At 46.6% G+C, this 59,231-nt stretch overlaps 2 protein-coding genes across 2 annotated transcripts; both read right to left on the bottom strand.

The window, feature by feature from the left end:
* Positions 1-2,873: 2,873 nt before the first annotated feature.
* KCNE3 (potassium voltage-gated channel subfamily E regulatory subunit 3) lies at positions 2,874-26,877 on the bottom strand. Its single transcript, XM_063127302.1, has 2 exons — positions 26,843-26,877; positions 2,874-4,426 (listed from the first exon to the last, which is right to left on the bottom strand). Exon 2 carries the CDS (start codon positions 4,421-4,423, stop codon positions 4,127-4,129), a length of 297 nt encoding a protein of 98 aa, XP_062983372.1. The 5' UTR covers positions 4,424-4,426; positions 26,843-26,877; the 3' UTR covers positions 2,874-4,126.
* An 11,330-nt stretch (positions 26,878-38,207) lies between these two features.
* Positions 38,208-43,340, bottom strand: LIPT2 (lipoyl(octanoyl) transferase 2). The gene is made up of 2 exons (XM_063127872.1): positions 42,869-43,340; positions 38,208-38,850 (listed from the first exon to the last, which is right to left on the bottom strand). The coding sequence occupies exons 1-2, from the start codon at positions 43,332-43,334 to the stop codon at positions 38,597-38,599; spliced, it is 720 nt and encodes a 239-aa protein (XP_062983942.1). The 5' UTR covers positions 43,335-43,340; the 3' UTR covers positions 38,208-38,596.
* Positions 43,341-59,231: the final 15,891 nt, after the last annotated feature.

Below are 59,231 nucleotides of genomic sequence, written 5' to 3' on the forward strand. Positions count from 1 at the left end.
TTACCCAGGCGCTGCCCTCTGCTGGACCGGCCCAGAAAGGATGATACACTTGTCTTCAACTTATGGGGAAACCAAAAATGTCGATACAAGTCAATCATATTTGCTTGTAGAAGAGCCCTTTGTAAGTAAAAGGCGTGAAAAGTGCATGTAAAATGCAGCTTCTTATAATGTGCAATAATATAACAATTTTAAAAGAAATGTGGATATCAACACACATTGAGATTTTTAAGCCAATAAAATTGTTTTTTCTGATATATGTTTTTTAAAAATGTGATGTTTTACAAAACTGGAATAGATGTGGGTGGATCTGCATGTGAGTAAGAGTAGAAAGGTAGGGAGAGAGAGAGAAAAAAAAAACCAATGAGCAGACTGGAAGGAAAAATGGCAGCGTCTCCTACTCTGTAGAAGGCCAACGGAGTGAGTCAAAAGGTCTCTCAGTCAACACAAAACTACTTAGCTCAGAGGAAAGAGGCAAAGCTTGCATTAAGGTAAATGATGTCATTGTGGATTACTGCAATGCGTTATACGTGGGTCTGCCTTTGAAAATGGTCTGGAAACTTCAACTGGTACAAAACAGGGCAGCACACTTACTAACAGGGACTGGCCGACAAGACCACATTACGCCAGTCCTTTTCCAGCTTCATTGGCTGCCAGTCCAGGTCTGGGCCCGATTCAAAGTGCTGGTATTGACATTTAAAGCCCTAAACGGCTTGGGGCCAGGCTATCTGAAGGAACGCCTCCTCCCGTATGTATCTGCCCGGACCCTAAGGTCATCCTCAGGGGTCCTTCTCCACGAGCCCCCGCCAAAGGAAGTGAGGCAGGTGGCTACCAGGAGCAGGGCCTTCTCTGCTGTGGCACCCCTGGCTGTGGAATGAGCTCCCTAAGGAGGTTCGCTTGGCACCTACATTATATGCTTTCAGACACCAGGTGAAGACCTTTTTATTCTCCCAGCATTTTAACAGTCTATAAATAATTTTTAACTTGGTGTTTTAAATTTGTAATTTTGCATTGCTGCTGTTTTTATCTGGTTGAGCTTTTATATTGTATTTTATATTATGGTTTTATACTGTTGTTTTATACTTTGAAGTTGCCTCGTGTGGCGCAGAGCGGTAAAGCAGCAGTTTCTGCAGCTGAAACTCTCCCCACGGCCTGAGTTCGATCCCAGCAGAAGCTGGTTTCAGGCAGCCGGCTCGGATCGACTCAGCTTTCCATCCTCCCGAGGTCGGTAAAATGGGTACCCAGTTAGCTGGGGCAAAGGTAATCACGACTGGGGAAGGCAATGGCAAACCACCCTGCTATAAGGCCTGCCAAGAAAACGTCAGCGAAAGCTGGCATCCCTCCAAGAGTCAGTAATGACTCAGTGCTTGCATGAGAGGTTCCTTTCCTTTCCTTTATACTTTGAATGTTTTTAATTTTTGTGAACCGCCCAGAGAGCTCCGGCTATTAGGCAGTATAGAAATGTAATTAATTAATTAATAAATAAACTCAAAAGATTCAGGGCCCAGCTCAGACGATTCAGAGCACACGCCCTGGCAGGCCCTTCTCTAACACCCATGGCTCATTATGGGATTCGCTAGATGTGAAAGTCAGAAATGAAAAGGGAACAATTCTCGAGGTTGAGCTCTTAAAGCAGCCTTCCTCAACCTGGGGCGTTCCAGATGTGTTGGACTGCATCTCCCAGAATGCCTTCTGGGAGTTGTAGTCCAACACATCTGGAGCGCCCCAGGTTGAGGAAGGCTGTCTTAAAGGCAATCAAACGGGGGGTGGGGGGTGGAAGCAGCAGCCAAGGCCCACAGTTTGCTTTTTCGCAAGGAATGCTTTAACGATTTGCTTTAAAAACTGGCCGAAAGGATACTGGGAGAAAAGCCATGGGGAGCCCCCACAGGGGAAGGAATTCTGATTTGGGGCCCGTTCAGGTCATATTCTTGGAGCAGGGGTGGTGGTAGAGAAGGGGCTGTTCTAGGGCTTGTACAAACTGGCTTCTCCATAGCACCATCCCTCCTCCTAGTCTCAGGCCTGCATCAAAACATGAAAATAAACCCAATGAATTAAATTGTCATTCAAAAAATTATACACATTTGTTTTTACTAAAATAACTATTTACAATCCAGTGCTAATACAAGTCTACGACAATTAACTGCCACATCAGTGTAGCATCTCATTCCATATCAATAGCATTCAATTGTACTTAACAATCATTTCAAACTAAATTTTAAACAATCATTGCAGAAAATCCGACCCATAGACAACAAACATTTTAACCTAATCACAACAGTATATTAAGGCCAAATTTAGTGAACAAGGTTCATGTTATTCCTTGTTTCGAAGTATCTTCTTCAAAAACGCTGGTCCCTGTACTCGCCAACAGGCAGTGGAAAGCTCACGCAATCTCTCTTTATTAAATTTTTCAAGGGGAGACCATCTTCCGGAATTATATCAAAATCAGTAAACCGTATTTCGCTTCGTCACATTGTTTTCCGTTTCTCAGCTGGCCAGCTGTTGTGATTAGATTAAAGTGTTTGTTGTCTATGGGTCGGAATTCCTGCAATGATTGTTTAAAATTTGGTTTGAAATTATTGTTAAGTACAATTGAATGCTATTGATATGTAATGAAATGCTACACTGATGTGGTAGTTAATTGTTGTAGACTTGTATTAGCATTGGATTGTAAATAGTTATTTGAGTATAACTATTTATAACTATAAGTAAGTATACTATAAGTATAACTATAAGTAAAAAACAAATGTGTATAATTTTTTGAATGACAATTTAATTCATTTGGTTTATTTTGTTTCTACGGTGGTCGCCTTTTGGGTTCCTTTTGTTCACATTTTCACCACCACTGCCTCCCTTACTATAGTTACTGCATCAAAACATGACATCGTTACAAACGGAAAAGCAGAAAAGTCTGGCGGGCAGCAGCTGGTACTGTATGTGCTTGCATGCACACATGCACAGATCCACAGAAATGAACAACAGCACTGCAAGAGGAGAACTTCCACCGCCTTTCCACCATAGACACCTACATCATGTCTCAGTCCTGCAAAGTGATCGGTTTATTGTACACCCTGGGAGGAAGGAATCAATGAAAACTATTATTTCAAAACTAAAAAAAAACAGTTCTTGTTAATCTGGGGGTCAAATTCGCTCCTATCCACCAATATTCCTTTCCACACACAGCCTTGTCTCCCTGCATGTTGGAACGTCATCAGACAGGGGGAAATCGTGTTTATTTTATTTATTTATTTATTTATTTATTTATTTATTGCACTTATATACTGCTCCCATAGCCAGGGCTCTCTGGGCGGTTTACAGAAATTCTAAAATTAAGATAAAAACGAGTATACAAAATTTAAAATTCTAAAACACAGAACATACACACATAAAGCATTAAAAACCGTTAAAAAAACCCTAAACATGTGGGTGATTAAGATGTGCCTCCATATGCCTGGGCAAAGAGGAAAGTCTTAACCTGGCGCCGGAAAGATAGCAGCGTTGGTGCCAGGCGAGCCTCGTCAGGGAGATCATTCCAGAGTCTGGGGGCCACCACCGAAAAGGCCCTGACCCTCGTGGCCACACTCCGCACCTCTATCGGAGTAGGCACCCGGAGGAGGACCTTAGATGTTGAAGGTACTCCGTTCCCTTACCGTTGCTTTTCCTCCCACTTCTGTCTCACAATACTTCCTCTTTCTTTACACAGGGAAGAAAGAGGAAGTAAACAATGACCACGGGGCCCATTCAGTGGGCGTTTTTTATCCCGCTGCTTCTCCTGCGCACAGCAGGAAATGGCAGCATGTTTCACTACAGCTCCCAAATCCCGATTTTCCGGATCTTTTTTTGCAACAGGAATATGAGCAGAAGGGGCGGGAGACACGCGGGAGGCGGACGTCGTCATCAAAAGGACCCGCAAAAAACTCTGAGTGGCCCGTAACGAGTGTGTGATAAAACACTTGTCTGAGGATGCTCTTAGATTGTCTTTCCACCCATACGAATAGAGGTGCGCCCCAGTTCCTGAAAGAATTTAAAAGGAGTCAGTAAAGGAATTTCTTCCGGCAAAGGATGCCGTTGAGAGTTTCTCCACGGCGGCGGCCCCCTTCCCCCATGGCCGCCTTTCTCTTTTTGTCCCTCATATCATAGACACCCGGTTCTTGATGTAAACGTGGTAGGGGTCACTCTGTTTGTCCACCTCCTTCCGGGATCTGGTGTACCCAAGGATCAAACTCCCGACTGTCGCGGCAAACAGGATCATCACAAAGAGGATGTACATGTAAGCGTAGGTCTCTTTCTCCCCCTCCTCCCTTCCGTATTTCGCGTCTGGGGCGCACAGCTCCTTCCAGTAGAACGTCTGGTTGAGGGTCCTCAACATTGAGTCAAGCTTCTGGAACCAACTCTCCGTCAGGTTTCCCACCGCCATTATTGTCATCTGCTGGTGGATACAAAAAGGAAGGCAACTTCAGAACCAGCAGGCCACCCAAGGGCTTACGCCGACAAGTTTTAACGGTAGCATTGCTCCAGAACTGTCTGTTGGAGAAAGCCAACCTCTCCATCGAGGTGAGAGGGAAGCGGCATGAACCCCAAGGGTTAAAGAGGTTTAGGTTGGCACCAGAGACACGCCCTCAGAGAGGAAGCTCCCTCTCTCAAAATACTAGAATCCAAGGGGGTCATCCCATGAAACTGATTGGTGGGAGATCCAGGACAAATAAAAGGAAGTCCTTCTTCACACAGCGCGTAGTTAAACTATGGAACTCACTTTCACAAGATGTAGTGATGGCCTAGCTACAGTTATCCATGCTCTGATAACCTCTCGTTTGGATTACTGCAATGCGTTATACGTGGGGCTGCCTTTGAAAACAGTCCGGAAGCTTCAGCTGGTACAAAACAGGGCAGCCCGTTTGCTAACAGGGACTGGCCAGTGAGATCACATTACGCCAGTCCTTTTACAACTTCATTGGCTGCCAGTCCAGGCCCGGGCCCGATTCAAAGTGCTGGTATTGACATTTAACTAAACTAAACTAAACTAAACTAAACTAAACTAAACAGTTTTGGGCCAGGTTATTTGAAGGAACGCCTCCTCCCATGTGTACCTGCCCGGACCTTAAGATCATCCACAGGGGCCCTTCTCCGTGAGCCCCTGCCAAAGGAAGTGAAGCAGGTGGCTACCAGGAGCAGGGCCTTCTCCGCTGTGGCACCCCAGTTGTGGAATGAGCTCGCCAGAGAGGTCCGCCTTGCGCCTACACTGCACTCCTTTCGTTTCCAGCTGAAGACCTTTTTATTCTCTCAGTATTTTAACACTTAACTTTAACAAATTTAAATTTTACTGTTCTAGCTCTGTATTTTAATCTTCTATCAATTTTGCTGCGTGGTTTTTATCCTGGTTGTGCTTTTGATACTGCATTTTGTATTTGTGCTTTTAACCTGTTGGTTGTTTTATTATATTATGGTTTTAATTTTTGTGAACCGCCCAGAGAGCTTCGGCTATTGGGCGGTATAAAAATGTAATAAATAAGTAAATAAATAAATAATAGTGATGACCACCAATCTGGATGGCTTTATAAGGGGGTTGGATAAATTCCTGGAGGAGAAGGCTATCCATGGCTACTAGCCCTGATGGTTGTGTGTTATCTCCAGTATTCGAGGCAGTAAGCCTGTGTGCACCAGTTGCTGGGGAACATGGGCGGGAGGGTGCTGTTGCACTATGTCCTGCTTTGTTGGTCCCTGGCCGAGGGCTGGTTGGCCACTGTGTGAACAGAGTGCTGGACTAGATGGACCCTTGGTCTGATCTAGCATGGTGCTTCTTATGTTCTTAAGCGAACGTGTCACCCCTCTTGAAATGACAGCGGGTGCTTCCCAAACGGAGGGTGGTAGCAAACAGAAGAGATTTGTGCAGCTTTGCCATCTTTTTCTCCTTGAAGGATTTTTCTGCATTAAGGGAAAACACAGAAGCAGCTGCAAGAACGCACGGGTAGCAGAGGCTTTGTCATCCGGTCTCCCCGGAAAACCTCCAGGAATGACGCAGGGTCATAAAAGCTTCATCTGGAAGCACTCAGAGAAATGCTACCTTTAAGGGAGGTGTTTCACACGCATCTGCCATTTTTCTTGGAAAGGCAGGACATCGGTTTAATAAATAAAAAATTAAAAGGGCGTGAAATTCATTCACAAGGTAGTGGCCAGAAACAGGGGTCCCATTCGCTCCTTCCAGGGAGAATTTCTTCCGCCTGAAAAAAACAAAGTGGGAAGACCTGAAGGATCCCACACACACACACACACACACACCTGATCTCATTGTACCAGACTGTTTCACATGAACGTTCCTTTCGGGCGTGACGGAAAGCCAAAATCATCTGTCTGTGGGATACCATATAAGCCCACTGAGACACAAATTTGGGAAGGGGCTGTAGCTAGAGATGTGAAGGCCCAGGAAAAAACCAGAAAAATTCAGTGGGGGGGGAAGTCCACCCCCCATTTTCCCCGAAGCCTTCCTCCCCCCCTGAAAATTTGAAAAAATGATGAAAAAATGGATTATAGAATGTTTTATTTCAGCATGATTAATGAAATGTTTAAGACGAGTGTTCATATATTTACTTCTCCAAAAGATTTCTAAAAACTATGTAGAGTATCAGATTATTACAATTTCAGTGCTCTGAGGACAAGCAAGTCCTAGGTTGCAAACTGAGACTACAACTCCCAAACGCAAGAGCAAGATGAGTTTCTGCCTCTAGGGGGCAGCACTGCCATTGAACCAGAGACTGAAACTGATAGTGATGGTTATAGCTCAGAAAATGAGTCTGATTAAATTTCTTGCATATTCATTGAATCTTGGTCCCCTCTTTTTCTAAGTTCTTTTTATGGGAATGGGTGCTTTATGTCTGCTTGACACTGTAAGGGATGCTTTAAGGTGGACTCCTGCATTGGGGGTGGACTCGATGGCCTTATAGGCCCCTTCCAACACTACTTTTCTATGATTCTATGAGTCAGTTCAAGCTCCATAGAGCCCTAAACCTCAGCTGGGGTTACTAAGATGTTACCACAAATGAAACCATCAGTAAAGACCTACTGTATTTCTTTGATTGTAAGACGCCATCGATTGTAAGACGCACACTAATTTCATAGAATCATAGAATAGCAGAGTTGGAAGGGGCCTACAAGGCCATCGAGTCCAACCCACTGCTCAATGCAGGAATCCACCCTAAAGCATCCCTGACAGATGCTTGTCCAGCTGCCTCTTGAAGGCCTCTAGTGTGGAAGAGCCCACAACCTCCCTAGGTAACTGATTCCATTGTCGTACTGCTCTAACAGTCAGGAAGTTTTTCCTGATGTCCAGCTGGAATCTGGCTTCCTCTGTGTGACAACCTTTGAAGTATTTGAAGAGTGCTATCATGTCTCCCCTCAATCTTCTCTTCTCCAGGCTAAACATGCCCAGTTCTTTCAGTCTCTCTTCATAGGGCTTTGTTTCCAGACCCCTGATCATCCTGACCAGTACCACCAACAGAAAAAAAAACCCTAAGACACACCCGCGATTCTAAGACGCACCCCGTTTTCAGATATGTTTATATCGGGGGGGGGGGAAGTGCATCTTAGAATTGAAGAAATACAGTAACATTTAAATGTTCTTGCACCCCAAACTAAGCTTAGGGCTACCTCATGTCATATGTTTCAGTCTCCATGTTCAGGAGACTGATTGACGATTCTCTCCAATCAAAACTGTCGTTTTTACAGGGGGGGGGGGGAAATGTTAGCTTCGGATGAAAATGACAAATAAAGAACAGGTCCTCTGCATCCCAAAATCCTACTCTTACTGGGCAGGTTTTACACTACTGCTTTAGAACAGTTTATAACAGTAGTGACAACTTCTGGGGCCCAGGACACACTCCAGATACAGTTTTCGAACCGTTTTCAAAGCGTCATATCCTGTTTGGTGTAGATCTGGACCAGGTCTTTATTTTATTTTATTGGTTGAATTCTCTTTTGACATTCCGTGCCAAGAAAGGAACTGGGAACTACCATATTTCTTCGATTCTAAGACGCACTTTCCCCCCCATATAAACATCTCTAAAAAGGGGGTGCGTCTTAGAATCATAGAATCATAGAATAGCAGAGTTGGAAGGGGCCTAGAAGGCCATCGAGTCCAACCCCCTGCTCAATGCAGGAATCCACCCTAAAGCATCCCTGACAGATGGTTGTCCAGCTGCCTCTTGAAGGCCTCTAGTGTGGGAGAGCCCACCACCTCCCTACGTAACTGGTTCCATTGTTGTACTGCTCTAACCGTCAGGAAGTTTTTCCTGATGTCCAGCTGGAATCTGGCTTCCTTTAACTTGAGCCCGTTATTCCTTGTCCTGCACTCTGGGAGGATCGAGAAGAGATCCTGGCCCTCCTCTGTGTGACAACCTTTGAAGTATTTGAAGAGTGCTATCATGTCTCCCCTCCATCTTCTCTTCTCCAGGCTAAACCTGCCCAGTTCTTTCAGTCTCTCCTCATAGGGCTTTGTTACCAGACCCCTGATCATCCTGGTTGCCCTCCTGTGAACACGCTCCAGCTTGTCTGCATCCTTCTTGAATTGTGGAGCCCAGAACTGGACGCAGGTGCTTTTATTATTTCTTAGAATCAAAGCTTTTTTTATGTTGGTGGTACTGAAATTAGTGTGCGTCTTACAATCGATGGCGTTTTAGAACTGAAGAAATACGGTAGTAACTATCTTCAGCATCATACGTCTGACTTAGTAGAAAGCGGATACCCACCGCGTAGCCTAGAACAGTTCATAAATGAAAATTCTGACCTTCTTTTATCATTTTAACACCCCCTATCCTCAAATCAGCTCCCATAATGTTATGCATTGCTGAAAGCTTACCCGTTTACTCTTCAATGACTTATCCTGCACCCAGATTTTGAAGGCAGTGTGTTCGAAAATTGATCATAACAGTTTTCTTCTTTTAAACCTTAAGAATGTCTGGTAGGTGATCTCGCCAAAGATCTACTTACTTACAAAGATCTACTCTACTTACTACAGAACTGCTGCTATTCAAACACATTAGTAACTCAATAGGTGATTACACACCGGAGCAAATGAGAAGCAGAGCCTGACCTTTTGTGTTGGAGAACCCAAGACAGAATTACCTTTCCCACATCCTGGATGGCGTCACATGATTTAAAGGCAGAAAAGGGGTGTTAGCAAAAAACCATAATCGTCTTAAGACAGCTTTTTGTACTGAACCATTGCCAAGAGAAACTCATCAGCTGCATCATGTGAAATGGCAGGTTGAGCGCTAGATGCAGCTTCTGTCTCCACATATGTGCATTTCCATCTGCGGTGGGTAGGGTGGCCATATGGAAAGGAGGACAGGGCTCCTGCAGCTTTAACTGTTGTGATGAAGAGGGAATTTCACCAGGTGCTGCATGCATACAAATGACACCTTTTCTAAAGGACTTTTCTATACAACTAGAAAATTCCCTTTTCTATGCAATGGTTAAAGATACAGGAACCCTGTCCTCCTTTTCATATAGTCGCCCTACTCTAACCACTACACCACACTGGCACTCAAGACCGACAATGTTGGTTATTAAAGTTAAGGATCCTCTGCACCTTACCTTTAAACCTTTGTGGTTTAAAGGTTGGTTCTCAACCTTTTTTACTCCATTCCCCCCTTTCACCATTGTTCAAAATATATTTATTTATTATTTATTTATTAATTACATTTCTATACCGCCCAATAGCCAGAGCTCTCTGGGTGGTTCACAAAAATTAAAAATATAATTCCCCCCTTCCCAAGATAGTCTAACTCAAAAGGTGCATTCCAAGTAATATGCATATAATATTGAAAATCTTTTATTTATTTTTCTATATTAGTCCCATTTAAAGGGGCGACGCAAAGCATGGCCCCTTTTACATTCTAAGCTCCCATGCTCTGCGTTGCCCCTTTAAATGGGAAGCTTGAAACTTCTAGGATTGCGAGGGAGGGAGGGAAAAGAGAGCCAAGGCCTGGCTTTTGCAGACGACAGGACACTTTTCTGGGACGTTTTTAATAACATGTGTAGGAAGACATAATCTACAGGACATCATACTTTGCTGAATAGTGGTCCCAATTCCCCCCTTGAAACCCTAAAATTCCCCACCAGGGGGGAATTCCCCCCCTGTTGAGAACCCATGCTTTAAAGCAGTGGTTCCCAAACTTTTTCAGGTAACCACCCCCTTGGTTCCACAAACTCATGCCCAGTGCCCCCTGCGCACAGCCCCTTAAAATGGGAAGCACCCGCCGCAGACTTGCCGAGGGAGGGAGGGAAAAGAGAGCAAACGCCTCTGTTTTGCAGCCAGCGTGGCGGGCCACACCAAGCAGGGTATGTCTCTTCATTAGCGTTTTGGTGCTTTTGAAATATTTCAATTCACCGTTAAAAGGACTCTTCTTAAACGGTATTAATACATGTGTGGATTCTTCCCCTATATGGCTTGGGACCAAACTACCTTCTCCCATAAAAATGTCCCTGGGTTTTAGGACCTTCTGGAGAGGCGCTTCTTGGAAAAGACCACCTCAAGTGCCCCCTTGCCTCTTAATGCCCCTTTATGCAATCCCACCGCCCCCAAGGGGGCAGTACCGCCCACTTTGGGAACCACTGCTTTAACGTGTTCCAATGGCACCTGTCTCACTTCCCCTTCTACCCTCAGCCACCCAAAAACCTCCTGCCCTTCTCCCTCTCTCCCCTGCGGCCTTTGGCCTGAACCTTCTGTCCCGAATAGCAATGCAAGGCCCCACCTTCCTCCATAGCTCCGTGGTGGAGCAGAGGCCTCCCATGCAGAAGGTCCCAGGCTCAACGCTCTCTCTCGCTCTCCAGTTAAAAAAAGAACAGCCAATGCTGAGCTAGACCTTCTATTAGTCAAATTTGGTATAAGGCAACTTTGTAGGTTGCCTTATTTATTTATTTATTTATTTACATTTATATACCGCCCCACAGCTAAAGCTCTCTGGGCAGTTCACAAAAGCTAAAAACAGTAAACATTAAAAATATACAAAATTTAAAAACCATCAGAGACATGAAAGCAACAGTATAAAAACAGCAGCATCCATTTAAAACAACAATTCTGGGGTCCATTAAAAAACAAACTTCGCGTTCAATGCCTTTAAATGCCTGGGAGAAGAGGAAAGTCTTGATCTGGCACCTGAAAGATAACAACGTTGGCGCCAGGTGAGCCTCATCAGGGAGATCGTTCCACAGTCGGGGGGCCACCACCGAAAAGGCCCTCTCCCTTGTTGCCATCCTCCGAGCTTCCCTCGGAGTAGGCACTTGGAGGAGGACCTTAGGTGTTGAGCGCAGTGCCAATATTCAGGCGGTTTTGAAGTGTGACAGACGATTAGTTGGGTGTGTGTGTGTTAAAAAAACGTTTTAAAATTGCACTTTGCACAATGAGGGCTAGGAACGTCTTCTTCTTTTTTAAAGGAATAATAGCACATTTTTACAGAACGGCCAAAGAGGAAAATGTTCCTCTTAGTTAAGGGAGTGGGGGGAACTCGATAGTGGAGTTCTTTCCATTGTCTCTCTGTTTGCTCGAGGATTTTCAAGGGCTTTGCAAACATGCATGAATTCTGCTTCACTGTGCTCTTGGCAAGGCAGGCAAACGGTATTTACTTAAGCTCGTGAGAGCCGTAAACTCCATCAGGGAAAAGGTTATTTGCTTTGTCAACCTGCCCAAGGAGACCCACAGGCCATACCGTGTGAAAGCCCTAAAGAGTGTGTGTCTAGGACACTTTATTTAACTGTTTCCCGCTTTATTTGATGCCCTCCAGATGCGTTGGACTACAACTCCCAGCATTCCCATCCTACTTCCCCAGGGTGATGGGCACTGTAGTCCAACACACCTGCAATGCACCAGGTTGGGGCAGGCCGCTCTAGGCCGTGCGTGGCCAAGACCCACGCTGAGGAGGAGGCCACCCTAACATTCTTGCGGCCGCACACCACGCAGAAAAGCACAGACAGGTTCTTGAGCCCCCGGCCCAACCAGCCTCCGCATTCCAGCCGGTAACTTTTTATTTCCTGCTCTTGATCGGGCGCTGCAGCGTCAAACACCTCCACCTTTGTGTTTGGTGAATGCCGCTATTGTTCAGCCGTGGAGAGCGGGGGAAACCCAAAAGCCAGCCTGCCCCAAGTGACTCCTCCGGTCATCGCCCGGCCAAACTCGCCACGCTCCCTTCTGCAGACCCGAGGGGTGTAAGCAAGCAACCCTTCCCTTCTTGCAGGGGCTGCAGGGGACAGAAACACGCTTGGAGGCTGCACTTTGCCTCCTGCACCCACAGCGCCAACGACTAGGTTCAAGGGAGATATTACAAAGCTGATAGATCCGTGGGGAATTCCCAGAGAGCAGGCAGGTCCCACCAGGGTGAAACGGGGAGACTGGATTGGCCACTGCACAGCCACGCCAAGCGGAGAGCATGCGTGGCACCCTGGCAGTGCCATCGGATATTTGCGTGGACATGGTTGATTTCTCTGCTACCATCCCCGCTCATGGCTCTTAACAAAAAAATGAGTGGACCGGCCTTGACCCAAACAAAGGAAGGAAAGGGAAGTCAAGAAATAAGGGAAGAAAATTTGATTATTGCAGGTCGACCGACTTCATTACCTATTTAAGCATCTAATAAAGCAAACTTCCCCAACCTGGGGCCGTCCAGTTATGTTGGACTACAACTCCCATCATTTCCAACACTGGTCAAACAAGCTGCGGAGTAACGAGGGGGGCTTAGAACTTTCCTACACAAGACTGTATGTAATTGCAGTTTCATAGCAGAATTGAGATCCAAGCACTACATAAGGAATACTTCCTTCCCTGCTTTTCTGCTACTTAACCTCTAGGTGGCACTGTGGGATAGCTGAATTGTGCAAATACACAAGAGGAAATTCTATTTTCTTTCGCTTTCACAATTAAATGCTGCATTTTGCCTGCTCTAAAAAAAATTGACAAAAGTGCTGGTTAGACACAGGAGCGAAACTGGAGGTTCTCCTCGTCGTCTGTAGAACCTGTAAATAACCACGAGTAGGGAATAACGAGCACATGATAAATGACTTGTGCAGAAACATCCATAGTCTAACACATCTGGAAAGTCCGAGGTTGAGGAAGGCTGTAATAAGGCATCACAGTTCAAGCGGGAATTGAATTATCTTGGTCCAGTGGCCATGTTGGCTGGGGATGATGGGTGTTGTAGTCCAGCCCATCTGGAGGAGGCCAGGTTGGGAGAGGCGGGTCTAGCTGGACCACTGGTCACTCTCACCTGTTTAATAAGGCAGCTTCTTCTGGGGGACACAAGCAGTCCTCTCACCTCTAGGGTTAGTAGGCTACTGCTCCAAGTCAAAGACGGAACACAACTCCCTTCATTTGCCCAACTGACCCTTGATGGTGCCTCCACCCCACACATCTAGTGGCCCCACTGCACAAATAACCCAGGAGCTTACGTGGGCGGGCGATGTTCTCAGGGGCGCTAAAGAAGCACCGTGACGTCCCAGGGTAGTGACTCCAACCTCCCAGGCAGCGTTGCGTCCCAGAAAACAAGAGAAGGGCTGTTAAAGGAGGGCCATATATGTTAGTGGTTTCCTTACCTACAGATTATGGAGAAGTTTAAGAGAGACATAAAAGAATGTGGATTTGAGGAAACAAAGTCAATGTTTGAAGAAGCACTGACGAACATGTTATCTCAACATGTTATCTCTAACAATGGAACCACTTGCCTGGTGAGGTTGTGGGCTCTCCCACACTAGAGGCCTCCAAGAGGCAGCTGGACAACCATCTGTCAGGGATGCTTTAGGGTGGATTCCTGCAGTGAGCAGGGGGTTGGACTCGATGGCCTTGTAGGCCCCTTCCAACTCTGCTATTCTATGATTCTAAGGTTTATAAGCTATTGTTAAAGCTTGAGTCAGAGAATGAACAAACAAAGGAATGTATGATAAAGTGGGATCAAAACTTTGGGTATAACGTACCAATGGAACTATGGAAAAATATGTGGGTAAAAGGCTTCAAATATATGTTAAGTACTAGACTTAAGGAGAATTTTTACACGATGATGTATAGATGGTATTTGTCTCCCTCAAAACAAGCAAAAATGCACAGGGGCTGTTTGGGAGACTGTTGGAAATGTGAAGAACAAGAAGGAACCTTTTACCATATGTGGTGGTCATGTAAAAAAGCAACATCTTTCTGGACTCATCAATGCAAAAAAATTTTTTTAAGATAAATCTACAAATGAAACCAGAAGCATTTTTGCTGGGACTTACGGACGATCCACTTAAAGAAAAAGGAGAACGGTTGTTTCTGTATATGACAACAGTTGGCAGACTACTACACGTGCAATACTGGAAAAAGACTCAAGTACCATCAACGGAGGTTTTGGGGTTGGCGGAGATGGCGAAACTTACGGCGTTAGTAAGAGAAAAATCAACAACCTCATTTGCACTGGACTGGAAACCTCTGATAGGGTATATACGAGAGTTGCAAAAGAATGATCTACTTGTTTGTGGATTCTATATATAATCTGGTTTTTACATAACACTGGGCTGGCTAAAGGTTAGTAATTGACAGTCTATGTCTGACATGAAGACTGCCTCAAATGGAACATGGCCTTATATGTTTTGTATATGTGTTTTTATTAGATGTAGTGTATCATATTATTTGTTAAGTATGCGATGTTTTGTAATGTTTGCTCTTTTCCCCCTCTTTCCTCCTTTTTCCTGTGTTTTCATTGTAGAAAATAATAACATTGTTGAAACAATGTTTCACAATGTTTTGCGAACACTGTTCACAAGCTGAATATGAGCCAACAGTGCGATACGGCTGCAAGAAAGGCCAATGCTATTTTGGGCTGCATTCATAGAAGTATAGCTTCCAAATCACGTGAGGTACTGGTTCCTCTCTATTCGGCCCTGGTTAGGCCTCATCTAGAGTATTGCATCCAGTTCTGGGCTCCACAATTCAAGAAGGATGCAGACAAGCTGGAGCGTGTTCAGAGGAGGGCAACCAGGATGATCAGGGGTCTGGAAACAAAGCCCTATGAGGAGAGACTGAAAGAACTGGGCAGGTTTAGCCTGGAGAAGAGAAGATTGAGGGGAGACATGATAGCACTCTTCAAATACTTAAAAGTATGTCACACTGAGGAGGGCCAGGATCTCTTCTCGATCCTCCCAGAGTGCAGGACACGGAATAACGGGCTCAAGTTACAGGAAGCCAGATTCCAGCTGGACATCAGGAAAAACTTCCTGACTGTTAGAGCAGTACGACAATGGAACCAGTGACGTAGGGAGGTTGTGGGCTCTCCCACACTGGAGGCCTTCAAGAGGCAGCTGGACAACCATCTGTCAGGGATGCTTTAGGGTGGATTCCTGCATTGAGCAGGGGGTTGGACTCAATGGCCTTCTAGGCCCCATCCAACTCTGCTATTCTATGATTCTATGAAACCTAAAAAAAAGAAAAGAAAACGGTCAAGGCACACTCGTCTCTGGTCCGTGTTAAAAAACGCCCCCCAAACCTCCTGTGAGGCAGCCCCGACGAGTCCCGGGGTGCTCCTCTCAGACGGCAGAGCGCAGCCTCTCCGGAGAGGTTAAAAAAAAACCCAGTGAGGCCTGTTCACCCTTCCAGCCTCCGGGAGCAGCCGGCCCAGCTCCCTTTTCGTTCCATGCTCTCTTATCTCGATGATTTAAACAAGGGAATTAGCCGCGTACTTCAAGGCTGGCTGGCACTGTGTGCTTTTCCCGACGTACGCAAACAATGTTCTCCGGTTTCGTTACACCTGCAGCACAAGGGATGTGCTCAGAAGCCCAGAGTTGCAAGCACCTGCCCTTCTCGCCTCAAGCGCCGTCCGTGTCGCACAGGGGGCCTGACAGGGTCGCACAGCCCTCCAAAGACGGAGGTAAGAGAGGCAGGCAGGCCACACGGTAGGGACTGAATTCAAGGTAAGCATCTGTAGGTTTGCAGTGGGGGACTTTGTTGCAGTACAGCTGCCTTATAGAATCATAGAACAGCAGAGTTGGAAGGGGCCTACAAGGCCATCGAGTCCAACCCCCTGCTCAATGCAGGAATCCACCCTAAAGCATCCCTGACAGAGGGTTGTCCAGCTGCCTCTTGAAGGCCTCTAGTGTGGGAGAGCCCACCACCTCCCTAGGTAACTGATTCCATTGTCGTACTGCTCTAACAGTCAGGAAATTTTTCCTGATGTCCAGCTGGAATCTGGCTTCCTGTCACTTGAGCCTATTATTCTGTGTCCTGCACTCTGGGATGATCGAGAAGAGATCCTCTGAGTGACAACCTTTTAAGTATTTGAAGAGTGCTCTCATGTCACCCCCCAGCCTTCTCTTCTCCAGGCTAAACATGCCCAGTTCTTTCGGTCTCTCTTCATAGGGCTTTGTTTCCAGACCCCTGATCATCCTGGTTACCCTCCTCTGAACACGCTCCAGCTTGTCTGCGTCCTTCTTGAATTGTGGAGCCCAGAACTGGATGCAATACTCTAGATGAGGCCTAACTAGGGCTGAATAGAGAGGAACCAGTACCTCACGTGATTTGGAAGCTATACTTCTATTAATGCAGCCCAAAATAGCATTGGCCTTTCTTGCAGCCATATCGTACTGTTGGCTCATATTCAGCTTGTGATCTACAACAATTCCAAGATCCTTCTCGTTTGTAGTATTGCTGAGCCAAGTATCCCCCATCTTGTAATTGTGCATGTGGTTTCTATTTCCTAGATGTAGAACTTGGCGTTTATCCCTATTAAATTTCATTCTGTTTTTTTCAGCCCAGCACTCCAGCCTATCAAGATCCCTTTGAAGTTTGTTTCTGTCTCCTAGGGTATTAGCTATCCCACCCAATTTTGTGTAATGTTTAAAGATGGAAATTGCTGCTATCTCCTGCTGTGTGCAGGAGAAGCAGCGCCATCAGAACGGCCCACTGAGTGGGCCAGGCGCACGTGGTTTACTTCCTCTTTCGAAAGAGGAAGTAATGAGGGACAAACACCCGGGCAGAGAAGCGACGGTAAGGAAACACGATTTTCCCTGTTGTGGTGACGCCCGTAGGATTGCACGGTTAAATCCGTGATCGAGTGCCACCAGCTGTGGGTATGGAGTAATAGAATAAAAACTTGCATCTACTGTTAGGGTAAAAATCCCAACCAGAAGGGAGGGAACAGGAAAACCAGACACGTCCAGATGCAATGACTACTTCTTTATTTGATCTACATGTGTAGAGAAAGAATAACTCACCCTCGATGGATCGAAAGCAAGATTCTCTACCCATCATCCACAACCAAGATCTTCTACAACATTCCCTGCCCCTCCTGATGAGCTCATGGTTCCTCCCTCCTCCCACTCCTTATTGATTGCAGAGTTATACATTTTCCATAAATGAAACTATTTCTCACAGCTAACAATACATAATATTGTGACAACTACGCCCTGTTTATGTAACTTACTGTACCAGATAAGCCCTCCATGCAAGGGCGGGCAAAGCTAACTTTGCTAACCATTGGGGTGGTTTTCGTGATAACAAGGAGCAAGCGCCAAAGCGTCTGGGATCATGGCAACTTGGACCCGGGATCCAAGCCTTAGCAGCTGTGTTTTTGGAAACTGCTACATCAGACTGTTCAGAGCAACCTTGAGCAACTGGCCAACTGCATTCTGAGAACTTGGCCTGAGAAGATTGAGGGGAGACATGATAGCACTCTTCAAATACTTGAAAGGTTGTCACACAGAGGAGGGCCAGGATCTCTTCTCGATCCTCCCAGAGTGCAGGACATGGAATAACGGGCTCAAGTTAAAGGAAGCCAGATTCCAGCTGGACAGCAGGAAAAACTTCCTGACTGTTAGAGCAGTACGACAATGGAACCAGTTACCTAGGGAGGTTGTGGGCTCTCCCACACTAGAGGCCTTCAAGAGGCAGCTGGACAGCCATCTGTCAGGTATGCTTTAGAATGGATTCCTGCATTGAGCAGGGGGTTGGACTCGATGGCCTTGTAGGCCCCTTCCAACTCTGCTGTTCTATGATTCTATGATGACTCTTTATTAATGAAAGGGGGAAGGGAGGGGTCAGGTGGCAGAGCCCTGAGTGCTTGGTGTACACTTTCCCCCTAGAAAGGGGGTCTTTTGACCACATTAATACTACCATTCTATGCGCCCCCTCTGGAAATAATTATATAGCAACAAACATTTGGGTTTTTGCTGCTGAATATATTCTCAGGAAGGAGCTGCATAGGAGTGTTTTTAAGCACCCACTTGCTGCATTTAGATTTTGTACGGTTGTACCTAAAAATAGGGTGACCCTATGAAAAGGAGGACAGGGCTCCTGTATCTTTAACAGTTGTATTGAAAAGGAAATTTCAGCAGGTGTCATTTGTATATATGGAGAACCTGGTGAAATCCCCTCTTCATCACAACAGTTAAAGCTGCCCTCTTTTAAATCTGGTCACTCTAGTATAGCTCCTGCAGCTTTAACTGTTGTGATGAAGAGGGGATTTCACCAGGGTCTCCATATATACAAATGACACCTGCTGAAATTCCCTTTTCTATGCAACTGTTAAAGATACAGAAGCCCGGTCCTCCTTTTCATAGGGTCACCCTACCTAAAAATGTAATGTGTTAAGAGGTCCATAAGTCAGGGTCATCATACTGAATGAAGGGCAAGAGAATGAGGAGTAATTCACACTCTTTTCTGGACTCGAATTTACCTGTTGGGACTTCGGTAGATCAAAGGGTGTTTTTACATATTCTGCTTAAACTGGAGTTGCCTTCAATCGGCTTGCAATGTGCATCTAAAATCTACACTGAAAGCAGCATACGTGGGTTCTTTTCTGCGCTCTTCCCTGTGTTGGCAAATATTCACGTGTGGCTGAAATAGTGCAAGTGAGGTTGCCAGCTTTGCAACTGGACTTAGCAGCTGTGCCTTTTGGAGGCAGCTACAGGCCATAACTCTTATCTTTATGCTCCTGCTGATGGCAGCACACAAGAAGCTGATGTTAAAGAGACGAGAACAGGGCGTTTAGCATCGCAAGAAGGACCAAGCTGAAAGACGCGTTTAGAGCCAAGGCTGTAAACCTAGTTTTATTTAGAAGGAAGTGTGTTCCATTGAACTCGGCCTGACTTACTTCCAAATAAACTTACTAGGGCTGCAAGCTAACGTTTAGCAGCCAAGACTTCTTCAGCCTGGTGCCGGGCATGATGGACTTGAAGTCCATCCTGCCTGGAGGGCACCAGATTGGGGAAGGTGGTTTCCGAAGAAGAAAATGAGTGTACCTTCCAAATTCGGCTGACACTCCGTAACTGCATCGCGTTCCTCAGAGCCCACCTTTTTGCTGAAGTACTTGTTTCGGTCCCCTGGCCTCCATCCTTGGAAGGCTCCTTTAGAGAGCTGGCTGAACCTCGGAGCGGATTCACCGCCCCACTGGCATCAGAGCCACCAGCCTCCACTGCTCAGGGAGCCAGCGATGCGGAGGGCCTTTTCTGCCTGAGACCCCGAGTAGACAGTCGTGGGCTCACTTGACGGAGAGCCCGGCCTCATCTAAGGCTAGATGTGGGCTAGGTGGAACAACTATTAGGGGGATTCACAGTTGGCTACAGAATCGGACTCAAAGAGTACTTATCAATGAAACCTTCTCAAACTGGGGAGAGGCAACAAGTGGGGTGCCGCAGGGCTCAGTCCTGGGCCCAGTGCTCTTCAACACTTTTATTAACGATTTGGAGGAGGAGGTGCAGGGAACGCTTATCAAATTTGCAGATGACACAAAATTGGGTGGGATAGCGAATACCCTGGAAGACAGAAAGAAACTTCAAAGTGATCTTGATAGGCTGGAGTGCTGGGCTGAAAACAACAGAATGAAATTTAATAGGGATAATGCCAAGTTCTACATTTAGGAAATAGAAACCAGGTGGCCAGGAGTCTAAAAAAATTTAAACCTGCGGTAGCAGAACAAATCCCAATGGAAAGGTGGGTGGAACACTTTGGCAATCTGTTCTCATCCTCAGATACAACCCAGTTGGCTCAAAGAGAACTGGAGGATGGTCTGCCCTTGGATGCACAGAATACCTGGCCCACAGTTACAGAAAGGGAAATTATGAGTCTTATCGGCCAACTAATTAGTGGAAGGGCCCCGGGAGGGGACATGTTGCCACCTGAAATTTTCCGCCTAAATCCATCCTGGTGGTGCCCAATTTTGACAGCACTTTTTACATCAATCGATTTAACAGGTGCTCTCCCAAGAGGCTGGACATCTAGTGCGGTGGTCCCAATACATAAGAACGGTAACGTTCAGGACCCTAACAATTACCGCCCAATAAGTTTGCTCGATGTTCCCGCCAAATTGTACGCAAGGCTCCTATTGGAGAAATTAGAACAATGGGTTGAGGAGTTTCATATCCTCTCCCCATTACAGGCTGGCTTCTGTAAGGGTCATAGTACAATCGACCAGTGCTTTGTTCTGAATTACCTAATACAAAAGTACACAAATAATCCACCAAGGAAGTTGTATGTTGCCTTTGTAGACCTCTCCTCTGCTTTTGATTCCATAGACCCACAGAGGCTGTGGAATAAGCTGCAGGCTTTATCAATCGAGAAGCGCCTCCTCTCCCTTATACAGCGCCTATACTCCAATACAGACATTAAAATCCGGTATGGTATAGCAGGCTCCCTCTCTGATCCCATCTTGACATCAAAAGGAGTCAAGCAAGGCTGTATTCTGGCCCCGCTATTATTTAATCTTTATATTAATGATATAACTCAAAAACTCTATGCCCCTACTTTTTTCCCTCCCACAATTGGAAAGATGAAGGTTCCAGCCTTGCTTTATGCCGATGACATGGCCCTCATTTCACTAACTCAAGTGGGTATGAGGAGATTACTTACACAACTTGGAGGGTACTGCAAACAGGAGGGCCTAACTGTCAATTACAACAAGACTAAGGTTGTGGTATTTGCTAAGAGACACGTTCATCATAGATGGATCTTAGATGGACAAGTTATCGAGCAGACACGCTCTTTCAAACACCTGGGTCTTCACTTCTCGGAGAACACCCTGTGGCTTGCCCACATTAAAGCAATTTCAACCTCTAACAGTCGCCTCTTGGGCCCTATTAAAAAGCTGTATTATACAAAGGGACACCACTTAGTCGAACCCTCGGTAAAGGTCTATGTTGCCAAAATAATAGCACATCTTTTGTACGGTGCACCCATATGGGGTGCCTACTACAAAAATGAATTAGAATCTATACAGAAGAACTTTCTACGCACTCTCTTGGCAGTGGCAACATAATATGCCTGGAGCACTATTAGGCATCCCCTCCCTGAGAGCTCATGTACATAAATCTGTCATTCTTTATATGAAAAAGCTCTACCTGATGCCTGAGCAACACCTGGCAAAAATGTGCTTTTTGGACCTACAGGACAGGGAGGGATGGGTGCGTACTGGTAGAAGTCTGATGTCATCCTATTCACCTCTCTCAGTCACAACCTTACATGCCCTACCTGTTCGCCAAATCCGTGATATAATATTCAGTAATGATATTGGGATCGACCTTGAACAGGTTAGGAAATGTAAGTTGGCCATCTGGTATCCTAAGTTCAAGCAGGACCACAAAATGGCTTCATATCTCAAGGAATTAACCTTTTTCCCTCTCAGGCAGGCGTTTACGCAATTAAGATTTCAACAGATGCCTACGGAACTCCTGAAGGGGAGATATGGTAACTGTCCCGTAAGTGAGCGTTTATGCATATGTGGAGCAGGCCAAGTTGAGGACTTGGCTCATTATGTTCTTCACTGCCGCCTTTATAAATCACCACGGACCAAATTCATCCTCCCGTTTCTAAACTTCCTTGAAGGCCACACGGAAGAGTTCAAAATCAGGTGGTTGCTGGCAGACACAGACAACTTTGTAAGCTACAGGGTGGCCCTATTTGCCCTATTTGCCCTAGCAGCATTAAAGTTAAGGAGAGCTTTTGTGGCAGGTCTGGATTCTGACCTTGGGTAAGGTAGACAATAAAACAAAGAGTATGGCATTGATTTAAGATAACGTGTTTTATTGCTGCTCTATTTTGCTTAATGTGTTAACTTGTCCTACCGTTTCAACAGTTTTAATCAGATTAATGTTTTAATGTTTTAATGTTTTAATATGTTGTGATGGCCATTGGCTACAAACAATAAAGAATGATTGATTGATTGAAATAGAAACCAAAGGCACAGTTACAAGATGGGGGATACTTGGCTCAGCAATACTTCAAACGAGAAGGATCTTGGCATTGTTGTAGATCGCAAGCTGAATATGAGCCAACAGTGCGATATGGCTGCAAGAAAGGCAAAGGCTATTTTGGGCTGCATTAATAGAAGAATAGCTTCCAAATCACGTGAGGTACTGGTTCCTCTCTATTCGGCCCTGGTTAGGCCTCATCTAGAGTATTGCATCCAGTTCTGGGCTCCACAATTCAAGAAGGATGCAGACAAGCTGAAGCGTGTTCAGAGGAGAGCAACCAGGATGATCAGGGGTCTGGAAACAAAGCCCTATGAAGAGAGACTGAAAGAACTGGGCATGTTTAGCCTGGAGAAGAGAAGAAGAGGCCTTCAAGAGGCAGCTGGACAACCATCTGTCAAGTATGCTGTAGGGTAGATTCCTGCATTGAGCAGGGGGTTGGACTCAATGGCCTTTTAGGCCCCTTCCAACTCTACTATTCTATGATTCTATGATTACTGGGGGGTGTTCTTGTGGTGAAAGATGGCTAGAAGGGGCAGGAAGCGTGCTGGAGGCAGACGTCATCGTGAGAGGGACCCACGAAAATCCGTGAGTGCCCAGTAACGAGTGTGCAATGAAAAGCTCATCTGAGGACACCCTATGTATATGTACACAAAATTCATTCCTCAGTTCTCTCCCCAAACAATGATCTCCAGCACTCTTTGAAAGAAGCCAGAGCAGTTAAACTGGTCTTGGGGGGGGGGGGGAAGGGGGGGAAGTATCCAATGTGGAGGAGACTGGCCCTAAGAAACCTTGGCCCAGATTTACCGCTGTCAGCGCAAGAAGAGCAAAACTCTCATAAGCGAGTCTTTAGCTCCTACTGCAGGCTTGTCCTTGAAATGGACATGTAGAAACTCAGCACCGCTTTTAATCGGCCAGACTTTCATTAAATGAACGGGAGTCAGGAATCCTGCAAATTGCCCAGAGATCTACCAGGAGTTCCAGGTCTACCGTCTGTCCTCCCTGCCCTAGGGAAGGATTTTCCTTTCCGTGAGCTTCACAACGCCAAGCCCTGTAACAGCCACCTCTTTCTGGGTGGCCAACGCACAGCTTACGCCCACAAGAGGAGTACTACTTGGAATGATGGCGAATGGGTTGCCCTGGGTCCAAATGGCCGGTTGGGCCATGCACAGTTACAAGATGGGGGCTACTTGTCTCAGCAATACTACAAACGATAAGGATCTTGGAATTGTTGTAGATCGCAAGCTGAATATGAGCCAACAGTGCGATGTGGCTGCAAGAAAGGCAACTGCTATTTTGGGCTGCATTAACAGAAATATAGCTTCCAAATCACGTGAGGTACTGGTTCTTCTCTATTCGGCCCTGGTTAGGCCTCATCTTGAGTACTGCATCCAGTTCTGGGCTCCACAATTCAAGAAGGACGCAGACAAGCTGGAGCGTGTCCAGAGTTGGGCGACCAGGATGATCAGGGGTCTGGAAACAAAGCCCTATGAAGAGAGACTGAAAGAACTGGGCATGTTTAGCCTGGAGAAGAGAAGATGGAGGGGAGACATGAGAGCACTCCTCAAATACTTGAAAGGTTGTCACACAGAGGAGGGCCAGGATCTCTTCTCGATCCTCCCAGAGTGCAGGACACGGAATAACGGGCTCAAGTTAAAGGAAGCCAGATTGCAGCTGGACATCAGGAAAAACTTCCTGACTGTTAGAGCAGTACGACAATGGAACCAGTGACCTAGGGAGGTTGTGGGCTCTCCCACACTAGAGGCCTTCAAGAGGCAGCTGGACAGCCATCTGTCAGGGATGCTTTAGGGTGGATTCCTGCATTGAGCAGGGGATTGGACTCGATGGCCTTGTAGGCCCCTTCCAACTCTGCTATTCTATGATTCTATGATTCTAAGTATTCCTACGGCCATTGAGGAAAGGCACGAAGAGCCACTCAGTACCGTCCTCCTTCGTAGGATTAAGGGAAAGGAGCCATGTCCGTGGCTAGTGCGTGAAGCCAAGCACCTCTCTGGAGGGTAGCCACGGGCGGGACTGGAAGAGGAAGAGGAGAACAAGGCAGCTTTCTTCCAACGGTGCAGCTGGGGAAGGACGTGGGGGGCCGAAGTCCAGGGTCCCGCAGCCTGGGAAGGGGGTTGGCAAATGACACACAGAGTGTGGCAAGTGATGAGGCCACGAGGGAGCAGGAACAAACCTATACAGCCCTATATAGTTCGGGTCCAGGTTATCTGAAAGATTGTATTCTCCCTTACAAGCCTGCCCGTGCTTTGAGATCTTCAGGGGAAGCCCTTGTTTCAGTCCCACCACCATCACAGGCACGCCAGGTGGGAACGTGGGAGAGGGCCTTCTCGGTGGCTGCTCCAGTGCTCTGGAACTCTCTTCCCGGGGAAGCCAGACTGGCTCCCTCCCTGATGTGTTTTAGGAGACAGGCAAAACCATTTTTGTTCTGGTAGGCCTCTGGCGAATAATCGGGACCTCCGTCTGTGCCAAGGACTTTTAAAATTGTCATTTTAAATGTTTTAATATTGGAATATACTTAATATACTTTTAACTTTTGTATAACTCTATAGGTTTTTAATGTTTTAAATTTTGTAATGCCGCTTTGAGGACCAGCATTGGGCAAAAGGCGAGATCCTCCTCCTCATCATCATCCACATTTAATCGCTACAGTCATGGCAGTGCTAAGGTTTAAGTGAGTTTTATGTGCAAAAGTGCCCATGCTCAGAGTATTATTACGGTATTTTTAAATCAGGATTGGCAAACTGTTGTTGTTGCTGTTGTTGTTGTAACAAATCCAGAATATAGAAGCAGCTGTAAGGCACAGAATGGCGAGAAATGTTCACTGTGTGCTTTTTATAATGCAAAAAATGCACACGGCCGTTTAGAGGGGATGGGCACAATACCCTTTACTCCGGGTTATAAAATGACAGAGCTCACCACTGCATTCCCCCGGACCTGACGCTCTCCGGATGTGTTGGACTACAATGCCCATCACACCCAGCTGTGGATGCTGGGAACTTGCAGTCCAACACATCAAGAGGATGCCAGGTTGGTTAAACGCTGAATGGATGGCACAGCCCTGCCTTGCCAGACCTGATGTTCACAAGATCAGGGCCGGTGCTACCATAGAGGCCACTCAGGCGGCCGCCTAGAGCGTCAAGCTAAGAGGGGCGCCGTGCTGCTCAGCACTCACGCATGTTGTTGGCTGTGAGCCGGCCTGGGCTGGCCCAAGGATTCAGCTGGGCCTGGGCAGGCAAGATGGCACCCCGCACCCACCCAGCCGAAGCGAAGCCAGGGACGCTGGGGTGGAATGGGGCAGCTCCATGTTTGGACTTCCGCCCAGAAGCCGCCCTCCCAGAGCCACTCTAGCCACCTGGAAGCCGCCCTCCCAGAGCCGGGAGGCCACCGCCAGAAGAAGAAGAAGAAAAAGCTCGTGGCAAGCTTGACCCTGGCCCAAGCCAGCCTCTGCCTTACTCCCAAGGAAAGGGCACCGGGTCGCCTCACCTCTCCCCTCAAACAGGCCGCGATGTCCAGGCAGGCGGGCAAGCGGGACTCCCTCTCCCTTCCCCCAGGAAAGCGAGGGACTTGTGGACTCCTCGCAAGGCAAACTCTCCCGCTTCCCGATCCTGCGCGCGTGGAGCAACGGGACTTGCATCCGAGAAAGCGTTGCACCGGGAGGCACCAGTGTGGCCCGATCCGCCTATGCCTCCTTACTCAGAAGCCGTATTCCCCCGAGTAAACGTGCGTAGGGGATCGGGACGCCAGGCTGCACAGCGGGTTCCGTTCGCACAGAAGTAAGTCCCGGTGAATTCCAGACGGCTCGGTCCCAAATCGAAGTGAGCCAGTCCCAGCTCTCCACTCAGCACACACGTTCGGACTTCCGCGCAATTTGGGTGTGTGTGTGTTGCAAGTAGCTCGCCTTGCCTAGGGCGCAAAATAGTCTGGCCCTGCACACGATGTGTGGGACTGCAATTCCCATGCTGGCTGGGAATGATGGGAATTGCAGTCTAACGCCTTGTGAGGGCACCAGGAATAACTGCTGGGACAGGCATGGGGTGGTGGTTCTTGGCACGGGCGCGTTTTCATTGCCAAACAAACCGCCGGCATGTCTAAAGTACGCAATGGCTTCAGAGTCCGAAAACTGGCCTGGCACGATCCCAGCAGCCCCCTTGTCCTTGATCCAAGCTGCCAACGTGGGAACGCGCCAACTCTGCACATGCTCGTCTTCCTTAAGAACTTGGGATGGGGGAGGGAAAGGCATTCAGTCCGGTCGAACACCCCAGGGGAGGGGAGGAACGGGCACTCTCCACATGCACCCCCGTCCTGAAGGTGTCTTTTTGTTCTTTTAAGAACGCGGGGCCTGAAGGGAACGGCAGTCTGCACATGCCCAGGGGCGCCCTGGCCTTTTACCGTGGCTTGGTGAAAACTCCCTTCGGCTGGCTCTGGACCGGAGCCCGTGGGGAAGCTGACCCGGGAAACGGCGCTGGCCTCCCTCCACCCCCGTTCCCACGACCGGGCTTGGGGTTGCGTGTTCCGAGACTCGGCCCGGGGGAGAAGTGGAGCTCGGCTGGGGCTGGCCACGTCGACGCAGCCCGGCCTGACCCCCTCCTCCGCCCGGGGAGACGCTCGGCTGCTGGCGGCCGCGCCGCGCTGCGCTCACCTCTGCCCGGGGCGGCGCCTCGTGCTCCGGCGGCGGCGGCGGCGGCGGCGCGGCGCTCTCGCTCCCTGGCCAGCGGGCGAATGCCGCGCACCGGCGCCCGGCGCCCGCCTTGGGGCGTGGGGCGAGGCGGGCCCTGCCGCCGTCCCTGCCGCCGTCTCCTCCCCGCCCGGGGCCGCCCCTTCCAGGCAGCCGAGCCCCTCCTGGCTGCTGCCGCCGCCGCTTCGCCTGCCCTGAACGCAGGCGCCACAGGCAGAAATCCAACCGGGAGGCTTCACCTGTTGAACACCTGCCTGCCACGCCGCCGTGGAGGGCGCAATAGGGCTGCTTCTTTTTCTTTTTTCGGTTGTCGTGGGATATAATGGGGACTTTCTGAGCTCAAAAATCATGACCCTTTTTTCAGGATGTCTTGACTTGGGAATACTTTTCCCCTTCTTTATTTATTATTATGATTTAGTATTATTTCTAAACATTTATTATTTTGTGAACCGCCCAGAGAGCTTCGGCTATTGGGCGGTAGACAAATTAGGGTGACCATATGAAAAGGAGGACAGGGCTCCTGTATTTATTTATTTATTTATTTATTTATTATATTTATATACCGCCCCACAGCCGAAGCTCTCTGGGCGGTTTACAACAATTAAAAATGGTAAACATTAAAAGTATACAAAATTTAAAAACCCTATTTAAAATGTAATAAATAAATAAATATTACGTTTCTGTACCGCCCAATAACCGAAGCTCTCTGGGCGGTTTACAAAGATGAAAACCTTGAACATATATTATAAAAACCATTTTACACCCAAGCATATAAATCGACAGGGACACACATATCTCTCAAACAATTTTAAACAATCAACAGTAAGAAAAATTGAGCTGATTAAAACCTCACCCTACACTGCGAAACACCTGAAAGAAGAAGCCCAGAAAAAATAACAACGTTGGCGCCAGGAAGGCTTTGTCCAGGAGTTTATTCGACAATTAGGGGGCCACCACAGAGAAAGCCACCTGGCTGCTGCCTTCCAGCTTCTCTTAGATGCGGAGCATAGTAGTGTTTATTCCAGGAGAAGGTATTGTGGTCCTGATAGAGTCATTTTTTGTCATTATGTATTTTAACTTGGACTTTTGGAAGAAATCAATACATTTTTTTTAAAAAATGTAGGCTCTTTTTCCCTATGCCAGCCTCCCCCCCAATCTGGTGCCCACTTCCAGATGTGTCTGTGTTGGACTGCCATCATCCCCAGCTAAGCATCGCTGGGAATGATAGGAATTGCAGTCCAGCACATCTGGAGGATGCCAGGTTGGGGAAGAGAAATCTAGATTCTGGTAGGATGGAATCTGCCACAGTTGTTTATAGAGCAACTGTGGGCACCACACTTCAAGAAGGAGGCAGACAAGCTGGAGCATGTTCAAAGGAAGGCATCAAGGATGATCAGGGGTCTGGAAACAAAGCCCTATGAAGAGAGACTGAAAGAAAGGGGTATGTTAGCTTGGAGAAGGGAAGATTGAGGGGAGACAGGATAGCACTCTTCAAATACTTAAAAGGTTGTCACACAGAGGAGGGCCAGGATCTCTTCTTGATCCTCCCAGAGTGCAGGACCCGGAATAACGGGCTCAAGTTACAGGAAGTCAGATTCTGGCTGGACATCAGAAAAAACTTTTTGTTAGAGCAGTACGACAATGGAACTAGTTACCTAGGGAGCTTGTGGGCTCTCCCACACTAGAGGCAGCTGGACAACCATCTGTCAGGGATGCTTTAGGGTGGATTCCTGCATTGAGCAGGGGGTTGGACTCGATGGCCTTGTAGGCCCCTTCCAACTCTACTATTCTATGATTCTATGAAATGCCTCCCAAACATAGACTGAGCATTATTGAAATAGTTTTGCTCTCTTGAGTCAAACACAGTTACTGAGGAAAACAGAAGGCAAAATGTTAAATTGAATATTTTCCAGCCTCTCTCTGTTTGATCTGTCAGTTATTTATATGCACACAGTTGGATGCACTTCCTGGGAGTAAGCATCATTGAACACAGTGGCCCTTTCCTTCCTTGGCCTGGGATGGGCTAGAGAGCAAAAACAGCTTTCAGGGGCTCCTCCCTTCAGCCAAATGGCTACTTAATCAACCTGAATTTGCTTTTCTTTATCAGCAGGTTGCGTTTTTCATAGAATCATAGAAACATAGAATAGCAGAGTTGGAAGAGGCCTACAAGGCCATCGAGTCCAACCCCCTGCTCAGTGCAGGAATCCACCCTAAAGGATCCCCGGCAGATGGTTGTTCAGCTGCCTCTTGAAGGCCTCTAGTGTGGGAGAGCCCACAACCTCCCTAGGTAACTGATTCCATTGTCATACTGCTCTAACAGTCAGGAAGTTTTTCCTGATGTCCAGCTGGAATCTGGCTTCCTGTAACTTGAGCCCGTTATTCCGTGTCCTGCATTCTGGGAGGATCGAGAAGAGATCTTGGCCTTCTTCTGTGCGACAACCTTTCAAGTATGTGAAGAGTGCTATCATGTTTCCCCTCCATCTTCCCTTCTCCAGGCTAAACCTGCCCAGTTCTTTCAGTCTCTCTTCATAGGGCTTTGTTTCCTGACCCCTGATCATCCTGGTTGCCCTCCTCTGAACAGGTACTGGACCAAAGGGAAGGCTGTCATGGTGTCACTCAGTTTCTGAGGATGCAAATACATAGGTACATAACTCACTGCCTTCTACTGAGTCAGATCATTGGTCCATCTAACCGAGCATTGATGACACTGACCGGCAGGTTTGAGTCAAGAATGTTTCCAGCCTTACCTGGAGATATTGCTGTGGATTGAAGAGGGGATCTTCTGCTTGCAAACCAGGTGCTGTACCACTGCGCGACAGCCCTTCTAGAGAGAGGGTTGACGAGAGTTTCCTGACCTTCAATCCAGTGTTGAGTTGCGTCATATTTATGGTTTCAAGGAACGGGCGGAGAAATGGCCCTCCGTGTATGGGCCACTCCTGTTTTGAAGGCAGTTAAGGACAAAACCTTCCCTTGCACCTGGAGCAGACCCTATAATTATGCAGGATGTTCAAAGATGTGTGCAACCTGAACTATGCCTGGCCGTTGCGTAGTGTTCTTAACTCAGAAATCCAGGCAGTCCCCAGGGATATCACCACCCTCTTGCCTGTTTGAGCCTAAAACTTGGGAGAGGTCCAGTAACAAGACCGTGCCTGTCTAGTTACAAGTGTAAATCAAGGGGACGTTGAGGTACGGCCCCACGGTCTTCAGTGTGATGCAAGCCTTACTCACCTGGCTGCAAACGGCAGGCAGAACCAGGCGGAAAGCAGAACTCCATTACGAAGCAAACACGAGGGTCCAGCCCTGCATTTCCCCCTGCAAGGTTAATGAAGGAGCAGGTGGGGGGGGAGTAGATGCTATGGAGGATTGACAGGTGGGGGCTGATCCACTCATATGTGTCCCTGCAAATGTTTCAAATCCCACCCCCTCCCCTTCAGATTCCGAGACTCAGAGAAGCCCAGTTGTAAGGAAAATGACCTGCCAGGACCTTTTCAAAGGAAGGATCAGTGAGAAGAGTTGAGCGCAGGGCCGGTGCCAGACTATTTTGCGCCCTAGGCAAGGTGAGCTGCTTTCACACACACACACACACACACACACACACACACACAATGCCAACTTTGATTTTTAAGAACAGATGTTTCCTGGAAAAAATAAGAAGCACAAAACTTGAAACTGCTAAATTTATTTTAAAGTTTAAATTTATTCTAAATTTATTTTAAAGAAATACGGCATGCCAATTATAGCAAACAAATTGGAAAGGAACGTCTGTGGGCCTAAAATGCATTATTTAATAGGAATATCACCTCCAAATCATCCCCCCCCAACTCACACACACACACACGCACACACACACACACTCACTCAGCATCACTCACTCCAAACAAACACACGCATGAACACATGCATTCACTTAAAGACCCCCTGCACCTCATTCACCCAGACATTCTCTCTCTCTCTCTTTCTCTTCCGGGCGCATTCCAGAAGTCCGAACGTGGAGCCACCCCACCACCACCCCAGCGTCCCTGGCTTCGCTTTGACTGGGCGGGCACGGGCGCCATCTCGCCCGCCCAGACCCAGCTGGATCCTCGGGCCGGGCCAGCTCACAGCCAACACACGTGAGTGCTGCGCTGCGCCCGGCGCCCCTCTTAGCTTGGCGCTCTAGGCGGCCGCCTGAGTGGCCTCTATGGTAGCACCAGCCCTGGTTGAGCGCCTCTTTTTCCAGTTCTTTCCAGTGACTCCCCTGCATTTTGACCATCACATCTATAACCTCCACCCACCCTTAGCTTATAGCGCAGAGGCAAGCGACTGATATTCTGTTTGTTACAGCTCTATCCTGCCTTTCCTCCAAGGAGCCCAAGGCGGCAAACATGATCGTCTTTCTCCTCTTCCTCCTCTCTTATTTTGTTCTCACAACAACCCTGTGAAGTAGGTTAAGCTGAGTGTAACTGGCCCAAAGTCACCCAGTGAGCTTTTACTCTGGGCTCCGCCTCCAGGCCTGCCAAAAACTGCTGAGCTCCACCCTTGAACACACCAGGCCCCACCAATTTTTATTTCAAAAATTGGCATCTTGCACTATGCACACACAATGCTATGCACAAAAATTGACATCTTGCGCTGTGTCAGCGGCATCCATTTCTCAACTACTTTTATAACCGAACCCAAAGAGAGAGGGGTTGGTGTGAAACTGCAGAATGCTGGGACGAGAACGGGGAAGAGTTCGGTTTGAATCTCTGCTGAGATATGGAGCTCAGTGGGTCACTTTGGCTCTCAGCCTCAGCCTCACCTCCTTCACAGGGTCGTTGTGAATGCATGCCACCTTGAGTTCATCGACGCGAGAGGGCGGGAGAGAAATGCAATGGACGATCCATTCTGGACTATAGTCCATTGGTTCTCTCCCGTTGTTTTGCCTTGCACAAAATGCAAAGCGCTCATTTTGAGCTCAGCTGCCAGTGTGGGTTCCACATTCCCGAGAGAGCAGGTCCTCCTCTGTTCCTCTTCGATAAGCCAAGAGCGTTTTCTGCTGAATCGTTTACCCTCTATGTGCCGTGACGACACTGCTACATCTTCCTGGCACCTCCAGGTACAGCTGGGAAAGACACCTGCCTGAAACGCTGGAGAGCTGCAGCTGATCAGTGCAGAGACAATGCTGAGCTAGGTGGACCGATAGTCTGATGGACTAAAGCCCCATTATATGCTTAGCTGAGGGTCTACCGTGCAGCACCTGCTTTGGACATAGGAACTCTCCAGTCCAATGCCTGGCATCTCTTAAAGGAGAGGTAAGACAGACGCACTATAAAACAGCAGCTTCCGATGCAAAGGGACACAGGGAAAGCCAGAAACCCTGAGAAGATGCTCTCAGGCTGTGAAATCCTTTGCCAGAACGACTTATTCTTGGAGAAAAGGTGGTAGTTTAGGGTGAATTGAGGAAAGGCTTAAACGTTTTAAGAAAAATTGAACCATCAACTAGCAGTGATGGGAACTGCAAATGGACTGCTTTCTTGAAGGGGATCATGGAGCAGCTTGGGACATTCTAGGTGTTTGACTACAACTCCCATAATTCCCAGTCAGCTGGATGGGGATGGTGTGATTTGTAGTCAAACACATCTGGAGTGTGTCATATTCAGAAGGCTGCAATATAGGAAGCTCAGGAGAGGGAAAACCTTTTTGATGTTTCACTCACACCTGAAGATCTAGTTCCCACATAAGTGGGAAAAGATCAAAAGGGGTTTCAGGTTGTAGAGTTTGCCACTACTTCCCTTGCAGGGAAAATAACCTCCTGGTTTTGCTGGCAGAATTTCAGTGACCTTCCGCAGAACTTTCACCGTCTCCCTTTGGCCCAGTTTTGTAACCCAGCTGGACATTTTCAGACGGGTCTTTCCTTGTTTGGCTTTGTACACAGAGAAACCAGAGATCCCGCCGTGCAGCTACTGTATTGTATTTCTTTATTTACAGTCAACCGACCAATATAAAACAAGAAGATACACCATTATATAAAACAGTACAAAGTAGGGATAAAAAAGAGGGAGTGTTACAAAATCACTAAAGATACTAGAATGTAATTTGTTGGTTTCTGAAAAGGGAACAGAATTGGGTTATTGGGGCCTAGCATAGTGAAAAAGGGAGGGATATATAGATAATAAAATTGCTAATCTGTGGATTTAAGCGCAATTAACATCCATAAGAGATCTGGTGCAGATGGCCAAATTCTGAAAATAACTGGTATTCACTTGACACTTTCTCACAGCCCAGAGATAAACCCATCACATATTTACCCAGGAAAGCAATCCAGAGTTCTGGATCAGACGTCAGCAGACAAGCAAAACAGCGACTCTCTCGCACTTTGCAAGAAGTTATACTATATACTCTGTGAATGATTGATCTGGTGATCTTTCCAAACAGATCAGCCAACTCCGTGGAGAGATAACAACCTAAATTCCTCTGCCCTCTGCCTTGGATGCTGGAGCATGTACGTTTCATACTTGGTAGTGCAGCTAGACCTGGACCTTGGGGCGCCCCACGGCCATACAGAGAGCAGCAGGTGATGGGGGCAGCAGGAAGCAGGGGCAGCATGAGCAAGGATGAGCCCACCTGGCCTGACACCGACCTGCTGTAGCATCCTTTCTCTTTGTTTTTAAAAACGTAGAATCATAGAATAGCAGAGTTGGAAGGGGCCTACAAGGCCATCGAGTCCAACCCCCTGCTCAATGCAGGAATCCACCCTAAAGCATCCCTGACAGGCTGACTCTTGAAGGCCTCTAGGGTGGGAGAGCCCACAACCTCCCTATGGAACTGATCCCATTGCCGTACTGCTCTAACAGTCAGGAAGTTTTTCCTGATGTCCAGCTGGAATCTGGCTTCCTTTAACTTGAGCCCGTTCTTCCGTGTCCTGCACTCTGGGAGGATCGAGAAGAGATCCTGGCCCTCTTCTGTGTGACCTTTTAAGTATTTGAAGAGTGCTCTTATGTCTCCCCTCAGTCTTCTCTTCTCCAGGCTAAACCTGCCCAGTTCTTTCAGTCTCTCCTCATAGGGCTTTGTTTCCAGACCCCTGATCATCCTGGTTGCCCTCCTCTGAACACGCTCCAGCTTGTCTGCGTACTTCTTGAATTGTGGAGCCCAGAACTGGACTCAATACTCTAGATGAGGCCTAACCAGGGCCGAATAGAGAGGAACCAGTACCTCACGTGATTTGGAAGCTATACTTCTATTAATGTATTTTATCCTTTTCTTTCACAAAATGGTGCTTATCCCCAAGTAAACATGTTCAGCATCAGGGCAACATCAGCAAACTCCATTTTTTTCCTGCCCTCATGAGGGTGCCATGATCCAGGTTAGTTTAAAATGGCTTCAAAAGGGGGTTGGATAAATTCCCAGAGGCAAAGGCTATCCACGGATATTAGCCCTGATGGTTGTGTGCTATCTCCAGTATTTTAGACAATGGGCCTGTGTGCACCAGTTGCTGGGGAACATGGGTGGGAGGGTGCTGTTGCACCATGTCCTGCTTGTTGGTCCCTGGCCGATGGCTGGTTGGCCACGGTGTGAACAGAGTGCTGGACTAGATGGACCCTTGGTCTGATCCAGCATCAGGACACTTCTTATGTTCTTAAAATGCAAAATTGCACACGCTCAGAGTATGTCTTTTCTTTTTATCAGAGCTAGCAAACAGCTCAGTTTTGTTTCTTTGTTCCAACACATCGGGAATTTTTGTCCCAATTGTGGAGCATGGAATGGTGAGAAATGTTAGCTGTGTCCTTCCCAATGGAAGGTATACGCACAGCACGCTCTAAAGCTGGGCCCGTAGAAATTCAGGCTCTAGACTTACCTAGCTGCACAGCAGTTCCTATTACCTTTCCAAAGATGGTTCTTGACTTTCTCAGGAGATGCCCAGGGATAGCGGCCTAAAGCATGCAAACAGCAATTCTCTCTCTCTCTCTCTCTCTCTCTCTCTCTCTCTCTCTCTCTCTCACACACACACACACACACACACACACACACACACACACACACACCTACCTTCCACACTAGATAAGAGTCCTAGCTTAGTTCTCACTGCAACATGCTAGTTCTTCACGTACAGGGATTTTTTTTCCTTGCAGAAGCACTCCTTCATGAGACACACACACACACCCTAAAGTCTAAAGCGGTACAGCAAAGCAAAAGGTGAATCACCTCATCTACTGTTTCTGTGAACTAGACACAGGCTAGTTGCATAAATAAAGATCAATAAAATGTACACGCTAGTGTCAATGAAAGCTGTTGGCCACGTGTTAAGAAGTCAGCCCTCTCCACTCCTTAGTGGAGGTGGGAAGAAAGTTCTCCAGATGTTTGGACTTAATTTAAAACATTTCTGGGCTGCCTTTCAGGGCAGAGGCCCACAAAAGGCGGCTTTCGACAATAAGATACTTCAATGCCAAACATTCCTGACTACTGGCCATGTTGGCAGGGACTTCTGGGAATTGAAGACCAAAACTGCTATTTTGGGCTGCATTAATAGAAGTATAGCTTCCAAATCACGTGAGGTACTGGTTCCTCTCTATTCGGCCCTGGTTAGGCCTCATCTAGAGTACTGCATCCAGTTCTGGGCTCCACAATTCAAGAAGGACGCAGACAAACTGGAGCGTGTTCAGAGGAGGGCAACTAGGGTGATCAGCGGTCTGGAAACAAAGCCCTATGAAGAGAGACTGAAAGAACTGGGCCTGTTTAGCCTGGAGAAGGGAAGATGGAGGGGAGACATGATAGCACTCTTCAAATACTTGAAAGGTTGTCACACAGAGGACGGCCAGGATCTCTTCTCGATCCTCCCAGAGTGCAGGACACGGAATAACGGGCTCAAGTTAAAGGAAGCCAGATTCCAGCTGGACATCAGGAAAAACTTCCTGACTGTTAGCAGTACGACAATGGAACCAGTTACCTAGGGAGGTTGTGGGCTCTCCCACACTAGAGGCTTTCAAGAGGCAGCTGGACAACCATCTGTCAGGAATGCTTTAGGGTGGATTCCTGCGTTGAGCAGGGGGTTGAACTTGATGGCCTTGTAGGCCCCTTCCAACTCTGCTATTCTATGATTCTATGACTGGGCTAGACCCATGGCCTGACTCAACATAAGACAGCGTCCTATGCTCCTATGGAGTGGGATCCAACATCTGCCTTCTTCAAGAGAAAGGGCTCTACTCACTGCAGGTTCCTCCGCATTTTTGGGGACCCCTTCCTCACGTCCCACCCCATTCAGCATGGTCTCCTGACTCTCTTGTGCAGCATTTTCAGGGGGGGTCTTCATGGGAAGAAGGGGCAGAGCAGTCTACTTCCACCAGCACAGTTGATCCAGTTTAAACCTGGATTCATCCCAGGGCTGGGAAAGACCTGTTAGAAACCCCGGGGAACTGCTGCCAGTCAGTGTTGCCAATCCCGGGCTAGATGGACCAGTGGTCTGACTCCAGCTTCTTATCTTCACTTACTAGAGAGTAAGCCCTAATAAACTCAGGAAAGTTAATTCTGGGTAAAAATTCTTAGAATCACACAGCCAGAACATAGAATAGTAGAGTTGGAAGGGGCCTATAAGGCCATCAAGTCCAACCCCCTGCTCAATGCAGGACTCCACCCTAAAGCATCCCTGACAGATGGTTGTCCAGCTGCCTCTTGAAGGCCTCTAGTGTGGGAGAGCCCACAACCTCCCTGGGTAACTGGTTCCATTGTCGTACTGCTCTAACAGTCAGGAAGTTTTTCCTGATGTCCAGCCGGAATCTGGCTTCTTTTAACTTGAGCCCGTTATTCCGTGTCCTGCACTCTGGGAGGATCGAGAAGAGATCCTGGCCCTCCTCTGTGTGACAACCTTTTAAGTATTTGAAGAGTGCTCTCATGTCTCCCCTCAATCTCCTCTTTTCCAGGCTAAACATGCCCAGTTGTTTCAGTCTCTCTTCATAGGGCTTCATAGAGAAACACAAATGTCAAAAGTCAAGCTGACTTTTTAAAATGCACATAGGTCCATAGGGAGGATCAAGGAGAGATCCTGGCCTTCCTGTGTGACCTTTTAAATATTTGAAGAGTGCTATCATAAATTTGCCTGGGTAAAGAACTCAGTGGGTATACTTGGGGCATATCTGGACTGCTCCCTCCCTGCACAGGGACCCTCTACCAACAACTTTCCAAGAACTATTGTGTGGGAAGGATTCCAAAGAAGAGAGAAAGGCAGGTAAAAGAGATAGTACAGCCTGCTCCAGTTGGCTTTCCTCCTCTTCCTCTTCCTCTTCCTCCTCCTCCTCCTCCCAGAGGGCTTTCTGCCAACTGTCCTGCAGGAAGGATCCTTATCTCAATATTATTTATTGTGATTTTAAAATTAATGTATCTTTGTTATTTGAAGGCCACCTTGGAAGGATTTGCATCTTGAAAGGCAGGATATATATAACTGTAATAAGTATAAATATCTCAATTGAATGAAGTCAAGTATAAACTGCTGGCAGACCACCTAAATAAAGATGGCTTATTACAGTATTTATTCTTTGCCTGTGTCTCTGTCAGTGTATTCACTCTAAGTAAAAAGGATTTTACAGACCTGAATGGTAAGGGTTAACCAAGCTCCTGAAACGAAGAGAGCTAATTGCATCAGCCAGGTTGTGCTGATGAGCAGCACCTGGGATGTTGCTGGTCAGGTTGAAAACCCTGTGTATATATTCTGTAGGTAATGTTCATGTTGTGGTTGGGTAGTTGATTAGATTATAAGCCTATGCGGCAGGGTCTTGCTATTTACTGTTTTACTCTGTACAGCACCATGTACATTGATGGTGCTATATAAATAAATAAATAAATAATAATAATAATAATAATAATAATGTAGTCGGTGGTGAATGGTTGTTAGAAAATATATTTATGATTAATTGGACCAGCAGACTCTGTGTCTTTCTTTGGACTGGAAGAAGGGAAGCACGTACTCTGTCAGTCTCTGTGTACGTTTGTCCGCTCTGGAGGGCGGGGGAGGACACAGGTGAATGGGATTCCTGCAAAAACTAAAGATTTTTTAAGGAAAAGGTATGTTAAATGGAACTAATTCTTATTAAATTGTCCTCAATATTTGCTCAAAAATGTAGCAAAATTAACTCTTCTGCATCTTAACCATGTTGTTTTTCCTATGGACTATGGACTTGCTTTGTTCTTTAAAATGAAAACCTCGATTCTGAATATTCTTCATGGGCTACCCAACTCCACGCCAGTGACTATATTCCATGATTCCGAAGCATTAATAGCCATGCAGTCTCTGTAGCTGCAAAATATTTCTCTTTTCTTCATAATTGTCCCCACCACCCCACTTTTTACATGGATTTTTTTTTTTTTAAATTAGAACAAGTTGTATTTGAATGTCGGATACATTTAAAGGCACATAAACACATGTTATGAACATCAACTGAAACATACAGACGTTTCAACCCAATTACCAATGCCAAAAATTTTAACAGGCTTTAAATTAACAGGAACCTGTCCCAGTTTAATCGGCACAAGTTCTTGTAAATCATGATTTTATTAGACGTGCTGAAAATTCTTTGTCAGAGAACCCTGGACTTCCTCCCCACAAAGAGGCAACACCCCCAAGTTTCACTGGGAAGGGAAACTCCAATAAAGTTTACACAATAGAAGATAACCCCCTTATATGAACCACAGAGTTTGTTTCAGAATCTTCTGCTGGGAAAGGCACTCTGCATTCCTAGGAGCACCTAGAAGCTAGCACAAATCATTCTCCTAAATAATGGGGGTGCTGGTGCCTTTTGATCTCAGAGATTCTTCAGTTAAAGTACACTTAAACACCTCTTGAAAAGCAGCCAGAAAAGGCTCAGTGGCTTCTTCAACGGAGACGTGTCTCTGGAGTTCCTGGCTGAGGGAGGTCACCTCCTTCCCTTCCAGTCCACAAGGAACGATGTGATCAAACCAGGTCAAGTCAGTGCAGCAGTTCAGAGCCAAGCCATGCGAAGTTATGTGCCTTCCGCAGTGGACACCTTAGAGGAAGAGACACAAGAGATGAATTACACTGATGGGAAAGGCCTGGGCTGCCGTTTGTTCACCAAGGCACTGGGCTCTTGGGAACATGGGACTCCCATCTCCACTGCCTAAAAACGGAAAACCAAAGCTGCAGCGGAAGAAACCGTTCCGTGGAGTTAATCTCACAGAGAACACCTAAATACATTAATATGTATTTTACATATTAGCTCTGCTGGCTGGGGCATTCTGGGAGATGCAGTCCAACACATCTGGAGCGCCCCAGGTTGAGGAAGGCTGCCCTAAACAGTTATGGGCAGTCAAGCCAGCCCCAGGTTCAGTGGGGGGCAAAGCAACCAGAACACTAAAAGGGGCATATTTTTTTTATCCAAACTCATCTAATCACACACAGAAACTGTGTGTGTGTCTGTGACTAGATACACAGACCTAGAGGTAAACAAGCATTTGGACTGCAGCACTTCAAAAGAATCCTCCACATAGAAAAACAGATGTCAGCAAGAAAGATCTAGCCCGGGCCTGTTATACTCATTTTCTAGGTGGATTTTTTGTTGTTGCTTAAATGAAGATGCATTCCATCATGTGAGACAGCCCCGCCACCTCCTGCAGCCTAAAGTGGTACAGTCCAGACTCTGGCTTGTCACCTCAGTGAGAACTAGGCCCATGGAAACTGACCATTGAATCAGGAAGTCCCCAGTTCAAATCCTACCCTTGCTATGATGAACTTCCTAGGGGAGCTTAGCCAAGTCACTCTAAGCTTCTCATATCTGCAACATGGCAATAATAATAATAATAATAATAATAATAATAATAATAATAATAATGATGATGAACTATTTTACAGAGCTACTGCTTAGATCAACATTATGCATATGGAGCAACCTATTATTCTCTCAGCTTTGCACCCACCCCCCATCTAATAATACTGACCTACCTGACAGGGCTGTGGTCAGGATTTTAGTGAGGCAGAGGCCAGATCAACACCAATCATGATATTGCAGTATGAAAGCGGTATATAAAAGGCAGGAGCCACACCAAGCAGGATACAGCGGTATGAAAGTGGTATGAAAGCAGTTTATGGTCTGTGTCCATGGGCCCCAACAGTTGTCAGTGCACTTCAATACCGCTACAAAGCAATCGTGTGTCTCCTGCTGCTTTCATACCGCTTTCACGGTTTGCTTGGTGCAGATTAGGCCTAAGCCTGCAACAGAATAAGGTGGTAGAATGGACAGAGCCACTTCACACAACATGTGATTGGTAGATCTTTTGAATGTTACTCCAGGTACCAAACTCCCTACAAACAGAAAGCCAGCACATCAGGGAGAAAAATTCTATTTGCAGGGAGTTTAACTATAAAAAAAATCACAACTGCAATCCTACACCAATCTGTATCGTCTGTTTCACGTTTATGCATGGACTTATCTCAGGCCTCAGATGAAGCAGTTTGAGGACTCCATGCCAACACCGTTAAACTTGCAATTCTATACCCAACTCCACTTTTTTTCAGAAGAGAAGCTGTAAACATACTAATAATTGTTTAAACTCAGTTAAATTTACATCAAAGTATACATGCGTCGGCTTGCACTACACCAACTGCATTGAGCAGGGGGTTGGACTCGATGGCCTTGCAGGCCCCTTCCAACTCTGCTATTCTACGATTCTATGATTCTATAAACTTGAATCCTATGCAGGTTTATCAGGTAGTTCATCCTATTTAACTCAGTGGGATTTACTTCTGGGTAAACAAGCCTAGAAACACTGTAAGAGCATGATATATAAATGTTAAAACAGACCATTTTTAATAGTTAGCGTTAGCATTGTCAATACTTTAAATGGTTTAGGTGAAGGATTGGTTGCTTGTTTAATAAGCCAGTCATATATGCATTTACTCATAAGTTACCCTGGCACCTACACTATATTCTTTTAGACGCCAACTGATGACCTTTTTATCCTCTCAGTATTTTAACAGTCTATACATTAATTTTAACTCTGCTGTTTTAAATTTGCATTTTAAATTTGTATTTCTGCACTGCTGCTGATTTTATCCTGGTTGTGCTTTTATATTGTATTTTATATTACGGTTTTATACTGTTTGTTTTCTACTTTGAATGGTTTTAATTTTTGTGACACGCCCAGAGAGCTTCGGCTATTGGGTGGTATAGAAACGCAATAAGTAAATAAACAGGAGTGGAGTAACAGGAGTAAGCCCAGCTGAACTTAAAGCATTACTTAAGACTGTTGAACATTTTCAGTTTTTATGTGAAATATAATCACGTACACGACGAAACAGATCTGACGTTTAGGAGAGCAAATGTTATCAAATGTAGTGGCTAGGGTGACCCTATGAAAAGGAGGACAGGGCTCCTGTATCGTTAACAGTTGCATAGGAAAGGGAACTTCAGCAGGTATCGTTTGTATATAGGGAGAACCTGGTGAAATTCCCTCTTCATCACCACAGTGAAAGCTGCAGGAGCTGTACTAGAGTGACCAGATTTAAAAGCGAGCAGGGCTCCTGCAGCTGTAACTGTGGTGATGAAGAGGGAATTTCACCAGGTTCTCCATATACACAAATGACACCTGCTGAAATTCCCTTTTCAATACAACTGTTAAAGATACAGGAGCCCTGTCCTCCTTTTCATAGGGTCACCCTAAGATAGTGGCTATCTCTTCCTTACCCCATCAGGGTAATTAAAAACAGTAAACATTAAAAAGTATACAAAATTTAAAACCATCAAAAACATAAAAACAACAGCATCCATTTAAAAACAACGTTTCTGGAATCCCCTCTAGAGTGACCAGATTTAAAAGAGGGCAGGGCTCCTGCAGCTTTCACTGTTGTGATGAAGAGGGAATTTCACCAGGTTCCCCATATATACAAATGACACCTGCTGAAATTCCCTTTTCAATACAGCTGTTAAAGATACTGGAGCCCCGTCCTCCTTTTCATATGGTCACCCCAAACACCCAGTTATTTGGGGGCCACTTGATCATTTGATGGGGGGAGGGAAAGAGGCTTAAATTCCCTCTTCATCACCGCAGTTAAAGCTGCAGGAGCTATACTAGTGTGGGAGTAAAAAGAAGCCAAAGGTAAAGGTAGAACCAGGCAATCTTCAAAACGGAATATTTACAAAAGTTTATTTACAGTGCCAAGGTGCCGGCACTTTAAATAAACTTTTGTAAATATTCCGTTTTGAAGATTGCCTGGTTCTACCTTTGCCTTCTTTTTACTCCCCCACGGGGTTTTTCTTGCTTTTGCACTTGCTATACTAGTGTGACCAGATTTAAAAGAGGGCAGGGCTCTTGCAGCTTGAACTGCTGTGATGAAGAGGGAATTTCACCAGGTTCCCCATATATACAAATGAAATTCCCTTTTCAATGCAACTGTTAAAGCAGCGGTTCTCAACCTATGGGTCGGGACCCCTTTGGGGGTCGAACGACCCTTTCACAGGGGTCGCCTAAGACCACCGGAAAAAACATATTTCCGATGGTCTTAGGAACCGAGACATTTTATTTATTTGTAATTAGAAATAAATATTTCACAATATATAATTACATATTGTTTTTGTGATCACTATGCTTTAATTATGTTCAATTTGTAACAATGAAAATACATCCTGCATATCAGATATTTACATTACGATTCATAACAGTAGCAAAATTACAGTTATGAAGTAGCAACGAAAATAATTTTGTGGTTGGGGGTCACCACAACATGAGGAACTGTATTAAAGGGTCGCGGCATTAGGAAGGTTGAGAACCACTGTGTTAAAGGTACAGGAGCCCGGTCCTCCTTTCCATAGGGTCACCCTAGTAAAACACGCTTCTGGCACTCGCAGGGCGGTGTCCGGCGTTGGTGTAACTGAAGTCCCGTTCGTGTCAATGGGTCTACTCGGAGTAGGACTAACGCGGGATACCGGCCGTCCTCAGCAACCCGCCTCACACACGCACCGACCTCCGGCTCCTTCTCGGCCCCAATCCTTCCCGCCGCCCTCGCTCTCTCTCGCTCTTTCTCTCACCCACCGATGGCGCAGACCTTTCGGCCGCCGAGCCAGACGCCGGTGCAGGGCGGCGGGAGGGCGCGGGCGTGGCGGAGGCCCAGGCGGCGGCAGGCGGCCACGGCCAGGCCCTCCAGGGCGGCCACGTAGCCGCGCAAGGGCAGGCCGAAGCGCCGCAGGTCCAGCACCGGGTAGGCCACCAGCTGGCCCGGCCCGTGGAAGGTGAGGAGGCCGCCGCGCGGCACCCGCTGGAAGGCCGCGCCCAGCGCCCGCAGCCGCCGCTCCTCCTCGGTCGCCCACGCCGCCGCCAGGCCCCGCAGCCCCACCGTGTAGGTCGGCCCCGCCGGCTCCCACAGCAGCAGCCGGTCCGGCGCCTCGCCGGGGCCTTCCAAGTGCCGCCTCACGCAGCGCTCCTGCGCCGCCAGCGACTCCCCGTAGGCCGCGCGGCCTAGGCGCACGAGCCGCACCGGGGAGGCGCCGAGGGGCCGCATCCTGCCCCAGCCGTGAGGGGAAGGACGAGGGCGCCGCGCCGGGCCTCCTGCTGGGAAGTTGTGGGGAGGGACAGAGGGAAGGCGACAGGGCCTCTGACCATGTGCAGAGTGCACAGACCCGCGAGAGCAAGGCGCGTCCGGTAGCGCCCCCACCCGTGGTGAATCTCACTAGGGCAGCCTTCTCCCCAAACCTGGTGACCCCACAGATGTTGTTGTTTTTATTTATTTATTTATTTATTTATTTATATAGCACCAACAATGTACTTGGTGCTGTACAAAATATACAAATAAAACAGCGATACCCTGCCTAGAGGCTTACAACCTAAAATCACATTAAAACAAATGAAGGGAAAGGGGTTGACAAAAAAGAAATAAGAGAATAATCATAGTAATGAGAACAGTAAAGATGTGTTGGACTAAGATTCCCATCAGCCCCAGCCACTGGTTGGGGTTGATGGGGGCTATAGTTCAACACATAACGAGGACACCAGGTTGGGGAAGCTGCCCAAAGCCTTCCCCTCATTGCCTTAACCATATTTACTCGCAAGTAAGCCAAGCTGTGTTCAATGGGGCTTACTTTTCTCAGGAGGTATTCCTTAGCATAAAAATACCACTACTTCAGCCGGGGACATACTTGTTGAGAAAAGCTGCTTAAGTAGGGTGACCCTATGAAAAGGAGGACAGGGCTCCTGTATCTTCAACAGTTGCATAGAAAAGGGGATTTCAGCAGGTGTCATTTGTATGCATGTCACACCTGGTGAAATTCCCTCTTCATCAAAACAGTTAAATCTGCAGGAGCTATACTAGAGTGACCAGATTTAAAAGAGGGCAGGTCTCCTGCAGTTTTCACTGGTGTGATGAAGAGGAGATTTCACCGGGTTCTCCATATATACAAATGGCACCTGCTGAAATTCCCTTTTCAATACAACTGTTAAAGATATAGGAGCCCTGTCCTCCTTTTCATATGGTCACCCTAGCTTAAGGCCTGGTTTGTTCCTGGGTGTAAACCCCGTTACTTGTGAGGAATCCTGCGTAGGATTGGCCTGCAAGGGTCTTATAAGGGTTGTTTTATTTTATATTGTTTCTATTGGGTCTGTGACCGCATAATAAAAATGTATGTATGTATGTACAGTGCATAAATTATGGAACTTGCTACTATAGTTGCCCAAAGAGCTTCAGCTATGGGGCGGTATTTAAATGCAATAAATAAAATAAATTTTAAAAATGGATATTGTCTGTTTTTGTTTGTATTTTATGCGTTTTATGGTTTTAAATTTTGTATATTTCTTTTTAATGTTCACTGTTTTTACCTTTGTAAACCGCCCAGAGAGCTTCACCTGTGGGGTGGTATATAAATGTAATAATAATAATAATAATAATAATAATAATAATAATAATAATAATAATAATAGGCCTGTGCACACTTATATTTTAAAATTTTTATTCATTTTATTGCATTTCTGTGCTGACCTAAGTAGCGGAAGCTGCCTGGGCAGTTCACAGCGATTCAAAACATAACATACAGCATGATAAAATATTATATATACCAAATAGAATCTAGCAGCGGTGTAAAGATTTTAAAAAACTGCTTTTTTATATATAAAAAACACACCTCAAGAACTAAAATGTTTTTGTGGTTTTTAATTTTTGTATATTGTTTTTAAGAGTCTTAATCTTACGTAAATCGCCCAGAGAGCTTTGGCTATGGGGCGGTATACAAATGCAATAAATAATAATAATAATAATAATAATAATAATAATAATAATAATAATAATAATATAATTCTGGGAGAATAAGAAGGGCTTCACTTGGCACCTAGGAGTAATACCGTATTTCTTCGATTGTAAGACGCCATCTATTGTAAGACGCACACTAATTTCAGTACCACCAACAGGAAAAAAAAACCTAAGACACACCCGCGATTCTAAGACGCACCCCATTTTTAGAGATGTTTATATGGGGGGGAAAGTGCATCTTAGAATCGAAGAAATAGGGTACTTGCCTAGGAGTAAATCCCAGTGAATTCAGTGGGAGCGACTTCTAAATAAATAGGGATGCAATCAGCTTGCAAGCATACTTGTTAGGAAATAAAGCCTCCTTGACATATTACTTCCTAGTAGATATGTTTAGGATTAAATGGCCGGTCTCTGGCAGGCCAACTCCATGCATATTTAGCTGGAAGCCTTATGGGATCACAGCCCCCCAAAGCAGAAAGCATTGCTTCTTGATAAACGGGGAGTCCTTCTATTCCAGGCAAGTTTTTTATCATGCCTTTGCCCTGCTTCAGTCATAGAGGTGGAGTCCACCTCTATGACTGAATGCCTTCAGATTGAAACCCTTCTGTGTTTTCCCACCACTTCTGCCATCGTTTTCCTTACCACCGAAAATCCATTAAAGGCGCAATCCTATGCATGCTTAGGCTGGCCGGGGAACGCCGTAGGACTTTTTCCTGTCTAAGCATGCGTAGGATTGCGTCCTAAGAAGGCAAAAAACACGGAATTGATGCACACGTTCTTCTGATTGCTAGTGCTTGGAGCCCTCCGTCTGGAAGCACCGCTGCGTCCCAAATTCAAGCAGAATGATTGTGGGAAAGGCTAGGAATGGGTATCAGGACACACCCTGGTATGGGTGGGATGACCATATGAAAAGGAGGACAGCGCTCCTGTATCTTTAATGGTTGCACTGAGAAGGGAATTTCCGCAGGTGTCATTTGTAGGAATGCTTCCTCCCATATGTACCTGCCTGGACCTTAAGATCATCTACAGGGGCCCTTCTCCGTGAGCCCCTGCCAAAGGATGTGAGGCAGGTGGCTACCAGGAGCAGGGCCTTCTCCACTGTGGCACCCCGGTTGTGGAACAAGCTCCCCAGAGAGGTCCGCCTGGCGCCTACACTGTATTATTATTATTATTATTATTATTATTATTATTATTTATTTATATAGCACCATCAATGTACATGGTGCTGTACAGAGTAAAACAGTAAATAGCAAGACCCTGCCGCATAGGCTTACAATCTAATAAAATCATAGTAAAACAATAAGGAGGGGAAGAGAATGCAAACAGGTACAGGGTAGGGTAAGCAGGCACAGGGTAGGGAATAACTAACAGTAGAAAGTAACAGTAGAAGTCTGCACAACATCAAGTTTTAAAAGCTTTAGGAAAAAGAAAAGTTTTTAGTTGAGCTTTAAAAGCTGTGGTTGAACTTGTAGTTCTCAAATGTTCTGGAAGAGCGTTCCAGGCGTAAGGGGCAGCAGACGAAAATGGACGAAGCCGAGCAAGGGAAGTAGAGGCCCTTGGGCAGGCGAGAAACATGGCATCAGAGGAGCGAAGAGCACGAGCGGGGCAATAGTGTGAGATGAGAGATGTACTCTTTTCGTCGCCAACTGAAGACCTTTTTATTCTCTCAGTATTTTAACACTTAATTTTAACTTAAATTTAAATTTTACTGTTCTAACTCTGTATTTTAATCTTCTATCAATTTTGCTGCGTGGTTTTATCCTGGTTGTGCTTTTGATACTGTATTTTGTATTAGTTCTTTTAACCTGTTGGTTGTTTTATTATGATTTTAATTTTTGTGAACCGCCCAGAGAGCTTCGGCTATTGGGTGGTATACAAATGTAATAAATAAATAAATAAATAAATTTGTATGCATGCAGCACCTGGTGAAATTCCCTCTTCATCAAAACAGTTAAAGCTGCAGGAGCCCTGTCCCCTTTAGCTAGAGTGACCAGATACAAAAAAGGGCAGGGCTCCTGTAGCTTTAACTGTTGCGAAAGCACCATCCTAAAGCACCATCCTGTGCATTTTTCTCAGGAGCAAATCCTGCTGAAATCAGCACAGGAGGACTCAGTTTTTGGAAATCCAGATTTAAAAGCTGGATAACCTTTTAAAAACAAATAAAATAGTTTGAAAACATGATCCTCAAATACTATTCTTCCAAAACTAAATGCCTTCTTCATTATAACTCCACAGTGACAAAGCATTCTTCTAGTTATTATCATTCTATACTGTCTATCTACAAGGTTTCCCCCCCTACATGCAGCAACAGAGAGAGTAAGGGCTTCCCTATGGATTGCATGGTGTTGTCTATATGGCTTGTTTACCCCAACCTAAACGCGCATATTCACATTTTAGGTCACATGACGCAGCCGTCCATTCACTGCTGCGCCGGGGTTTTAACCCAATAATGTGCATCTTCGCATTCGCGATTTACCACAACTTTTAGATCACGTCCGAGTTTGCACCACGTTATGGCTATGTGACTTTGGGGGAGTTAAATTGGATTTTGACATGTGGGCGGAGCGTTGAGGTTAGGACAACGTGATTGGCCAGTTTCCCAGTTTTGAACCAATCGGCTGCCTCGTTCGTTCACGCCGATTTTAGTTTGAAGTCTCTCTGCGGAGCTCCGCAGAGAAAGCTTCTTAAAACAAATGTATTTATGTATTTATATATGTATTGCATTTCTGTACCGCCCAATATGTGAAGCTCTCTGGGCGGTTCGCAAAAACAAAGAGGGGGAAACGGGCAGCCAGATGAAGAAGACATGTTCTGCTGCCTCGTTCCTTTCCCTCTACTGCCTTGTTCCTCCCCACCCACCCACCACTCCCAGTTTGTCTGCCCTGTCTATATATGAATCTGCAGAGCTCCGCATATAAAATTTATAGCTTCACTCCTCTCTCCTTCATAGCTTCATATATGCAATAATACGCATGTGCGCATTTATAACTCACTATAAAAAAAAATTCAGGAAATAAATTGCCGTTGCTTCTGCAGTGTGACGCTCTTTACCTGCATTCAAATCAATGAAAAATCGGGTTTATATTTAATGAGCAATCCCGTCGTTGTATAGATGGGGGCCATGTTGGATGAGTAATGGCTGAAGCTACCCTAAGCTTCTACGGAGTCCAACTACTTCCCAGATTGGGCCGTGTCACACACTGCATCGAATCTAAAGGTAAGCCAGTAAAAATGGACCCTGAGCAATGCTTGCTTTGGTTTCTTTACTTGCTCATTAAAACATGGGAAAAAGACAATAACAAAGATTGTTAAACAAATTTTAAGACAAGCGTATCCCAAGAAAAGCAAAGAAACACAATGTACTAAAAGCTCCCTCTCACGAGCGTTCCATTGCACGTTTATTTATTTATTTATTTTATTTATTTAAGGATTTTTATGTCACCGTTCAGCCAAAAAAGGCTCTCACGGCGGCTTACAAAAGTATTTCTTGACAGTCCCTGCCCACAGGCTTACAATCTAAAAGACATGACACAAAAGGAAAGGGGATTGGGAGGGAGGAGGAGGAGGGGGGAAAGGAAAGCAAATTCAGGCACTACAATCTTAGTTGCAAAGTTCAGCAGTTACAGTTAACAGTAGGAGGGAGGGGGCTCTCAGCTGGAGCTGGACCCAGGCACGGTGGAGAGATGCCTGGCTGCTGCTTCCTCCCTCACTGGTGGCCTCTTCAGAGACAGTTGGTAGCAGGAGGGAGGGGGCTCTCAGCTGGAGCTGGACCCAGGCATGATGGAGAGGTGCCTGGCTGCTGCTTCCTCCCTCACTGATGGCCTCTCCAGAGACAGTTGGTAGCAGAAGGGAGGGGGCTCTCAGCTGGAGCTGGACCCAGGCATGGTGGAGAGGTGCCTGGCTGCTGCTTCCTCCCTCACTGGTGGCCTCTCCAGAGACAGTTGACAGCAAGAGGGAGGGGGCTCTCAGCTGGAGCTGGACCCCGGCACGGTGGAGAGGTGCCTGGCTGCTGCTTCCTCCCTCACTGGTGGCCTCTCCAGAGACGTTTGTTCCTGGGCACTCATGGAGTTTGCTCAGGTCTCTCCCATGATGTCATCTGCCTCCTGCATGCTTTCCACCCCTTTTGGCCTTCCTCGCACAACAAAAAACCTCATTAAGTCCGATTTTTTTTAAGCTCGGAATTGCCGCTCTCTCCTGCTGTGTGCAGGAGAAGCAGCGCCATTGGAACAGCGGACTCAATGGGCCTCGTGCTCGTTGGGTACTTCCTCTTTTGAAAAGAGGAAGTAACTGAGAAACGAAAACACAAGGCAGAGAAGTGACGGTAGGGAGCGTGTTAACCCCCGGTGTGATGGAGCTTTAAGTCAGATCTAATGGATTACAATGGCCATGGCCTTGTGCTTCCATTGACTCCTTATTCAATTCTGGAGGCAGATTTGTTTATCCCAGTTGCCTTATGAACACAAGACCCGTGCTGGATCAGACCCCAAACTAATCTGTTTCAGCATCCTGTTCCCCACAGCCAACCAGATGCCTATGCAAAGTTCCCAAGCAGGACACAACCGCAAAAGCATGACCCTGCTCGTGTTCGCCAGCAAAAGGGTTACAAAGAACGCTGAAACACTGAGTCTGGAGGTACCATATAGCCATCGGGACTAGAAGTCATTGATATCCATGAATTCGACTTGGTGGCCATCATCACTACATCTTGTGATAGTGAGTACTGGAGGTAGTACATAATTTTAAAGCCATCCAAATTGGTGGACATCACTACATTTTGTGGGTGTGAATTCCATAGTTTAACTATGCGCTGTGTGAAGAAGGACTTCCTTTTTCTGTCCCGAATCGTTAAATTTGGGGTGTTTTCCAGTTGAGTCTCTTATTTCCTGTGCTACGCAAGCCCATTACAAATGTGTAAACACACACACCAACCTACCTCATTGCATTTTGTATGTGTGTGTGTTTAGGATCCAGCTATTTCCTTCTTTCCGGAGGACGCACTATGTTCGTTTCTGAACATCAAAGGCCAATGCTTTTCCTTTTTGGCTTGCCGTGGCGAGAGCCCACGCCACGGCAGGAAGACAGCGTGACAAAACAAGCCAGGTTCCTTTCGGAAATGGGAAAAGGAGAACCGTCCAGCTCAGCTGTGAAGTTTACTGCCAACTTCCTGCTTGCAAAGCTGAGTTAGAGACCTGATTGCTTGACCCAGTCACGGAAGGGAAACTCTGGGCAAAAGAGCATAGAGAAAGCTGTGAAAGATCCCTTCTTATACATTTTTATTTATTTATTATTAATTATTTATTTACAATATTTATATACCGCTCCCCATTGAAAATTTCAGAGCGGTGTACAAGATAAAATAAAATAAAAACAGAATGAAACACCTTAAAATAGATGTTAAAAGAAGCAAAAACAGTGACTCCTGGCTGGACATTAGGAAAGGCTTCCTGAAATAATGATGTTTTCAGGAGGCGCCGAAAGGAGTACAAAGTTGGCACCTGCCTGACCTCCAGAGGCAGGGAATTCCACAGGAGGGGGGCCACCACGCTGAAGGCTCCTCCCCTGGTGGACTCCAATCGGAGGATGGGTCCATGTGGAACCACCAGGAGCAGGCCCTTGGATGACTTCAGTGACCGGGCAGGTTGGTAGGGGAGAAGGCGCTCTCTCAGGTATCCTGGTCCCAAGTTGTTTAGGGCTTTGTACACAAGTACAAGAACCTTAAACCTGGCCAGTAGCGAATAGGCAGCCAGTGCAGTTCCCTCAGCAGAGGAGTTACATGCTGGAAAGGGGCAGCTCCAGACAACAGCCGAGCTGCAGCATTCTTTACTAGCTCCAGCTTCCAGAGCAGCTTCAAGGGCAGCCCCACATAGAGCGCGTTGCAGTAATCCAACCTTGAGGTTACCAATGCCTGTACCACCGTGGCCCAGATATCCCTGATCAGGAGAGGCCGTAGTTGGCGAACCAACCGAAGATGGTAAAAGGCACTCCGAGCCGTGGCAGCTACTTGAGCCTCCAGCGACAGAAAAGGGTCTAAGAATACCCCTAAACTACGAACCTGATCTTTCAGAGGCAGTGCCACCCCATCCAGAACAGGCCATGAGCCTCTCTCCCGAATTTTGCATTGAGGGTGTATGTTTTGCAGGCCGCTTAAGATTACCCCCATGCCTCCACCAGCAGTCAACAGCCTTTCCATTTCTACTCATGGATCTGAGTTTGAAGAAGGTGATGCATCTCCAACTAAGCCAGGGTTGGGAACCCCTGGCCCTCAGGGCCAAATCTGACACTTCAGAAAAGGCGAAGGCTGAACAAGAGTTCACTAGGGAGCCACAGTTTCAAGGCCCTTCCAGCTGTCATGGCTGCCCTGGACGAATCCTCTCCAGAAGAGGAGCTAGAGCTCCCAGAGATAAACAGCATTGAAGAGCAGGCTGGGCCAGAAGACCAGGAGGAGCCTGGGCCTTTGGGGGAAGATGGCCATGGATCCTTCCCCACAAGAGAAAAGAAAGTCCACCTTTGAGACAGAGGCTGAGTAACCCCCCAGACAGCATCAGCGTATCAAGAGGCAGGCCAGAACAACCCCTGTGAGAAGGAATGCCCATTTATAAAGGAAGGCTCCTTGTGAGTAGGACCCTCCCCATGAGGAGGACTTCTTCTAGAAGCCTCTGACGTGCTGCAGCTGAGTCCTGAGTGGGGCTCTGGAAGATCCACCTTATAAGGCTGAGTCCTAGGCAGGGTGGGCTGCTGAACTACACCTTGTTTCAGCTCTTAGTACCTTGTTCCTCCTTGGTGGTTCTCTAGGGGTGTTGACCCCTGGATTTTTGATAAGACTGTTCCTCTGACGTGCTACAGCTGAGTCCTGGGTGGGGCTCTGGAAGACCCACCTTATAAGGCTGAGTCCTAGGCAGGGAGGGCTGCTGAACTACACCTTGTTTCAGCTCTTAGTACCTTGTTCCTCCTTGGTGGTTCTCTTGGGGTGTTGACCCCTGGATTTTTGATAAGACTGTTCCTCTGACGTGCCGCAGCTGAGTCCTGGGTGGGGCTCTGGAAGATCCACCTTTATAAGGCTGAGTCCTAGGCAGGGTGGGCTGCTGAACTACACCTTGTTTCAGCTCTTAGTACCTTGTTCCTCCTTGGTGGTTCTCTTGGGGTGTTGACCCCTGGATTTTTGATAAGACTGTTCCTCTGACGTGCCGCAGCTGAGTCCTGGGTGGGGCTCTGGAAGATCCACCTTTATAAGGCTGAGTCCTAGGCAGGGTGGGCTGCTGAACTACACCTTGTTTCAGCTCTTAGTACCTTGTTCCTCCTTGGTGGTTCTCTTGGGGTGTTGACCCCTGGATTTTTGATAAGACTGTTCCTTGGATTGTGCTTCTCTTGGTCTGTTTGCCTGTGCTTCTGACTGCCTACCTTTAGATTTTTGGTACAGATTTGCCCATAAGATGGTCTCAGGACTGCGCCTGAACAAGCCCCAGCAGGATAGGAGCACCCAGAAAAGGTACTTCCTGGGTACAGTGACTGCTTATGAATTGCCGAAAAAGAGGAGATGCATTGCCAGAAAAGGACAAAAGAGGGCACACATTGGCATGAAACGTGTGTATGATAATTTACATGTATGGATGTACATTTAGAAATTAGTATAATTTAAATAGAAATACAGTAATCTGCAGAAGACTGTTATCTTGGTAACTGGACAGGCAGCAATTCTGATGGTTCTTTATCTTTAAACTGGGATTGGACAGGACAGCCCTTCAGATGGAGCACGAGGAGAGAGTCCTCAAAGAGAGGACTGTCCTCTAGAAAAGAGGACACATGGCCGTTGTTAGCCCCTTTGAGCACAATTTTTAGCAGAAAAGGCGGGATCTAAAAAAGTAAATATATTGTGATGATGTGCTCTGTTGTGTAATAGAAATGCAGCAAGGGTTTGATCCTGAGGCTGGGCTAGGTTGTACATTTAGGGAAGCAGCTGAGTGAATTTTCTCATGAGCTAACAGTGCGATATCGCTGCAAAAAAGGCAAATGCTATTTTGGGCTGCATTAATAGAAGTATAGCTTCCAAATCACGGGAGGTACTGGTTCCTCTCTATTCGGCCCTGTTCAGGCCTCATCTGGAGTATTGCGTCCATTTTTGGGCTCCACAATTCAAGAAGGACGCAGACAAGCTGGAGCATCTTCAGAGGAGGGCAACCAGGTTGATCAGGGGTCTGGAAACAAAGCCCTATGAGGAGGGGCTGAAAGAACTGGGCATGTTTAGCCTGGAGAAGAGAAGATGGAGGGGAGACATGATAGCACTCTTCAAATACTAAAAAGGTTGTCACACAGAGGAGGGCCAGGATCTCTTCTCAATCCTCCCAGAGTGCAGGACACGGAAGAATGGGCTCAAGTTAAAGGAAGCCAGATTCCCGCTGGACATCAGGAAAAACTTCCTGACTGTTAGAGCAGTACGACAATGGAATCAGTTGCCTGGTGAGGTTGTGGCCTCTCCCACACTAGAGGCCTTCAAAAGAGGCAGCTGGACAACCATCTGTCAGGGATGCTTTAGGGTGGATTCCTGCATTGAGCAGGGGTTTGGACTCGATGGCCTTGTAGGTCCCTTCCAACTCTACTGTTCTAGGATTCTATGATCCTGAGGCTGGGCTAGGTTGTACATTTAGGGAAGCAGCTGAGTGAATTTTCTCATGCACGCTTCCGTAAATGATGCTATAAAGGAACCCCTGTGAGCCAAGGAGCGACAGAGGCTGCGCTGTTGACCTGAACTCCGGGCCTGCTTCCTTCGTTGTTCCCGCAGTGCAGGAAGATGAGAAAGACGCAAACGGGAACTTCCTTGCGCTTCCTCTCTTCTCATCGCTGTCTCAGGAATGCTATTCTGGGTCAGCAAATACGCACATGAACCGGGGCCCCATCCTGCTTAGGCGGATCAAAACTTGCCAGGTGTTTGTGAGGAATCCGAGGGCTTCCGCCCAGGTGACTGAATTACTCTTCTCCACCCACAAAACAAAACAATATTATACATCGTGGATTTTAACAGCAACTTGTAAAACTGGATGACACTGTCCTGCTATCTGCATTAAACAGATGGTTATCTTTAATGGCTTGATGCCATTTTGCTGGTATTTCTCACGCTGACGCAATGGAGCCGTCGTCTGAATTCTTCAGCAAATGAGTCCTGCTGACATTTTTATGAAGTGAAGTATCTCATGGGTCAAAACAGTGTCCTATTAGGAGAGAACAGAAGAGCCATGCTGGATCAGACCAGTTCCCTTCATCTAGTATGCTTTTCACACAGTGGCCAACCAGCTGCCCACAGAAAACCCACAATCAGGACATGAGTGCAACAGCCTCGTCCCACTCGTGTTCCCCAGCAACTGGCATACTGCCTCTGATTGATAGCCTTCTCCTCCAGGAACTTATTCAACCCCCTTTTAAAGCCACCCAAATTGCAGATGACACAAAATTGGGTGGGATAGCTAATACCCTGGAAGACAGAAACAAACGTCAAAGTGATCTTGATAGGCTGGAGTGCTGGGCTGAAAACAACAGAATGAAATTTAATAGGGATAAATGCCAAGTTCTACATTTAGGAAATAGAAACCAAATGCACAGTTACAAGATGGGGGATACTTGGCTCAGCAATACTACAAACGAAAAGGATCTTGGAATTGTTGTAGATCGCAAGCTGAATATGAGCCAACAGTGCGATGTGGCTGCAAGAAAGGCAAATGCTATTTTGGGCTGCATTAATAGAAGTATAGCTTCCAAATCACGTGAGGTACTGGTTCCTCTCTATTCAGCCCTGGTTAGGCCTCATCTAGAATATTGCGTCCAGTTTTGGGCTCCACAATTCAAGAAGGACGCAGACAAGCTGGAGCGTGTTCAGAGGAGGGCAACCAGGATGATCAGGGGTCTGGAAACAAAGCCCTATGAAGAGAGACTGAAAGAACTGGGCATGTTTAGCCTGGAGAAGAGAAGATTGAGGGGAGGCATGATAGCACTTTTCAAATACTTAAAAGGTTGTCACACAGAGGAGGGCCAGGATCTCTTCTCGATCCTCCCAGAGTGCAGGACACAGAATAACAGGCTCAAATTAAAGGAAGCCAGATTCCAGCTGGACATCAGGAAAAACTTCCTGACTGTTAGAGCAGTACAACAATGGAATCAGTTACCTAGGGAGGTTGTGGGCTCTCCCACCCTAGAGGCCTTCAAGAGGCAGCTGGACAAGCATCTGCTAGGGATGCTTCAGGATGGATTCCTGCATTGAGCAGGGGGTTGGACTCGATGGCCTTGTAGGCCCCTTCCAACTCTGCTATTCTATGATTCTTTGGTGGCCATCACTACATCTTGTGGTAGTGAGTTCCATAAGTTTAACTCTGCGCTGTGTGAAGAAGTCCTTCCTTTTGTCTGTCCTGAATCTCTTTTCTTTTGTAAAGGTGGTCTGGTCTCCTGAGTGTGGTCACTCAGAAGCTTCTTTTTTTAAGTCTAAAACAGCAAACTTGAAAGAAGTGCTCTGCATCCCTATGCTTACTTCTGAGGTCTTCTGTTTACTCAGAAGTAACTCTCTCTCTGTGTTCAATGTTGTTTACTCAAAAGTAAGCATTTTTGTTAATTTTCATTTTTAAAATTCCTTAAAATCAAGGGATGAACTGATCTGTTTCAAACTTGAGGTGGCTAAAGCCCTCCTTAAGAGCTATCACTGTGTCAATTTTGATCTCTTTATCTTTTAAAATGAGGGAGGTGCAGTCGAGGAGGGTGCATTTTCCACATTTCTTTTAAGGTGAAAATGCCTAATCAGGAGTTAGAACATAGAGTTAAATGGGACCTCTCTCCCTCCCCCTTCATGGTAGAGTGGAGAACCACACCACCACCCTCTTTTGTTAGCGAGACTGCCCTTAGACACACACGCCCCCAACAAAGAACGGGATGATCAGATAGAATGCAACTACAGCAATACACGGGAGAGAGAAGTGCATTTATTTCACAGGGAGGGAAAATAATCCAGACTTTCCCTGCTCCAAAAAGAAATGAAACTTGGAGGGGAAGAGTGCAGGACATGGACGATGTCATGTGAGTGCCAGGCTGCAAAACTGCATGCGGAGTATGCGATAAATTGCTGGTGTGATGGAGCCCAGTGTGTATATTTGTTGGTCTTCTTATGCACAATGAATCACTTCCCAATGGGATAGTTTACAGAAGTAAAATTCAGGTCAGGAAAGTCTGCCTGCCTGTTTCTTTCCTTCTCGTTTTACTGCCTCCTTTTGTGTCTTTATTTCCGTCCTTATCCTGTTTGAAGTTGGTGGGCAGTTTCCTGATCATACTAAATGTGCCCGTTAGGTGTAAGGTTGCATCCACACACGTTTAAGGCGCGCTCCAGGTGGGTTGGATTGCAACTCCCATTATGCCCTGCCAGCAAGGCACATGCCCATGCTGACTGGGATTTATGGAGGTTGTAGTCCTCCTCATCTAGAAGATGCCAGTCTGTGAGAGGCTGGCTTTGACCTATTGTGGATGTTCACTACATTATTTTTTGGCGTTGGCATTGCAGGAATGATCTCGCTTGAAGCCGGCCACTTTCAAAGAGCAAATTTCAAACGTCGGACATTGGCGGGCTTTTCTCTTTCATACAGCATTGAGATATGCCAAGCTACGCAGACCAAAGTCCTATCTTTTCCACAAGAAAAAGGTAGAAGAATCCTTTCCTCTCTTTTGCTGTGGGTTATCTGAGTGGATTCAACGAGGTTTGCTTTTCAGTAACATTTCGTTATGCGCTCCTCTGCTTCCCACTTTTCTTGCAAGGTATAACAAGCTGAGAGTAAGGCACTACACTTCAAGAAGGATGCAGACCAGCAGGAGCGTGTTCAGAGGAGGGCAACCAGGATGATCAGGGGTCTGGAAACAAAGCCCTATGAAGAGAGACTGAAAGAACTGGGCAGGTTTAGCCTGGAGAAGAGAAGATTGAAGGGAGACATGGGAGCACTCTTCAAATACTTCAAAGGTTGTCACACAGAGGAGGACCAGGATCTCTTCTCAATCCTCCCAGAGTGCAGGACACAGGCTAATGGGCTCAAGTTACAGGAAGCCAGATTCCAGCTGGACATCAGGGAAACCTTCCTGACTGTTAGAGCAGTACAACAATGGAATCAGTTACCTAGGGAGGTTGTGGGCTCTCCCACACTAGAGGCCTTCAAGAGGCAGCTGGACAGCCATCTGTCAGGGATGCTTTAAGGATGGATTCCTGCATTGAGCAGGTGATTAGTCTTGATGGGCTTATAAGCCCCTTCCAACTCTACTAATCTATGATTCTATGCTTCCTTCTTAAATAATGGGCAGCCCCACACCACTCAAGGAAATTCACCTTAGCAGTCCAAACACGTGCAAATTCAGTCCTGCTGTTTTCTCGGGAGAAGGGACGCTTTAATATTCTGTGAAGCTCTTGGGTCAACTCTAAGCTTCTAATTCATGCCTTTATTAAAGGATTCAACAGAACTGAGTAGGAAAAATAAGGGCATTGCATGAAAATTAAAATAAACAGGAATTTCTAGCTAACCTTACATGGATAAAAAAATATTCCTTAGTCTCCATGGTTTACATAAACCACAACATCCTTGTGTGAGCCAAGGTGCAAAGGACACATTATTGAGGGAAGCAAACATAACTCCTCAAGGCAAATGGAAATAAAGAGTTTAAGAATAGCCATGCTGGATCATATCACGGGTCCATCACTCTGTTCACACAGTGGCCAACCAGCTGTTGGCCAGGGACCCCCAATCAGGACATGAGTGCAACAGCCCCCTCATGCTCCTGTCTCCCAGCAACTGGTGTATATATGCACACATTGCTTCTGATACTGGTGGTAGCACATAGCCATCAGGAGTGGAAGCCATGGGTAGCCTCGTTCTCCAGGAATTTATCCAACCCTCTTTTGAAGCCATCCAAATTGGTGGCCATCACCACATCTCATGGAAGTGAATTCTGTAGTTTCACTCTGCGCTATGTCCTGAATCTCCCACCCGACAGCTTCATGGAATGACTCCGCTGGGTTCAAGTATTGTGGGAGAGGGGAAAAAATGCCTCACTCTCCACATTCTCCACACCAGGCATCACCATGCAGCGGCCAGATTGATTTCGGGAGCCAGAAGGTTCGACTATATAACACCTGCTCTGGTCCGCTTGCACTGGCTGCCTGTATATTTCTGAGCCCAATTCAAGGTGCTGGTTTTGACCGATAAAGCCTTACATGGCTTGGGATCACAATACCTGACGGAACGCCTCTCCCGACATGAATATACCTGGTCACTACATTCAACATCTAAGGTTCTCCTCTGGGTGCCTACTCCGAGAGAGGCTCGGAGTGTGGCAATGAGGGGCAGGGCCTTTTCGGTGGTGGCCCCCAGACTGTGGAACGATCTCCCTGACGAGGCTCGCCTGGCGCCAACGCTGCTATCTTTCCGGCGCCAGGTTAAGACTTTCCTCTTTGCCCAGGCGTATGGCGGCACATCTTAATCACCCACATGTTTTAGTTTTTTTTAACGGTTTTTAATGCTTTATGTGTGTATGTTCTGTGTTTTAGAACTTTAAATTTTGTATACTTGTTTTTATCTTAATTTTAGAATTTCTGTAAACCGCCCAGAGAGCCCTGGCTATGGGAGTGGTATATAAGTGCAATAAATAAATAACTAAATTTTGTACACCTCTCTCAGGTCTCCCCTTAGCCTCCTTTTTTCCAAGCTAAACAACCCTATCTGTGGTAACTTTCCATCACATGGGAGATGCTCCAGCCCCTTGATCATTTTACCTGCCCTTTCCTGCATTTTTTCCAGCTCTACAGTATATATATTTTAGGTGTGGTGACCAGAACTGTACGCAGCATTCTTAGTGTGGTCACACCATTAGATTTGTATAAGGAAAAGGAAAGGAAAGGAACCTCTCATACAAGCACTGAGTCATTACTGACTCTTTGGCCAGTTCTACACCAAGCAGGATAAAACACATTGAAAACTGTGTATGCAGTGTGTCCTGGACCCCAACAGTTATCACTACTGTTATAAACCGTTTTAAAGCAGTAGTGTAGATCCTGCCTTAGAGGGTCGCCAGCTTTCGCTGGCGTTTTCTTGACAGGCCTTATAGTGGGGTGGTTTGCCATTGCCTTCCCCAGCCGTTATTACCTTTCCCCCAGCT

The sequence above is a fragment of the Elgaria multicarinata genome, chromosome 5 (genome assembly GCF_023053635.1).
Source record: "Elgaria multicarinata webbii isolate HBS135686 ecotype San Diego chromosome 5, rElgMul1.1.pri, whole genome shotgun sequence".
In the NCBI taxonomy this organism is placed as follows: Eukaryota; Metazoa; Chordata; class Lepidosauria; order Squamata; family Anguidae; genus Elgaria; species Elgaria multicarinata.

Excerpts from the sequence above, each read along its gene's own strand:
- LIPT2 (XM_063127872.1), bottom strand. The coding sequence starts at position 43,334 with ATGCGGCCCCTCGGCGCCTCCCCGGTGCGGCTCGTGCGCCTAGGCCGC. Across the intron at positions 38,851-42,868 it reads CCGAAAGGTCTGCGCCATCG|GTGTCCACTGCGGAAGGCAC; the intron begins GTGGGTGAGAGA and ends TCTTCCTCTAAG.
- KCNE3 (XM_063127302.1), bottom strand. The coding sequence starts at position 4,423 with ATGACAATAATGGCGGTGGGAAACCTGACGGAGAGTTGGTTCCAGAAG.